The sequence below is a fragment of the Anabrus simplex genome, chromosome 12 (assembly GCF_040414725.1).
Source record: "Anabrus simplex isolate iqAnaSimp1 chromosome 12, ASM4041472v1, whole genome shotgun sequence".
Classification (NCBI taxonomy): Eukaryota; Metazoa; Arthropoda; class Insecta; order Orthoptera; family Tettigoniidae; genus Anabrus; species Anabrus simplex.
The window spans coordinates 72,008,025-72,080,113 of record NC_090276.1 but is presented as its reverse complement, the minus strand read 5'-3'; the positions used below and the strand labels follow the sequence as shown (position 1 = coordinate 72,080,113).

General features: G+C 41.5%; 1 protein-coding gene across 1 annotated transcript; it reads left to right on the top strand.

Moving 5' to 3' along the window:
* Nucleotides 1-14,109: 14,109 nt before the first annotated feature.
* On the top strand, nt 14,110-36,769 carry LOC136884150 (uncharacterized). The gene is made up of 5 exons (XM_067156191.2): nt 14,110-14,239; nt 19,203-19,374; nt 23,111-23,288; nt 29,651-29,892; nt 36,505-36,769. Exons 1-5 carry the CDS (start codon nt 14,110-14,112, stop codon nt 36,767-36,769), a joined length of 987 nt encoding a protein of 328 aa, XP_067012292.1.
* The last annotated feature ends 35,320 nt before the right edge of the window (nt 36,770-72,089 follow it).

Genomic DNA, 72,089 nt, shown 5'->3' with positions numbered 1-72,089 from the left:
TTACAGTAATTGAATTGGCTGAAGGCTAAACACGCGCCCTCTCTCACATACACATGTCCTATGGTCGACTCCCGTCACATGGACACAAAGCTCTTAATCCATTTATCGCAATTGTCTAACCATCCTGAGGTTAACTGCTCAAACCGTCGTGTTATGCCGGCCGATTCACCACCACAGGAACTAATACACCTTGAATATCCTCTGAATAATAGGAGTTAAATAGGAGTTCAGCCAGTCGTGCGATACAGCTGATTTTAAATGAGCATCCTCTGGCATTTTACACACACACATTGCCTTAGGCATCAACTGACACTGTGCATTACAAAACACTGTGATATTAGAATATGTTAGGGATTATCTCCTTAGTGACGTTTGTCTTTGCTTATGCGAAAATAACACTTGCTCTTGAAAGAGTGTTATTGGTGAATCTGATATCAGTGAGGCAAAAAAGACCAAGTTGAAAACATTTTGTCCTACTCATTGGGTAGAAAGACATGATAGCTTCATTATATTTCAGCAACTAACATGTTGTAAGGCTTCTTGAAGGAACAGAAAAAAAGATCAGATAGTGAGACGTTAAGTACAGCTGTTATCTTAGGCGCGGCTTTGAGGAGGGAATTTATCATTGGTTTGGAAACAGCTGTTAGGCCCACACTGTGAAACTAAACACGTTCTTGCCAGATCGTAACAATATTTATAATCTGCATTGTCTTACATTGGCGCCGTAATAGGAAGGTTCAATATAATGAAAGAAAAGTACCGATTAAATGGGTGAAGGCATTTTAATGTTAATAATGGCGTGTGGCCTCCGAAGAGGCCGAGTGCAGGTCTTTCGAGTTGACGCCGCATAGGCGACCTGCGCGTCTATGAGAATGGGGCCCTACCTATGATGAATTCTAATGCTGAAGACGACACACACACCCAGCCCGCGAGCCATTGGAATTAACCAATGAAGGTTAAAATCCCCGACCCGGCCGGGAATCGAACCCGGGACCCTCTGGACCAAAGGCCAGCACGCTAACCATTTAGCCATGGAGCCGGACATTTTAATGTTGACCGCAGCACACAAAGTAGAGGCCCCCATACTACGAAAGTAAGCAATTTCCTCAATTGTGCCGAAAGTTGAACGGGGCTAAGCGATACTGAAAGGTTTCAAATTGTGAGTCTTATAAAACTAAAAGGAAAACAAATTTCGAAAAACATTTCCGGCCTAATACACTTCCGGAAATCGCTTATTTCTCTACTCGTTTTCTTTTTGATTCAAATCCTAACCAAATTAACTTATTTACATACTTCTTTCTGTAATGCATTCCTTGGTTCAATACCCTCAGGCGTTTTCTGATTTTGAAGAATGTCCGCACCGAACGTATTTATAAGGGCTTAAGTGTAACTGTGCATTGTCTCGCATTAGCGCTCCTCGTGGTAGAAAAATGTAAACTGCTAACCTAATCGAATAAATAATGAATATATTCTCGTACTTTATTATATTTTATGTACCAAAAAAATTCGCAGCTAAAATTCCTAGGATGTTTTCAACACTGATTTGCTTGTCTGAAGGGTTAGAACTGTGGATTTTTATTTCAGCAAGTGGCATGCCTGCTTCAAGGGGTGAACAAATCCGTCTCCCACGTATTTGTGGTAGGCAAACTCAAAGATTGAATGTGTCAACTAAGGATCCTGGAAGGTAGTAGGCTATTCTTGATTTTTTGTCGACTGCTTAATAAGCCTTTGTGGTAATGTTAACAAAGTGACCTCCTTAGAAGGGGGGTCAATCCCAGTAATTTTGTCGCAGATTTCAGCAGACGAAATTATTAAAGCAGCAGATATGTATTAAGCAAATGGCCATAGCTCTATGGTTCGATTCCCGACCAGGATTTGAGGTCGACTCAGTCTATTTGAGAACAAAGTGAGGAGGTGTCTCGATCTAGAAAGCCGATATCATTCGTCTCACTGACCACGCGTTACATCATGGCCTGCAGAACTGAGTAGCGAGCGGTCACACGATAGATCAAGGCCCAATAGGACCTTATCACCATGGAGGGCGAAGTGGACGAGGATATCAGCAGAGTAGCATGCCACTCGAACGGGAAATACGAATATATGTATTTTGACGTAAGCTTATTTGGCGGTACTTAAGAGGTAATGAATGCATTGCCAGTACATTAAGAGTAATTTTTATTTTGAAAATTTGGCCAATTTATAGGCCACTTGAAACGTAACACTATGGCACCCTTTTTTATTTTTCTTTCCTTCCTAGAAGTTCTTCGTACGTCGGCTGATCCCATGTTCCTGCTCCTCCGATCACATTCTCCGAGGTTGAAGTCGAATTTTCAAAAGCGAAAATCCACAGAAGTGATCCGTATCCGGAAGTCCACCCCTTATGTATGTTGCCATCTGTGATCTTCAGTATTTGTTGACCGAGAGAGTTGGCCGAGCGGTTAGGGGTGCGCGGCTGTGAGCTTGCATCCGGAAGGATAGTGGGTTCGAATCCCACTGTCGGTAGCACTGAAGATGATTTTCCGTGGTTTCCCATTTTCACACCAGAAAAATGCTGGGGCTGTACCTTAATTAAGGCCAAGGTCACTTCCTTCCACCTCTCACGCCTTTCCTATCTCATTGTCGCCATAAGACCTGTCTGTGTCGGTGCGACGTAAAGCCACTAGTAACAAAAAGAAACAGTCGTTGTTGATGCTACGGTAAATCTTCTAGTCAGCCGGTGGTGTGTTTTAGTTTAGGAATGTAACAAAAATATTCTTAGTAGCCAGTCATGTTCATCCTATGATGGTGACCACAGACTTTTACTCTTTGTCTTGTATTTACGTTTGTAATTTTGTCAATATTGCGATAGGGATCTTCATTCCTTTCCTTCATCCAAATATCTTTATTCCTTTGGGGTTCCTAATTTTCTTTTCCTTTATTTCTTTTCCAGTTCCTCTTGTACACTTCATTTGTTCAACCGTTTAATATTCTGATCCATATAATACCTCTGGTTTAATGACAGTTGTGCAGTGCCTCAGTTTTGCCTGGAACGATATCAGTTGTGACGGTGTTGAGTGAGTTTATAAGCCATGTCTATCTTCATATTAAACCATATCTGACACTGTGTTTATCAGGTTCGAATTACGTGTATTCGAATAGAATTTCACCATGAGAAAGTTGGCTGGGAGGGTAGGAGAGAAGCGTATCAAGAGCCTGGGTTCAATCCCAAGTGTCTCCGCCGAGTTCCTATTTAGTCAATGAATTGTGAATTGGCGGTGTTCGAAACAAATGAAGTAAATTATTTTCGCAGTCCCCCGCTGTCACCTCAGCAACTTAGAGAAAGTTTTCTGAACTTAACTTAAGCTGCCGATCGTCTGTTGCCTCTAGTGACGTTTGCACTGAAGCCAGTTCCCTTGCTCCGGTCGTGGTTGATGGACGGCGGTGAAGGACTACTAGAACCATAATTTTTGTCTCATTTATTCATAACGTCGTCAAAGTGACAAGTTTACGTAACGTAAATAACATTGTACATGCATGCGCATGATTTAGAGTGATTTGATAGAAGCTGTGAATACTTTTCTCGAACGAAACACATTATTTTTTCTTTAATTGTGTGTGCTATTTTACAACTATGGCTAGTGTAATAAGTAGAGTCGTTAAGTTCGTGTCACTATGGTGTACTACATGTTGCCGTGACAGTTCTTCACTAGTGCCAACAAGAGGCAGTTTTGTGCTTACGGTATAAGCAGAACTACAGTCCCTGTTGTGAAGGATAGCCAATGTCAGCGGCGAAACTTGAGGATGTCGTAGTTTGAGCGTCGTGCACATTTCAAGTTCCGCCAAAAATGAGGTAAATTCGCGAGCGAAAGGTCTGAGATGATGAACTCGAAATCGCCCGGATCACCACGACGGGAAAAGACGGGGCTATTTATCTCAGCAACCGCGAAAACTATCGATTCAGCTATTTGATCCTTGAACTTTTAGTGCCAATCCAAGAATATATTGACTGTAGTATGTACATAGGTGTACACTGTGTTGCCTGCACTGTAGGCGCCAGTCCAAGAATATATTGATTGTAGTATGTACATAGGTGTACACTGTGTTGCCGGCACTGTAGGCGCCAGTCCTAGAAGTTATTGACTGTAGTACACGAGGTTACGCCGTGCTGCCTACACTATAGGCGCCAGTCCTAGAAGTTATTGAGTGTAAAACATGAGTGCAGGCCATGTTGCCTACACTGTAGGCGCCAGTCCTAGAAGTTATTGACTGTAAAACATAAGTGCACGCCGTGTTGTCTACACTGTAGGCGCCAGTCCTAGAAGTTATTGACTGTAAAACATGAGTGCGCGCCGTGCTGCCTACACTATAGGCGCCAGTCCTAGAAGTTATTGAGTGTAAAACATGAGTGCAGGCCATGTTGCCTACACTGTAGGCGCCAGTCCTAGAAGTTATTGACTGTAAAACATGAGTGCACGCCGTGCTGCCTACACTATAGGCGCCAGTCCTAGAAGTTATTGACTGTAGTACACGAGGTTACGCCGTGCTGCCTACACTATAGGCGCCAGTCCTAGAAGTTATTGACTGTAAAACATGAGTGCAGGCCATGTTGTCTACACTGTAGGCGCCAGTCCTAGAAGTTATTGACTGTAAAACATGAGTGCACGCCGTGCTGCCTACACTATAGGCGCCAGTCCTAGACGTTATTGAGTGTAAAACATGAGTGCAGGCCATGTTGCCTACACTGTAGGCGCCAGTCCTAGAAGTTATTGACTCTAAAACATGAGTGCAGGCCATGTTGTCTACACTGTAGGCGCCAGTCCTAGAAGTTATTGACTGTAAAACACGAGTGTACGCTATGTTGTCTACACTGTAGGCGCCAGTCCTAGAAGTTATTGACTGTAATACACGAGTGTACGATGTATTGCTTATACTGAAGGCGCCAGGCCGAGAAATTATTGACTGTAGTACATGAGTGTAAGCCGTGTTGCTTATAGTGCAGGCGCCAGTCCAGGAAGTTATTGACTGTGGTGCATTAGGTTACTCTATGTTGCCTATACTGTAGGCGCCAGTCCTAGGTGTTATTGACTGTAGTACATGACTGTACACCGTGTTGCCTGCACACTAAGTGCCAGTCGTAGAAGTTATTGACTGTAGTACATGAGTGTACGCCGTGTTGCCTACACTGTAGACGCCAGTCCAGGAACTTATTGACGTAGTAATAAGTATTATAATTGGTGTTTGGCAGGCGGAAAATCTTCGAAGCTATATTAAGTGTGTCGACGCGGGAAACTATCGCTTCCTTCTTAACAAATTTCTTTATTCTGACAGTTATCGTAATTTTTTGAATGTATGCAAATAAATAATCTTAATTATTAGGCAAATAATCTTGAAATTAGAAGATTATGAACGGTTCGGGAACTTTCGTACACTTACCTAACTTTGGCAGCGGTTTTCTTGAAACTTTTAAAATGTGGGAATGATTCTTCTTCCACTAAGGCCTTAATTTATCACCAACCATTGCTGACATCTAGTGACTTCAGATATTATTCCAGGATTGCAAAAACTTTATTAAACGCACTTGGAGGCTCCATAGACGCCCTGGGTAAGACACTGCAAGCAGCCGTAGGGGTGAGAGTGGCATATAAATATATCGAAACTAGTTTCAAATCCATAGTGGTCAATGAGATAAATAGTGACAATCCCGTTGTGGTTCAAGTGCAAGTTCAGCCTCCATCGGTGTGAAGGTGAGAAGGGTGAAAAAGAGGTGTTCGGAATAACATAGATTATGGATGACAGTATGTTTGTTCCAGCACTGGTGCCAATTTGGTGGACGTATGACTTACTGTCTGGAAGAAATTCTGTGGAATTAAGACAAGCTTAGCACATCACTTCTATGATTGGTGGTGAGGAGGGAATGACATGTGCTGAATCTATAGTTTTCGGGGTTGCTAAGATAAATTTCAACACTCTGGATGCCTTTTAAGTCACAGTTCATGTTCAGCCCCATGGATATGTGATGTTGGTGACAAGGAGTAAGAAAGGAAAATGTCCAAAATCACCGAAATTAATATTGCAATTATCGTTGTCGCTAGGCTGAAAGGTGACAGTTCAAATGGCAGTGTACATCCGACGCGTAAATACATACAGTCATCACTGCATCCCAGACAATTTGGCTACCACAGGGGCAATGTTATACCGAAACAAAATAATCTGAAACTAAAACTTAAAATTAAACTCACAACAATAACTTTAAAACAAGAAAACACTTCCGTAGAACATCTGTCAACGTCATAGCAAAGGGAATGTACAAACAATCTCAAATAATTGACGGGCAAAAAATCCTGAAAGTAGCCTAGCAGCGTCGGGTACTACAGCTAGTATTTCTGTATTAAATCCCTAACTTGTAAATTGTACTGTAGCAGTTTATAGAGAACTCGACCAGTCCGTGATCCCCATGAAGGGAGAAGTCAATTTCATTCAAGGACTATTGAAATGTACATTGCACATTACGGTATGGTAAATTCCAATGTTGCAATTCTTTGGTTAACTAGAATAAACCTCCTAATTGTGACCTGAGTTGGACTTTCGCTCTTCACTGTCACCTGTCCCTCCGCCCACCTGCCCTCTCCCCCACTTGCCCTCCCACCTCAGGATCATGTTCAGTGGAGAGCCCTCGGGACTACAGGTTGCAGTTATCAAAGTTAAATGTTCTGTGAAATTTTTAACACTCTGGTCTACGGAAAGACACATTTAAAAGTTATCTCCTTCAGTCTCTCCGCCCCACTACCAGTGCCCACAGACTTTTTTTGGAAAAACTTTTAATTGAGCATTAAACCATTTATACCTCGGAGTTCTTTTTATTTTTTCATTCTGCTCTGAGTTAGTTTTTAATGAGGGTACGTGGCTGCGAAGGCTTGTCGTCACTTAAAAGTGAATGTGATTCCGGGAACAAGTTGAAAGAGCTTGATGGGAGGAGAAGAGATATCTGGATCGCTATACCAGTGATAGCTGTACTTTCAACACAGGCTAAAGTTGTGAAAATCGGATAAAGGGTATTTCAAGCATCTTATACACATACTATAAACAAAGTCCAGAATTTTTTACAGTAGTAAGTTAGAATGCAAATTTACTGAAGAGAGTAACAAGTGCATACTAGCCCGCACAATGATCGTGCTGTGAGAATTACATAAACATCAGTAGGGGTACCACCCATTGGAACCTCTAGAACAAATACATATTAGCCCATACAACGATCATGCTGTAAGATATGCATAAACATTAGGGGGTACGACCAACTGGAACCCCTAGAACAAGTACATACTAGCCCACACAACGATCATACTGTGAAATTTGCGCAAACATTAGGGGTACTACCCATTGGAACCTCTAGAACAAGTACACACTATCCCACACAATGATCTTGCTGTGAGATTTCCATAAACATTACGGGTAGGACCTATTGGAACCTTTAGAACAAGTACATACTAGCCCGCACAACGTTCACGCTGTGAGAATTGCATGAACATTAGGGGATACGACCTAATGGAACCCTTAGAACAGGTACACACTAGTCCGAACAACGATCATGTTGTGAGAATTGCATGCACATTAGGAGTACGAGCTATTGGGACCCTTAAAACAAGTACATACTAGCCCGCACAATGATCATGTCGTGAGAATTGCATGAACATTAGGGGTACGACCTATTGGAACTTCTAGAATAAGAACATACCATCCCGTACAATGACCATGTTTCGAAAATTGCATTAACATTAGGAGTACGATCCATTGGAACCTCTAGAATAAGTAACCTACATACTAGCCCGGACAATGGTCATGTTGTGAGAATTGCATAATCATTAGTTATACTACCTATTGGAACCTCTGGAATTTATAATATATGTACTGTACATGAAATTCCAAAAATTTTAAATGTTTGAATTTTAGCGCCAAAAAATTCAAATTCTGGACGTTATTTCAAAGACGGTGTAGACGTACTTTGGAGGTCTATTGTGGTTAAACCTTAAGACGTATCAAAACACGGATTGCACCGGTAGAATCTGATTTTGAGTAATTTTTTAGTTTGGTCCTAAATCTTTTCGTCGTATCTCCATCGATTATACCTTAAATAGAGCTGCATTTTTGACATAAATATGTCTTATGGCTGGGGGTTATCTGAAAATTTGTGTTGCGGAAGTTAGCGTCAAAAATGTATGACGGAAGTGTAACCTTTGCAACCGTGCAGGCTGCCATCTAAAATTACCAGGTGTTGATGGATGGCCATGACCATGCGACATATTTATGACCACTTCATTTTCGCACAGGGAAAAGTGGTTTCTTTTTTTGATATTAGTTGAATGTTGTACATTTTCCACATATAATTTAATATATGATAAACTTATTGGACAGATAGATTAAATTTGGCTAGCATCGTGGCACATTCTACTGCTAAAAGCGTTTAAAATTTGATAATTTTAGCTGCGATATAAGTATGGAAATATTGAAACTTTGTGTTAAAAGTGTGCTTAAATTGTACTAAATCCTAGTTTCTAGTTCAATCTACGACAGAAATCTCACACGACCAAAATTATAGATCTTCTCAAGTTCGATTGAACTGGGAAATGAAATAAAGAGGGATCGTTTTAAATCTCAATGAGGATTCGGTTTTTTCTATCTTTGATATTATTCAGAGTTACTGCATTACATCATTAATCTTATTTGATTTTCGTTTCCTTCCACATTGCCTCAAATTATTTATGGGGATGTAGTGTGTATTTTTTTTGTATAAATATGGATATTTGTAAGTACAGTATATGGTCTTTACGTTTGAAGACATCCCGGTGACAAAATTGGATAGCTTTAATACCATACTGGGCTTCACTAACGGGGAAGCACAATATAATACTGATAATTATAAATTATTACATTCAAATAAACGCAGGAATGTGCGGCTCCATGGCTAAATGGTTAGCGTGCTTGCTTTTTGCCATAGGGGTTGCGGGTTCAGTTCCCTGCAGCGTCGGGAATTTTAACCATCATTTGTTAATTCCGCTGGAGTGGGGGATGTATGTCTGTATCGTCTTCATCGTCATTTAGTTCGCATTACGACGCTAAGGTCGCCTACGGGCATAAAATCAAAAGATCTGCACCTGGCAAGCGAACATGTCCTCGGACACTCCCGGCACTAAAGGCCATACGCCATTTAATTTTTTCAACGAAGAAATGACTAGAGATTTGGGGATGGAGCTCCCGGCGATGAAAGCGAGTTTAATATTTTATATAACTGCATGTCCGGGTATTTAGACAGTAATAAGTTAGAAAGGAAACTAAATGAAGTGGGTACCTAGTATAGTTTACCCGACATAACAGTTATGCTATGAGTTTCGGATAAGTATAAGGGATACGACCCATCAGAACCTCTAGAATTTGTTACTATTATTACACTACTAAAGAGGGCGCTTGTCAGCACTTCCTTCTTCTTCTTCTTCCACCGCTGATAGTGAGTTTGAACCCCACTGTCGGCAGCCCTGCAGATGGTTTTCCGTGGTTTCGCATTTTCACACCAGGCAAATGCTGGGGATGTACTTTAATTAAGGCCACGGCTGCTTCCTTTCCATACCTAGGCCTTTCCTGTCTCATTGTCGCCATAAGACCTATCTTTGTCGGTGCGACGTAAAGCAACTAAATAAATAAATAAATAAATAAATAAATAAATAAATAAATAAATAAATAAATAAATAAATAAATAAATAAATAAATAAATAAATAAATAAATAAAATTCTTCCACCGCTTTTCTTACATCTGTGGGGTCGCGGATGCGAACTGTGTATCACATGTGGATTTGTCCCTGTTTTACGGGGGATGCCCTTTCTGACGCCAACTCTATATGGAGGGATATAATCACTATTGCGTGTTTCTGTGGTGGTTGGTGGTGTAGTGTGTTGTGTGAATATGAATAGGAAAGTGTTGGGACAAACACAAACACCCAGTCCCTGGGCCAGAAGAATTAATCAGACGCGATTAAAATCCCCGACTCGGCCGGGAATCGAACCCGGGGCCCTTTGAAGCGAAGTGAAGGCCTCAACGCTGACCATTCAGCCAATGAGTCGGGCTACTAAACAATTTCTAATAACAAAGTTTGCATTCTAACCTATTAACCAAACCAAATCCCATGGCGCAACAGCCCCGAAGGGCCATGGCCTACCAAGCGACCGTTGCTCAACCGGTAGACTGCAGATTACGCGGTGTCGTGTGGTCAGCACGACGAATCCTCTCGGCCGTTTTTCTTGGCTTTCTAGACCAGAGCCGCTATCTCACAGTGTGATGGCTCCTCAGTTGTAATCACGTAGATTGAGTGGAAACAGTCCTAACATCCAGGTGAAGAAACTCTGACCTGGCCAGAAATCTAACCTGGGGCCTCCAGGTAAGAGGCAATCACGCCCCTACATCTCGGGGCGGGCAAAACACGTTTCATAGCCAAGAAAGTTTAGTTGGTGACTGAGGCAAGCGGACGGAATCCTACTGATCGGTGTGTGTAAACTATGTCTTTTTTATATACAGTATTTAATTCATGCTGTGAAAAAGAAAGAGATGGGGAATTTAAAACTACCCAGACCAAAGACGACCAAAAACAAGATAGAGCGCATGTACTAAACAGGGCGTAGACAGCACCAAAGATAATGTAAAGAAGATGGTGAAGAAAAAAAATGCATCTGTAGTATAGATAGGAAGGCTGCGTGGCCGGTATTTGTGCAGTAAGAGAGCATATAAGGTCGTTGATATATAAAGTCATATTATAATCTGACAAATATTGACAGATTATGGCAGATAATTGTGAAGTTATACCTTTGCTGGCGAGACCTGGTTTTTACAGAGCACTATGTCGTCTGGTATAGGCTAGTCAAATTTTGTTACTTTCATTGACCTGTCCCAGTGTTATCCTTCGCTTTGAAAATGTCAAAGTGATGCTAGTAATGCTACTCCGTTTGCAGCCAGTCCCTGCTAGGAATGGTGTGAATATGTTGCTCATAGAGTCGGTTGTTGCATGCATTTCAGTGGGCTTGGCAGGCTGATATGTAATAGTAACTTCTGGCTCGGCGAGGAAAGCAGCGGGGAAATTAACTCACTCCTCATTTCCCCAGTAAGCCTCTTCAGTTGATGCCGAGGTGGAACTGTTGATGATCCAACCAGTCTTCGGGCTTAGGACTGAACATACATACATACAACCGAGATCGAAGCTGCAGTCGCTAAGTGCAGTATTCGGGAGATAGTAGGTTCGAACCCCACTGTCGGCAGCCCTGAAAATGGTTTTCCGTGGTTTCCCATTTTCACACCAGGCAAATGCTGGGGCTGTACCTTAATGAAGGCCACGGCCACTTCCTTCCAACTCCTAGCCCTTTCGCGTCCCATCGTCGCCATAAGACCTATCTATGTCGGTGCGACGTAAACTAAGTAGCAAAAAGAAAACATACATACAATTGTGAAGTTATACTTGGTAAGATGGCAGTGGTGTATTTAACTTCACTATGAAGAGTTCGGAAAACATACCTAAATACATGTTCATGGAGTATTGGACTGTATGGGTGAGAAAACTGGATTCTCATGGAAAGGAATGAAGAGAAAATTCACGCCTTTGAAATATAGTGCTGGAATCGCCTTCTGAAATACCCTGGGGCAGTCGGGTAGCAATAAAGAGTTGCTGGAAAGTTTGAATGAAAAATACCAGTTGGTAGAGTGATTAGAAAGTAGAAGGAATAGATTCTTGGATTGCCTGCTAAGACATTCAAACTGATGCAGCGATCTGATGGAGGGCAAGTGGAGAAGAGCAAGATCAAGGAAAGAATTTATGGCGGACATCAAGAATGAACGACAGTAAAGAAATTGTCACTGGAGATAATATATCTATCGTAAGGACAACAATGCAACCAAAAAGGTTGAGGAGATAGGGGACAAGAGGAAGAGAGAGTACAGAGGTTTCTACCCTGTACGAGGAGGATGTAGTTCAGGTCGGCCATTTTTCAATTGTCACCTGAGAACTGACCAAGACGCATCCACTCTATTGTATTAATTAATTAAGTTAAAGGATGTTAACTAACGAAATTATACCCGCGCAGATTGTTCCACAATCACCTTGTCATTCTCTGTGAGGAAACTAATGAAACATTTTCAAGAGACGAATGTTTTCTCAGGTTACCATCGAACTATAATAATATCTCTCCAATTACCTTGCAGTATGTTTTAGTATCCATGAGTTGTATTTTTGGGCTTATGCCGTGTAAATAATTATAAACACACTCAACGTTTCAAAAGGAACCTTGCCTTTCTTCATCAGGAGACAAAAGAGAAAAGAAACGACGTATTGTGAAGCATCAGATCTACAAGAGGAAATTAACACCTTGAGAACCACCTTTGAGAGCAACGGTTACAGCAGAGCTTTGATCTCAAGGGTTCTGAAATCGGCACATAATCGGACATCTCTTAAGAAAAAAGATGTAAAAGGAACTGCTTACCTACCTTACATACATAACACGACGGATCGTATTGCTAAAATCTTACGTAGGTACCATGTACGAACTGTTTTTGGAACATCAGTTAAGATTAGGCAACTCCTGCGACCAACTAAGGATAGTTTGCCGAAATTACAACAACCTGGTATCTACAGAGTTCCCTGTACTTGTGGCAAGGTTTATATTGGGCAGACTTCGAGAACGGTGTGTACTCGCATCAAAGAACATACCAGATGTATCAGACTCAACCAACCTGATAAATCAGCTGTTGCTGATCATGCCGTAACACCTGGTCATGACGTCTTGTTCCAAGAAGTGGATGTTCTTGCCCGTATAAAGCAATATCGCCCAAGAATTATCAGGGAGGCGGTTGAAATACGTAAACATCCAGATAATTTCAACCGCGATACAGGTTACAACCTCAGTGAATCATGGCTACCTATAATCAGAACCATTAGAGAGTAATGCTTTGCTGTTATTATTCATTGTCTCTAGCATTGGGCTAAACTAGCGTCCCCTATACATCTTTGGGCACCATTTGAAGCTTCCTTGTTGCTTTCTCCTAGCAACGATCAATACGTCGTTTCTTTTCTCTTTTGTCTCCTGATGAAGAAAGGCAAGGTTCCTTTTGAAACGTTGAGTGTGTTTATAATTATTTACACGGCATAAGGCCAAAAATACAACTCATGAATAGTTACACGGGCCGTGAAAGTCTAAATGATAATATTAGTATGTTTTAGTGTTACGGATCTTAACAAATGATACACAGCAGCTTTCTAATACAAAGCTGGCAAAAAAAAATCATTTTCAGTCTTCAAATATTCACTTGCATCTGTGCAAATTCAATTGCCTGTAGAATGTTGATAACGTTCTAATGTTTCAGCGTTTGATACAGCCAGCTTGACTTCATATATCGTCTTTCCTTCGAACTGTAGACTAGGAAATGAACTGAACTAAATGTTACCGGAAGTGTTCGCCGTGCCGTGAGCTTGCATCCGGGAGATAGTGGGTTCAAACCCGACTGTCGGCAACCCTGAAGATGGTTTTATGTCGTTTCCCCATTTTCACACCAGGCAAATGCTGGGGCTGTACTTAAATTAAGGCCACGGCCGCTTCCTTCCCACTCGTGGCCCTTTCCTATCTCATCGTTCCCATATGACTTATGTGTGTCGGTTTGACGTAAGGAAAATGGTAAAAAGATTCTATATGTTCAATTTATTCTTTTACTCATTCCTATGGGTATTCCTTCCGTGCGATCAGTACTCAGGTGTGACACTGAAAGTAACATTGAGCAACTCAGGCTTGACAGAGATGTATCATACTGTGCTAGATTCTACAGATCGTCTCCCCACGGCAAAGCCATACAGTGAAGGACTAAGTGCCTTCGTGCTAACCTGAAGTTCTTTGAATGAGACTGGCTTTGAAATGATGGGTTGAATCCTAGCATAGTACTGAATTGTGCCCTGTCTGCAATATACTACAGATGAACTTGATATTTCAAGAGACGTAGCCGTAAACAATAGTAAACAATGAAGCTGCTAGGTGTCCGGTATCCAAGGTGATGTCAGTACTATCCGCGGCAGCGAGGAGTGTACCCTCCAGCAGGGGGAGGTCCTGTACATCATGGCCGACGACAAGGAGAAGAAAGATGAGCAACGTCGTAAATCAGCCTGGGCTCAGGTGGAGATCCGGCAGCAGGCCATGGAGAAGAAACAACCACCGACTCCTGCGGTGCGTCGTCCAATTCTCGCCGGTACGTCTTCTCAGAGTTAGCTCCACTGTAGATTACGAAAAGACATGTTTCGACCTCTGCATGGGGAGAAAGTAGGAGATATTTCCCGAACTAAACGCTTAGAAACTGAAACATATACTAGTGGATGACGAGAATACTGCTGACCTCGATATTCGCTTTATGCGTCTAAATTATTTCCTCAGACCACTAGAATGCAAAGCTTTACCTTCTGCTACGCAAGGTTAGTACCACGAGTGACCACTTGAGGGAAGCTATCTACACGCGATATGACTGCCATTTTTTTCTTTCTCGCGGACGACATGATAGCGCCAACTTGCCAGCTTAGGAAGTAGGAACACGGCTATTGGTACATTGCTACGTGCGGCTATTGATATTGATTGGTCTGTACTGCTTAGGTCAGGCTAGTGACAAGGCCATTGGTCTGGATTGGTTAGGTCTGCAAGTGACAAGACCATTGGTCTGGATTGGTTAGGTCTGCAAGTGACAAGAACATTGGTCTGGATTGGTTAGGTCTGCAAGTGACAAGAACATTGGTCTGGATTGGTTAGGTCTCCTAGTGACAGACCATTAGTCTGGATTGGTTAGGTCTGCTAGTGACAAGACCATTGGTCTGGACTCTTTAGGTCTGCAAGTGACAAGAACATTGGTCTAGATTGGTTAGGTCTCCTAGTGACAAGACCATTGGTCTGGATTGGTTAGGTCTGCTAGTGACAAGACCATTGGTCTGGACTCTTTAGGTCTGCAAGTGACAAGACCATTGGTCTGGACTCTTTAGGTCTGCAAGTGACAAGACCATTGGTCTGGATTGGTTAGGTCTCCTAGTGACAAGACCATTGGTCTGGATTAGTTAGGTCTGCTAGTGACAAGACCATTGGTCTGGACTCTTTAGGTCTGCAAGTGACAAGACCATTGGTCTGGATTGGTTAGGTCTCCTAGTGACAAGACCATTGGTCTGGATTGGTTAGGTCTGCTAGTGACAAGACCATTGGTCTGGACTCTTTAGGTCTGCAAGTGACAAGACCATTGGTCTGGATTGGTTAGGTCTGCAAGTGACAAGACCATTGGTCTGGATTGGTTAGGTCTGCAAGTGACAAGACCATTGGTCTGGATTGGTTAGTCCGGTTAGTGACAAGACCATTGGTCTGGACTCTTTAGGTCTGCTAGTGACAAGGCCATTGGTCTGGATTGGTTAGGTCTGCTAGTGACAAGACCATTGGTCTGGACTCTTTAGGTTTGCTAGTGACAAGACCATTGGTCTGGACTCTTTAGGTCTGCTAGTGACAAGACCATTGGTCTGGACTCTTTAGGTCTGCTAGTGACAAGACCATTGGTCTGGATCGGTTAGTCCGGTTATTGACAAGAACATTAGTTTGGATTGGTCAGTCCGGTTAACAACAAGACCATAGGTCTGGATTAGTTAGTCTTATTAGTGACAATACCATTGATCTGGATTAGTTAGGTCCGGTTAGTGACAATACCATTGATCTGGATTAGTTAGGTCCGGTTAGTGACAATACCATTGATCTGGATTAGTTAGGCCCGGTTAGTGACAATACCATTGATCTGGATTAGTTAGGTCCGGTTAGTGACAATACCATTGATCTGGATTAGTTAGGTCCGGTTAGTGACAATACCATTGATCTGGATTAGTTAGGTCCGGTTAGTGGCAAGAACATTGGTCTGGATTGGTTAGGTTCAGCTTATGGCAAGAACGGGAGGCGTAGACCACCTAGAAGTTAATGCTTTCTCTATGGTCAGGAGATTCAGGCGTGCTGAGTAGTATGAAGGATTATAAATGTGGGGATATATGGAGTGTGGATTAAGGAGGTTTGGAAGCGGATTTTCGACCTCTGGGTTAATTTTCTTCTTTCTATTTGATTTTAATATTAGGGGTTCCATACATGCTACACACATTTACATACATTACGTTTATGATATTTGGGACTGCGCAATATTAAAAACTATGTGTATAGTGTCAATCAAGAAAATTACAGAATTTTACTTATGGATGCAATAAATGGTGATGAGTATGTTAGAGGATGTGCAGTGTGACAGTATTGTAGACTAAAAATGGCATTTTTCTTGAATATGTTTTCATGTTTGTGTATAACAACAGTTGTGCGTCGCAACTGTATATCTTGAGTATTACTATTATTATTTTCGAACTAATGTGCGCGCGCGTGTTATAAGTTGTGACGATAACGCTGGGCCCCATGTGCTGACCTCTATACTGATGTTATCACGTCATGGCCCCATGTAACACAGATAACACACGTTCTCATCTACTGCTTAGCGCCGTAAACACAAGCACGCGTGTATGACATTTCCATGGCCACCGAGCAGGCAGGTAATGTCAAAAATGAGGCTGTAACTTTAAATGCCTTTAAGTATTAGTATATTTAATCTCTGATAAATCACAATTATCCTTCAATAATAATAATAATAATAATAATAATAATAATAATAATAATAATAATAATAATAATAATAATAACCGTCTTTCTTTCTTAATCCGTTTACCCTCCAGGGTTGTTTTTTTCCTTGGACTCAGCGAGGGATCCCACCTCCACCGCCTCAAGATCTTGGAGCGTGAGACTTTGGGTCGGCGATACAACTGTGCACGAGGACCAGTACCCTGCCCATGCGGCCTTCCTTGCTATTCTAAACAGGGGCCTTGTGGAGAGGGGATGGGAGGATTGGAAGGGATAAACAAGGAAGAGGGAAAGAAGCTGCCGTGGACTTATGCTAGGTACCATCACGTCAATTTTCTGGAGGGGAAGAGGAAAACCACGGAAAACCACTTCGAGGATGGCTGAGGTGGGAATGGAACCCGGACCTCTGGTGGTGGTAGGTAATCGCACGAACCAGTTATACCATATAGGCAGATATAATAATAATAATAATAATAATAATAATAATAATAATAATAATAATAATAATAATAATAATAATAATAATAATTTTTAGCCTTGTATATACTGTATAAATCGTGACTTGGTGACTACTTTGACAACTTGCGGCTGCTCCATTTCATCTATCTCATCCGATCTCCCTTGGTCAACTATCTTATCTTCCGACGCCGATGGTATTTGGCTACGCCTTTCGATTTTCTTGTATTTCTTTGGCCGATACCTTCATTGTTCGAAGTGTCGGATCCCGTCCATTATATCTCCCTGATTAGTGTTAATAGAGGATGGTTGCTCAGTTGTACTTTCTCTTAAAAACTATAATCACCACCACCATTTCAAGTACAAAGTGACCGGGCGAGTTGGCCGTGCGGTTAGGAGCGCGCAGCTGTGAGTTTGCATCACGGGGATAGTAGATTCAAACCCCACTGTGGGAAGACATGAATATGGTTTTCCGTGGTTTCCCATTTTCACACCAGCAGGTCTGTACCTTAATTAGGGCCACGGCCACTTCGTTCCAATTCCTAGCCCTTTCCTCTCGCATCGTCGTCATAAGACCTATCTGTGTCGGTGTGATACAAAACAACTTGCAAAAAAAAAAAATTGTTTGCTATGGGGTTCAGTTTCAAACATTTAAGATAAGGCGACCATGTAACTGTAGAGCTCTCACTGTTGAATAGGGGCCTTTAGACATCGGCTACTCAAATGCTTAAGCATTTGATTGTGGATTTTGTCCTGTCCAGGAGCCGTGTCCCTGTATAGCGCTAATGCACTCCGCAACTCCCACTCCGTGAAAGGCACGTTTATAGGAATGCGAAATACTAGAGGCGAAGGAGAGATAGTGTGCCTCATCTTTGCGCTTAATTGGTGGAAATACAGAGTCGTATCTCCCAGAGCTAGACGTTTCTGGGAAATATGACACGATGTGGTATGCAATGACTGAAGGAATCGTAATTATATCTCTATTAATGCAGATTCCGGGGACGATCTGCACACTCTTATCTCCTAAAGAGGGAAGACCCCCCCGCAGTGTGTTCTTGTGGTGCCGACTTCAGCGCGGCCCACATCCTCATAGAGTGCGCCGATCTCTCTGGCCTAAGACAGAGCCTCGGCCTGCAGGAAACACTCTGACGCATACTAGCCGATGACGCGACTACTGCTGATCTCATCATCCACTTTATGTGCGACAGTGGATGAATGTCCAGCTCCACGGCTAAATGGTTAGCGTGATGGCTTTTGATCACGAGGGTCCCGGGTTCGATTCCCGGCAAGGTCGGGAATTTTAAACATAATTAGTTAATTTCGCTGGCACAAGGGCTGGGTGTATGTGTCGTCTTCATCATCATTTCATCCTCATCACGACGCGCACGTCGTCTGTGGGCGTCAAATCGAAAGACCTGCTGCATCTGGAGAGCCGAACGTGTCCCCGGACACTCCCCGCACTAAAAGCCATACCCCATTTCATTCTTTCAGTGGATTAATCAAGGGTACGTAAATTGCAAGTGCTGTTTTACTACGGTCTCTTTTTATTCTATAGTTATTTTTCGGCTTATTTCAGTATTTTTTTTGTTTTATTTTATACCGTGTTTCCAAATTCCTTCGTTGAATAAATAATTATTATTCTTGGTTCGTTTTGGTCTACTAGTGACCAAGGGGCTCGTCTTAACTTTTACAGTAGCTGAGGTCTTCTGTTTTTTCTTGGCCCAGTACGCTTTCGTTTTGTGTCTGTGTGCCTGCTTCCTTAGGTATGGTGACCCCTGTACTCTTTGGCTTGTGAGGGACAGGGGGAAGACTCACTGTAGGATGCCCTGTCTGTACTGAGATCGGATCTCTAGGGTCTTTAATGGGATCTGTAGTTCCTCTAGGTCTGATTTCACTGAGGTGATCCTCCTAGTCTTAAATTTATTTTCCACTTAATTTGTTCAGAGAGGATGATTACCTAGTTGTACTTCCTCTTGAAACAAAAATCACCACCACCACGGGAGCTCTTACCAACCGTTGGGCTACATGTTGTTTTTGATGAGTACTGTATTATATTGTCCACCGTTCTATTTCAGATGCTCCTCAACAAGACTCACTCAACACAGAGTTCGTCTACTACAGCGCTACACTGAAGAACCTTGCCCCTGCACTCACCTCGGATAAGCAGCGCCGTATGGTGGTGCCTTGGCTGGACAAGCTGTTCGGACCCGAGTACCACTCGACTCACCTGCGTGCCAAGCGTAATAGGTGAGCTCCAAATCACATCACTCCTTCCTTTGATTTTCATCCTATTTAGAAGTAAGTAATGTAGAGTGACAGACGTTGACGCTTTAGGGTTCACTAGCAAATGTACCCGTGCTTCGCTACGGTATTCTACATTATATACGGATATTGAAGTACATGCAGCGAATAAGGTTTTAAAATTGCATGTCTCTTAGCGTTATCCATTCGTTCTTTCCAATGTAAAGTGCGAGTTGCGGAGTTGTGATGATAACGACAGGCTCACTTGCCTACTACCATTCACAATCTAGTAGGTATAATTTCATTATAATGGGAGGCCCTATTACCTACTGCGCGGTCACAATCGATGAGTTTTCGTTAGAATGGCAGGCGCCCTTTCCTACTTCCGTAAAGGTTAGAGTTGACGAGTTTTATTATAATAACAGGCACCTTCCCTACTGCCAGTTGCCGGGCTGAGTGGCTCAGACGGTTGAGGCGCTGGCCTTCTAACCCCAACTTGGCAGGTTCGATCCTGGCTCAGTCCGGTGGTATTTGAAGGTGCTCATATACGACAGCCTCGTGTCGGTAGATTTACTGGCACGTAAAAGAACTCCTGCGGGACTAAATTCCAGCACCTCGGCGTCTCCGAAAACCGTAAAAGTAGTTAGTGGGACGTAAAGCAAATAACATCATTATTATTATTATTATTATTATTATTATTATTATTATTATTATTATTATTATTATTTTTATTATTATTATTATTATTATTCCTACTGCCAGTCAAATTCGATGTGGCGTGTAAGTGAAATTTCAAGCAAATATAATAAGAAAAATACAAGTAAGAAAACAAACAAAACAAAGAAGAAAATATTAATAAAGATTGATATAGTAGAATTAATTAAAAACACCTTTTATTTATTGAGGCGTAGCAGCGCACACGGGTATCAACTAGTTTGTATTATTACATGAATAATATTTGATATAATTTTTGTTCCGAGTGCATGTAAACGATTTCTCTTCTATTATATCCAAACCTAAAACATACTTGAAGATTATTTTTCTATTGTATCACTCCCAGTTCTTACATTATTTTTAAATCTTACGTTATATCAACAAAATATTGTTTTCAATAGTTGCGCTAATTTCCACACTTTCTCCTGAAAAATTACTGGTATGTCGATTACATCCTTATACCGGGAAGTTCTTCAATTTTAAAGCAATTAAAGTGCAAGAAAGATTTACGCCTCGATAATCTGCAAGTGTAAAAAAAATGTTCCACCATGGAAAATGCTAAATCTACAGAGTTTCGAAGCTAAGAATGTTTCAAACTTATTGTAAATATTCAACAGTAGGTTTAGTTAGATGAAATGTTCAAATCTAACGATGGTTGAAGCATCGAATATATATTCAAGTGTAGGGTGAGGTCAAACAATGGTAATATTTGAGTCCAAGGAAGATTCAAGCATATAACTTCCAAGCGAAAGGGGTGTAGAAGCATAGGAAACGTTCACAGTCGTAAGGGAGGTGGAAGCATAAACGTTGTTCAAGGTCGAAGTGAACTGTAGTAAATATACAAGCAGAAGGAATGTTTAAGCATGGACAATTTTCAACCGTAAGGAGGATGCAAGTCTAGGAAGTAGTCAGCATGCGTATAGTCCTCGGAGGTAAGCGCATACATAAGGGTATAAAATTAAATTTTCTCTCATGTTATTACTGTCCGGCTCCATGGCTAAATGGTTAGCATATTGGCCTTTGGTCACAGGGGACCCGGTTTCGATTCCCGGCAGGGTTGGGAATTTTTATCATCATTGGTTCATTTCGCTGGCACGGGGGGCTGGGTGTATGTGTCGTCTTCATCATCATCTCATCCTAATCAAGAAGGGCAGGTCGTCTAAGGGCGTCAAATCAAAAGACCTGCCCCTGGCGAGCCGAACTTGTCCTCGGATATTCCCGGCACTAAAAGCCATACGCCATTTCATTAGATATTGAATGTAGTGATTATAGTTATTTTCTGTCTGTTGTGTTCTATTCATCGCCTTGAAGTTACTCTTAATCTTGCATCTTGACACTATGTAATCGTTATTCTCTTCGTGACTTGCGAAATTATACGTTACGCCACTGCCGTACCCCTAGTGATACTTTTTGCAGATATAACTGAGGCATCTATATACATTTTTATTTCCAGTAAAAAGCAAAGCAAAGCAAAGTCACCTCCGTACAGACCATGAAGGCCCTTGGAGGAGTGGAAGGTAAAGGCTTCCACCATTGTTAACCTCGGCACGTGATGGGGTACAGTGGTTAGCTCTACGCCCGGCCGCCTTTGCCTCCCAGGAATTAACCTGGTACTCATTTTTGGTGTAGGCTGAGTGAACCTCAGAGCCATATGCACCTCCGGAAGTGGAAGTCTCGTTTCTTAAATTTTACGACTTCCTGACGGGGATTCGAACCCACGTCCTTCCGGACGAACTGAGCACGCCTTTAGCGCCTCGGCCAGGCAGCCCCTTTTATTTTCTGTAGGACTGTTAATCTGTTTGGGTAATATCAGGTAAGTTTGAATAATGAGGCATTTAATAACGTTGTTGGCGTTAAATGACGAACGCGGAATTTTATTAATAAGGTCTTATTTCGTCCAATTCTTATGTATAGAATTCAACTAGCATGTATAAGAAGCAAGAAAATTCTGCAACTAATTATCCGAAAAGAAAAGCAACGTCACTCCTTCTATAAAGATCAATTCAGTTGGGAGAAAGTTTCGTTATCCACCCAACTTAACCTAACCTTGTCTTGTCTTGTCGCAACTTTGGTATGGTTTGCAGACTTAGCCTTTGAGTATTATTATTATTATTATTATTATTATTATTATTATTATTATTATTATTATTATTATTATTATTATTATTATTATTATTATTGTCTTGAGGCATATGTAAATGTAATATATTTGCTTGTGTGTATTATTACAGCGTGGTTGTTCATCAGTCGAAAAAGTAATAGCGAATTTAAAGAATTTACACCAGATAAACACCGCAAAATACGGTTATAGTATATCAGAATAAAGGAAGAAATAAATAAAAATTAAACTGTGTGAGGGTGAGAGCGAGTGTTTATTTCCTTAATTCCTCACTGAGCTTGAAAACCGACTTAAATATGAATATCTTAATTGATACTAGGGTAAGAGAACCTCCATTATTGATACTTCCATTGAGGTTAGTTTGTTGATGGTTATGTCTCGCGATTTCAATATGTAATTCTTCAAGTTGGCAGCAGTGATGAATAGATGGGAATTATAGGCACGAATAGGTTAGAATGCAAATGTAGTTGAACAAGGCGCAAGTGTATGTTACCCGCATGGCGGTTCTGCGGTGAGATTTGCATAAATATTATCGATCTGAATTATCAGAACCCCTAAAATTTATGCAACTCCCCGACATATCTGTAGAGCGGCTAGTTTTCACTTGCGCCTTGTTCAAATACGTTTGCATTCTAACCTATTCGTGCCTATAATTCCCATCTCTAGTGATGAGCCATTAACGAAAAGAGAACAGCGCAACGGTATTTGCATTTTAGTGTATAACCTTACGTGACGAGTGATTTAAGGAGGGTTTAATCGTAGAAAATGTTGTAGATTTAGTTTTCTTCTTCTCGAGAATGTTTGAATTTGTTCCTTCCCACTGCACGGGTTTCGTTTATCATAATCTCGTATACAAAACTTTCCAGATAAGCTGGCAGAAGGATCGTAACATTTAGTACATCATTCCAGGTATCTCCTGAAGATGACGCTGATGCTGATGAACGACGAGGTGATAGGTACCTTCACCACGGCTCCACCTACTGGAGCACTGCCTGATCTACCCAGAGAGGCCATCGACGCTTCCCACGTAGCTGAGTGGGAACAGGACTGTATGTGGTCCGATACTGTGGCGGGACTTCCTCCCCAGGTAAGAACAACCTGCTATCAACTGCTCTGATACTTTGTATTAGTTCATTCAAAATGTTAGAAAGAATGATTTTTATGAAATTCTCTAAAATGTTCTGAAAGCGGAAACTTGTTCACTGCGAAATATTTTCTCAGTCCCGGCGAAGCTTACGACGCTTTAATGTTCTTACTTCTGTACAATGCGGAATATCCTCAACTCCGAAACAAATAAATGAAAGGATTATTTAAAGTCTACTTATTGAGGGTACGCACAAAGTTCGTATACACCTATATTAAAGTTAAACTCAACCTGACGTGTTAGAAAAGTACATATACTCATTATTTATTTATTTCTACTTTCATCTTAAATCTTGGAAATCTAAAACGCCTGTATGTGCCCCTGCTTGGTATCTGGATAGCTGAATACGCTGCCATGTTCTGATGCTCATATTAAGCAACATCCTTGGGGTCACTGCCTGGAAAGCTTCACACATTGCATTTTTTGGATAATCAATTCCAACATACTACTGGTTCCTCACCTGTTCCTTGATGTAACCCCAGAGTGTGTTATCGGGTGTTGTTATATCAGGGTACCTTGGTGGCATCGAAGTAGAGCTGGATCATTGACGGATTCTGCGATTTCCAAAGGCGTTGTCGAACAGCCACTGTAAAGTGAGCCGGCACCCCATCGTGTTGAAACCAAGCAACGCCTAGGATTCCCGCATTTTTCAGTTGCGAGATGAGGCAGGCATTAATCAGCTGGAGGTAACTGTTGTGATTAATAGAACGTGGGAAAAACAGATGCTTTTGTGTCATTCCGGCCCACATCATGATCTGAAGTGGGTTTTGCTCGATTTCTTGAAAAAAAAAAAGTGGATTTTCTTTTACCCACAAGTAAACAGGTAAAACTTTACTTCCCGCAGCCCAACGTTTATAACATTATAGGGAAGTGAAAATAATGTAAATCTTACTTGGAATTCCTTTTAGAGGAGAGATGTGTTCATTGCCATGTCTAGGAACCCACCAGCCCGCCCCGAGAAATAAATTTACTTTTATAACCTAATAAAGAGCAGTAGCCGCCATCGTCCATGGCTCAAGTAGTTTCTTGCATTCTCATTGGTCATGGTGAACGGAATGTGACGTCATTGCCATCAATGCTGATAAATACATTGCGTTACCAACCCCGGCTGAATACAAGCACAAACAAAAATACACCATGTAAAATTACAATGCGGCTTTAACCGTCCGGCAAGAACCAGTCCAGACCAATCGTGTTTCCACATGAAACTAGAGGCGTAGGGCCGCTTCGCGGCTTCTAACCGTCCAGACCAATGGCCTTGTCCACGGCAAGAATCCTAACCGTCCAGACCAATCGTGTTTCCACATGAAACTAGGGGCCTAAGGCCACTTCGCGGCTTCTAACCGTCCAGACCAATGGTCTTGTCCACGGCAAGAATCCTAACCGTCCAGACCAATCGTCTTGTCCACGGCAAGAATCCTAACCGTCCAGACCAATCGTGTTTCCACATGAAACTAGGGGCCTAAGGCCACTTCGCGGCTTCTAACCGTAGAGACCAATCGTCTTGTCCACGTCAAGAATCCTAACCGTCCAGACCAATCGTGTTTCCACATGAAACTAGGGGCCTAAGGCCACTTCGCGGCTTCTAACCGTCCAGACCAATCGTCTTGTCCACGGCAAGAATCCTAACCGTCCAGATCAATCGTGTTTCCACATGAAACTAGGGGCCTAAGGCCACTTCGCGGCTTCTAACCGTCCAGACCAATGGTCTTGTCCACGGCAAGAATCCTAACCGTCCAGATCAATCGTGTTCCCACATGAAACTAGGGGCCTAAGGCCACTTCGCGGCTTCTAACCGTCCAGACCAATGGTCTTGTCCACGGCAAGAATCCTAACCGTCCAGACTAATCGTCTTGCCACCAGCTATCGAAGCACCTCACTCATTAGTTCCTCCGTACAGAGGTTGGCAGCTCTGAGCATAGCTTCACAACATCCTTCCCGAGAAGGCCGCGAGCGCGTAAACAAACGACAGTCGTTCCGCGCGCAGCTGAATGTAGCGAGTGCTGGGCTGCGAGAAGTAAAGCATTGATAGTAAACATTGCGATTACTGGAGCTGCGCTAAATCGCACACCGTCAGTGACATCCACTGTTTGCCATTGTTTGGAATTGTTGCAGCATACGACCACAAGCATCAATACGTTGTCACCTGATAATTCATTGGCACTCAATGGACGCCAACACATCATTTTCAGATCCACCTGGATGTGTTTCTTCATGGTTGATTCCGGTATGCCCAAGTTGGACCACGTTTCCGTATGGATTTGAACGGAGATTGTTCGATACATTTTTCCACGTCAACACAAAGTTCAAGTCTGGTGGATGGCCTTCCCCTTCTCAGAGCGTCGCGAACATCATCTTTTTCGGAGCTGCATTCACAAACCGCGCAACGAAATCGTCTCACACATCTTTAATTGATTTGCCACTCATTTTACGCTCACGAATCCACACAGCGTTCAGCAAACGTTCCTCAGTCGTATGATCATTTGCACCAGCCATTGGCACCAAGTGATGTCAGCAATCGAAGTCGATAACAATGGGTATCTGACAGTGAAAAACATTAGGAACTAATGCACTCCTATATACAGTATTTGTGGATTTCTTGTGCCGGTTTGTTTGGACAAACAGACGCACGTGTTTGGATAGAATGATAATACGGATGGTGGGGCTGAATGAAGTGTTTGAAAAGGCGTCGGCAATACCCAGCTTGTGTCAAACAAGAAACATTCCCTGAGAGGCAGAAAGCATCATTCGAAGTGACGTACAACTTATGACACACCGTATTTTCGGATCAGCAACAGCCCTCCAAGCAGTCAGAAAGGCCGAGAAAGAGGAAGAGACGGAACAAGAAAGAGAGGAGTAAAAAGATCAAGATGAAAAGAGGACTAGAACCCAATCGCAAATTTGTCATTACATCTATCACTAATGTAGTCAGTTCAGGACTGCAAGACACGATTAGAAAGAAGAGAAAACAAGTTTCTTTGTTATCTGTAGAAGAAAGCTTGTTGTGAAGAACTGTATGAAGTTTTATGATGGAAATAATTTAAGGAGCGTATATCCAGTGTTCTGTAATATAGTGTTGTAATAGTGCCGAAATGATATTCTGTGTATCAACCTGCATGTAGTAATAAAGCACACTAATAATGATAATGATAATAATACACTGACTGACAGAGCAAATGCAACACCAAGAAGGAGTGGTCAGAACTTTATGCCAATTGCAGGGTAGACTGACGTCACTGAGGTATGCTCATGATGTGAAATGCGCCGCTGTGCTGCGCACGTAGCGAACGATAAATGGAACACGGCGTTGGCGAATGGCCCACTTCGTACCGTGATTTCTCAGCCGACAGTCATTGTAGAACGTGTTGTCGTGTGCCACAGGACACGTGTATAGCTAAGAATGCCAGGCCGCCGTCAACAGAGGCATTTCCAGCAGACAGACGACTTTACGAGGGGTATGGTGATCGGGCTGAGAAGGGCAGGTTGGTCGCTTCGTCAAATCGCAGCCGATACCCATAGGGATGTGTCCACGGTGCAGCGCCTGTGGCGAAGATGGTTGGCGCAGGGACATGTGGCACGTGCGAGGGGTCCAGGCGCAGCCTGAGTGACGTCAGCACGCGAGGATCGGCGCATCCGCCGCCAAGCGGTGGCAGCCCCGCACGCCACGTCAACCGCCATTCTTCAGCATGTGCAAGACACCCTGGCTGTTCCAATATCGACCAGAACAATTTCCCGTCGATTGGTTGAAGGAGGCCTGCACTCCCGGCGTCCGCTCAGAAGACTACCATTGACTCCACAGCATAGACGTGCACGCCTGGCATGGTGCCGGGCTAGAGCGACTTGGATGAGGGAATGGCGGAACGTCGTGTTCTCCGATGAGTCACGCTTCTGTTCTGTCAGTGATAGTCACCGCAGAAGAGTGTGGCGTCGGCGTGGAGAAAGGTCAAATCCGGCAGTAACTGTGGAGCGCCCTACCGCTAGACAACGCGGCATCATGGTTTGGGGCGCTATTGCGTATGATTCCACGTCACCTCTAGTGCGTATTCAAGGCACGTTAAATGCTCACCGCTACGTGCAGCATGTGCTGCGGCCGGTGGCACTCCCGTACCTTCAGGGGCTGCCCAATGCTCTGTTTCAGCAGGATAATGCCCACCCACACACTGCTCGCATCTCCCAACAGGCTCTACGAGGTGTACAGATGCTTCCGTGGCCAGCGTACTCTCCGGATCTCTCACCAATCGAACACGTGTGGGATCTCATTGGACGCCGTTTGCAAACTCTGCCCCAGCCTCGTAAGGACGACCAACTGTGGCAAATGGTTGACAGAGAATGGAGAACCATCCCTCAGGACACCATCCGCACTCTTATTGACTCTTTACCTCGACGTGTTTCTGCGTGCATCGCCGCTCGCGGTGGTCCTACATCCTACTGAGTCGATGCCGTGCGCATTGTGTAACCTGCATATCGGTTTGAAATAAACATCAATTATTCTTCCGTGCCGACTCTGTTTTTTCCCCAACTTTCATCCCTTTCGAACCACTCCTCCTTGGTGTTGCATTTGCTCTGTCAGTCAGTGTAATTGACAAATGAATGTACCGCAGTACTACGTACATCAAACTGCGTAAGTTCGAAATAGTATTTAACAATATACTGTATCGTGTTTTGTGTAAAGCGAAAACTTGTCTAATTCGGAAAATCTTTCAGTCACTTGGATTCCGCTTTGAGCAAGTTTTACTGTATAATGAACGAGTTATATTTTATGCGTATTTGCTCGTCTTTGAATGCGATAAGAAGTAGAATAGTCACATGTATTCAATGTCCAGTGTGACATATAAGATCATGAAAAGCTATCTCGTAGAAGTCCACGCTTTCCGTAAGTACTGAACCAGGATGGAATGGTTGGAGCAAACAATTGTAAAGTTATGAATTTGTTTAATAAGTTCCAAATTTTTAACAAAAAATGTCATTATAAATATATGTAAATCAGAAACTAAATATGTGAAGTGCTTTTATCTGGTTCAGTAGCTGTATTATGGCACAAGATGACTGTCTGCAAACAAACAACTGTCTATCCAGTGTACGTTCTGAGATAATGGGTCAAACATGTGAAAAAGTGTCATTTTTCAGAATATGATTTCAAAGTAAAACAGAATGTTCACTCACACATTTACCAACAACAGTGCCTAAAATTCAACTCTATTTAATCGAAACTATTGAAATGTTTGTTGTGACAGTGCCGGAAACCTTTGCGCATAACATTCAGGAATAGAGCAGTGAAAAACACAGCCTTCTAGATTAAAGGGTTCCACATATTTATATTTTCAAAAAGAAACATGTATAAGTTGCCCAATTTGACACTTGGACATTGATTTTTAAAATATTTCTTTAAAATGGCTCCATGTATCGTATTAAAATGAATTATACACAATTTTAATCAGCAAAGTCCAAATAATTGAATGAGGCATCATTTGGAAAATGTCATTTTTAATTTTTTTTGGTTTCCGACTCCCCTTAAAGCTTCATTTGGATAAAATAACGCTTTTGATGATCGTCTTTGACAGTTAATATTTATAAACACTCAGGTACTTTTGTAAATATAATTCACAAACGTATAACTTCGTTAGAAAGAAAAATTCTACTGTTGATCATGTTTGTAATTGTAACATTTTATATTGCGAAATTGTAATATCATATTAGCTAGACGTTATTTACGTTCATCGTGCCCTATGTGGACAGAGTAGAAGACGGGACTTCAAAATCAAAGTTCTTTCTGTGGCTAGATACATTTAGAAAAGGGGGGAGAGAAAGTCCCAGTATGGTGGGAGAATAGTCCGCTTGACGTCCTCACTCTGCTGCTGACTACTCAGCTGCTACAGTGCATTGCTCTGGCCGTGCGAAAGGCTGCGCGTCTAGTATTGTTACAATTGCAATTTCAGTGTGACGTAGATGCATGCTTTGCAGTAATTTCTCCGTTACTGCTCAGCTTCCTTTGGTCTTAGATTATTTTGTAGATAAACCTTCCTCGAGAAATGTTCGACAGAGATATGAAAACCGCATTAAAATCCATCCAGTTGTTCTCGAGTTTAGCCGTAATAAACAGGCAGACAGAATCGAGGACTTCATTTGATAGCATGTAGAAATAACTGTGTAACATTTTCTTAGTTGGAGTGTATTAACTATGATTACAATAAATTAATACCCTCTTCCCCGTGGTGGTCACCCACTGATGTGTTCTCCATCTCCTCCGCCAGACTGCACTACTGCAGCTAGTGACGAATACTTTTATGTTCTTCCTGGCTGTGCAGGTGAAGCACATGCCCTGTGGTCTACACGAGGAGTGTCCCACGGTCCAGGAGAAGACCCACAAGGTGTTGGACGAGGAGTTTCAGTTATACCTGTATCTCGCCAGACCATACGCCTCGCTGCTTACAAACCCTGAAGATAAGACGAAGGCTGCTACTTGGTTACAAGTGCTGTGTACTGTCCAGAAAGATGCCTGTCCCGTGCTCAAAGGGATACGCAACGACTACATCCAGGCTCTTCTTGGGTAAGTACTATTTACTTAATTTTCGATGTATAAATTAGCTTCAAAAATGTAGACTCTCAGAATGTAGCCTGTAAAATGAGGGAAGAGTTTTCATCTCGCACGACCGACAAACGAGAGAATTACTTTATGTTGTTTAAATCTCACGTATCTATCTACCTGATGAAAATTAGAAATTGGCAAAAATTAAAACAGAAGTTATTTTGGAACTCTTGCGGACTCGGCACTGTTCCTAATAGTTATTATTATTATTATTATTATTATTATTATTATTATTATTATTATTGTTACCGAGTTTTGGTGGTAGGTAGAGGTGTAAGAAGGTGCGGGCGTGAATGGGTCTCAAACTACGGAATCAAAGTTAATGTAAAAGTTAACAAGGTTATATTTCCTTTTCAATATTAAGTAATAACAAAGAACAGGTACTTAGTAGCCGAAACACAATTTGAAATGTACAATTACAGGGATTACAGAGTTTGGGCTTCGAGCCCTGAGTTCACAATTTTTGAGCAACTAGCCCAACTTTCCGATATACAAATTTTAACAAAGGGGCAGAAGACCCCAATCAAACCCTGGAGCACTTGCTCCAAATTACACAGTAAAGCCTCCTCGAGGCATACAACACTCCGTTTCCAAAAGAGCCACACGCTCTTTAATTTAAGCCTCTCCTAGGCCACACCAAACTCCACCTTCAAGTTGTCCTCAACGGACATAAGCACAGGGGTAAAATACCCAATCTACTGAGGTCTATTAAATGAAAAGTAGGTTAATTGAATGACCTCTAAAACAATTTGAGAGGAGGCGAACTTGCACTCCTAATACACTTTGATTTTAAAACCTACTTTGGCACTAGGCCGTTATTACAAGGGCTAATCCCATACTACAGAGGTGATTTAATAGCAATTTACATTACATTACGGAAGAATTGGTTGAGAGAATAAGTTCACCTCAAGACGATGTGAGTGGGAGCTCGAGAGGGTTAAGCACTCTCTATCCCGATATGTCGTTTTAAAATAGAATAGATACCAGATGTTTTTACATTTTAGGAAAAGGTTACATGGTTGAACGCTTAGAACCCGCCCCGAAAGTTAAACTGCTGAGCAAGAAAAGAAAGAATTTATTAATCGGCCATTACCTTATTGTTGACCGCCGCCGAGGAAAGAGGCGCTTCCCGCCTCCTGCTATGTACTTAATACACTGAAAGATGGAACAGAAGTGGCCCGGAGACCCTAAAATCAGCAGTTTATATACTCTCGCGGAAGTTTCTAGGCGTTAGGGGAATGAAAACACCCGCCCACAATGTTTTTATTGGATAGGACCCCGCAACAGATACAAGTTGGGGGAAGATACACCAGATTGGTCAGAAATTACTAAAAGAAATTCGGGATTGGATAAATCTAAAACAAGGGGAAAAAGAGGGGTATACAGCCAACTTAAACAATAACAGAAAGAAATTTAACAAGAAACAAACTTTTGAAATAAAAATTTCTCCAACAAAATAGTTCTTTGACTCCGCACTAGGGTGCGCTATTGTTGATCTTCAGTAGTGTCCTCTAGAAGAGAAAGTTCACACTTCTTACTTCAAGCGAAACAAAAACACATCAAAAGTGACACAGTTCAAAAACTCAAAATTTTCCACGTGGTGACATCTTCTGAGAAAGTAGAGAATTAATAGAGTAGATAAAGTTCAACCTTCCTCCAGAAGAGGAGTTTCAACTGGCGCAACTTTTAAATAAACGGTGTAGAGGTGTACCGCCCGGTACAATTATTATTACAACTTCCCCCATGCGGAGGCTGCCACGAGGACAAAGTATGTGACTACACAGTATTTTGTCTTCTAAGTTTATTTCCGTCCATGGACACATGATCGGAGCTCGAGGCACAATCCCTAAATTTCTTGTACAGCTATGGGATTCTCTCGGTCTCAGCCGGACACGACTTCACGACATCGCTATCGCCGCAATACGAGGTTCAGTGACCATACTCCGCAATCATCTATATAACATCTGAAGAACCGTATCGCAAATCTATTCCTGAGCCTTTTGGTGAATCTTCTACCTGGCACACTAGCAAAGTCAACAGTAACTTAGAAGACAAAATACTGTGTAGCCGACATACTTTGTCCTTGTGGCAGCCTCCGCACGGGGGAAGTTGTAATAATAATAATAATAAAAATTTATCTTTATAGTAGTTTACAGTTGGCTGGTAAATTGACTTCTTTTCGGCGTCCACCTCTTCGGCCTGGCTAACGTGCGACTCGAAGCGTATTGTGGGATCTAAGATGAGTCCTTGCTTGCTAGCTGATTGAAGGGCTATCATGTCAATACGCCTGTTACTCCCGTCGGTAGCTAGGCCAGAGACCTTTTCGTGCACCGTGAAACCGTGATCCCTCAGCGAGGTCGCAATCATGTGTCGAATTATATGATGGCGGGAATTTATCAATAACTCCCCGTAAGGGCAGGCTCCCAGGACATGGGCAAGAGTTTCGTGGTCTCTGTGGCAACGCCGACAGAGGGTGTTGTCCTGGGACCTTCCTGGCACGAAGCGAACGGCGCACACATTCGCTGTCATCTTGATGGCCTCTCTCCATTTCGCACAGGATAAGCCTCGGTGATCTCTTATCCATTTGTTCCCTGGCGTGTATTCCGAAATAACAGTGTTCCGTATCGCCTGCACTCCAGCGTGATTGATCTAGCAACATCCTGTTCTGAAATAAGATTGTTCCTTATCCCCTGCACTCCAGCGTGATTGATCTAGCAACATCCTGTTCCGAAATAACAGTGTTCCGTATCGCCTGCACTCCAGCGTGATTGATCTAGCAACATCCTGTTCTGAAATAAGATTGTTCCTTATCCCCTGCACTCCAGCGTGATTGATCTAGCAACATCCTGTTCCGAAATAACAGTGTTCCGTATCGCCTGCACTCCAGCTCGATTGATCTAGCAACATCCTGTTCTGAAATAAGATTGTTCCGTATCGCCTGCACTCCAGCGTGATTGATCTAGCAATATCCTGTTCTGAAATAAGATTGTTCCGTATCGCCTGCACTCCAGCGTGATTGATCTAGCCACATCCTGTTGTGAAATAAGATTGTTCCGTATCGCCTGCACTCCAGCGTGATTGATCTAGCCACATCCTGTTCTGAAATAAGATTGTTCCGTATCGCCTGCACTCCAGCGTGATTGACCTAGCAACATCCTGTTCCGAAATAAGATTGTTCCGTTTCGCCTGCACTCCAGCGTGATTGATCTAGCAACATCCTGTTCTGAAATAACAGTGTTCCGTATCGCCTGCACTCCAGCGTGATTGATCTAGCAACATCCTGTTCTGAAATAACAGTGTTCAGTATCGCCTGCACTCCAGCGTGATTGATCTAGCAACATCCTGTTCCGAAATAACAGTGTTCCGTATCGCCTGCACTCCAGCGTGATTGATCTAGCAACATCCTGTTCTGAAATAAGATTGTTCCGTATTGCCTGCACTCCAGCGTGATTGATCTAGCAACATCCTGTTCCGAAATAACAGTGTTCCGTATCGCCTGCACTCCAGCGTGATTGATCTAGCAACATCCTGTTCCGAAATAACAGTGTTCCGTATCGTCTGCACTCCAGCGTGATTGATCTAGCAACATCCTGTTCTGAAATAACAGTGTTCCGTATCGCCTGCACTCCAGCGTGATTGATCTAGCAACATCCTGTTCTGAAATAACAGTGTTCCGTATCGCCTGCACTCCAGCGTGATTGATCTAGCAACATCCTGTTCCGAAATAACAGTGTTCCGTATCGCCTGCACTCCAGCGGGATTGATCTAGCAACATCCTGTTCTGAAATAAGATTTTTCCGTATCGCCTGCACTCCAGCGTGATTGATCTAGCAACATCCTGTTCCGAAATAACAGTGTTCCGTATCGCCTGCACTCCAGCGTGATTGATCTAGCAACATCCTGTTCCGAAATAACATTGTTCCGTATCGCCTGCACTCCAGCTTGACTGATCTAGCGACGTCCTGTTCTGAAATAACAGCAGGGTTCTGTATCGCCTGCACTCCAGCGTGATTGATCTAGCAACATCCTGCTCTGAAATAAGATTGTTCCGTATCGCCAGCACTCCAGCGTGATTGATCTAGCAACATCCTGCTCTGAAATAAGATTGTTCCGTATCGCCTGCACTCCAGTGGTACAGTATTTATCTAGCAACGCCATGCCCTAGGTGTTTGACAATCTCGTAGGCACAGAATGTATTGGACTGGTCATTTAGTGATTTGATTGGAGGATTAGTCGAAAATGACGGAACTCAGAGACGTATCAGTGTCTGATGATTCACCAGCAGGTGATTTCGGAGAATATCAAATAAAAATGGAGCAAATCGGTCCAGTAGAACGGATGTACTGTCTGGACAAATTTGTTTTTAGTAAACGTTTTTTGGGTATAGACTAGCAGGTGACCGCGACTTCGCCCGCGTTTTTTAATTCAACCGCGGTAGATTTTTCTAAATCGTTTAATGAAATGCAAAAGAAAAACGATATTTATTAACATACATCCTTTTTTACTTTTAATATTGGTCGTTTTCTATTAATTTATCACCCCTTTTCAATCCCCGCCCGTAGGGGTGTCTTACCCTACAGTTTTCTTTCCCAAACAGTAAGTCATACGAGTATTATGTTTTGTTGAGAGCTGTGCTGGAACATGCACACGTACATCCAAGATCTCGGTCATTTTGGACATTCCTCTCACCCCTTCTAACTCCCATCCCGATCGGGAATGAACTTTGGCTCAAACGGCATCCAGAGTGTCATGGTTCATCTCAGCTGCACTATTATCGTTCATTTTTTGGTTTTTTACATTTCACTCCTTCCTTTAGGGGTGCTTGTGGTTTCTTGCCACTACAGTAATTGTTCCAGATATTCAGTTATATGTATATTAGTTTGGTTTAGAGCTGTGCTGAATCATACACACACATTCACCCATAATCAGTGATTTTCGACATTTGCTTTAATCACTCCTTCTCAACCCCTCTGCCAGGGGACTGAACTTGAACTTTAAATTTTAAATACCGTTTATAGAAGATGAAGAAGAAGATAAGTTTAAAGAAACACATTATAATCTTTACATACTGTTGGTTAAGCAACCTTCACTCTTCTCATCCCCTATGCCGAACTACCCATCAGATTTCGTTCAAACAACTTCCCGAACCCTCCCAGGGGGAAATAAGATGAAACTGTGAAATTTTCAGTGAAATCGGTCCAGTAGTTTTTGAGTCCATTCGAGACATACATACAAACATACATTCATTTATATATACGAGGGCTGAGTCCTAAGTCAAGGCAACTATTTTTTTCTCGCGAACAGGAGAAAACGCGGAAAATATAATATATTAATTAGGAAATATAGGGCATGTACTTATGCATAGTGCCCGAAGACAAATTCTGACTTCAGTAGATTCTTGTTGGAAAGTGACAGAACACAGGCCATTGGTAAACACTGTTTTATTATGGTATGAACAGCAAATACACATGACTACGTACGAAGGACAGGTCTATACTGGTTACAGACCTTCGAAATAATCACCCAAGGTTTCCACTGTGCGTTGCCAGGGGTAGGCGCTGAATACCATTCGCTGCATGTGTATCGCTAACGTGTGACACCTCTCTCCGAAATACTATTACGATGTCCTCTTTGTTAGCAAACCGTTGTCCACGTAATGACTTCTTGACTTTGGGGATTAAATCATAGTCACATGGGCTCATATCAGGCGAATAAGGCGGCTGTGGAAGAACCTTCCATCCCCACCGTTGTAAGCGACGCTGAACGATGGCTGCTGTGTTAGCTGTCGCGTTATCGTGTAGGATTATGACGTTATCTAGAAGATTTGGACGTTAGGTTCGCACTGCACGGCGCAATTGGTACAACAAAAAGGAATTGTAATAAACTACATGTACGATGTGCCCCTCACGCACTTGATGACACACAAGAACACCTTGAATATCGTATGCCAGGATTTCTACAACCTTATTGGGCGACTGATTTTGTTGAACCTTGTGTCTCCGTTGTTACCCCCGACGACACCATTCACTGCATGGTATTGGCGTGCATTTCTGCCGCGGAGAACTGCTATTTTAATATACGATCGTTGCTCCTGCTTGTTGACTTACATTTTGTGACACTCTCACTCACACACTGAACTTGGGGGAATGCTTACACCCACACTGTTGTTTACATACACCATATAGTGGCATCATACGCAAGTACATACCGTACGTTTTCAAATGCATATCTTAGATTTTCCGTGTTGTCTCCTGTTCGCGAGGAAAAAAAAATTGTTCCCATGACTTATGACTGGGCCTACGTGTATGTACGTATGTATAAGGTAATACGTTGTGAACCAATACAGCGCGTGGTTGTGATGTATGTACCACCACTCTGTAGTCGACGCTCCCACTTCGCATTCGTACATTTTCTCCACTACACGCAGAAGCATGGAATCATGGCTATGTTTTTGGGTTTAGACGACAGAGCGAGCTCGTATCCTCGGTGCTATGCCTCTCCGTGTACGGAGAACATGTATGGGTATTTTTTCATTTATTATTTCATGTACTGAATAAAACTTCTGTTATCCAGATGTGTGCATGACTTGCGAGTCTCTGGGCCGTTCGAGTCGTACCCGCCATGGGGTCCGCTTCGACCCCTGGCGGAGGCTGCTCGATTCGCAGCAGAGAAGAAGCCGGTGTTGACGGACCCGACTTCTCCAGCGGCCGACAACTTTCTGAGAACGCAGCCTCTACCCGAGAACGGTGCCTTCTGCTACATTGTGGTCACCGGGGACCTTCAGGGGGAGGATAAACAACCACCGATCCCTGACCTCAGGAATGTGGGTCCATACTGACCTCGTGTGTTCGTCTTGTGAAAATAAAAGAACTGCATGTCACTATACGGACTTTCAATATTGTATAGTTCTTAAGTATGATTTTAGTGAATCTCCTAAATGAGGTGGAGTATGATATTACGTCATTAACTCATTACCCAATAATAATAATAATAATAATAATAATAATAATAATAATAATAATAATAATAATAATAATAATAATAATAATAATAATAATGAGGAAAAGACGGCTGCGATCCTATGGATACATGGTCAGAATGGATCCAGCAAGGTTAAATAAACCAATTTTTATTAAAGTATACTACTTGAAGAGCCAGGCGGGATATGCCATGCATATGAAGGAAGAACTCAAGAGGTTAGGAATTGCAGATGAAGAATGTCGTGATAGAGACCAATTCAGGAAAAGACTTTTTGACATGAAAGTTCTGGTTGAAGAAAAGAAAGAGCGCAGAGGGGGAAGATGGACTGATGAGAGAAGAGTGCAAGGTTCTGAGAGAATGAGGGCACTGTGGAGAAAGAGGAAGGAAGAAGGGATGATAAGAAGGAAGGAATGTGGTATAGGCGTGGTCTTAAGTTGGACTGTTCGCAAGAAAGAAAGAAAGTGGACTCTGTAAGACCTTTAATCTAATAATGAAGTTATCGGCTTTCAAACGTCTGCTAAGAAATCAGAAGACATGGATTTCACCAAACAAACTCCTTATAGAATTTCAGATAGTCCTGCAGAGAAATATAAAACGTCAGGGCACTAAGAGGGGTGAGTATTTACTCCTCTCCAAAAATAAAATGTCGGTTCTTTCCCAGAAACACAAGAAGAGATTGAACACCCAGACTCACTAAGTTTGACCTGGAGAAAATGAAGTCAAGCAACATGATTACAGAGAATACGATACCACTGGGACCAACGACGGGACAGCTCAGTCAAGGTTGCCACAGAAGTCGCCCCGTTAATGAAACAGAAGGAGCACACCTGGTGGACCAGTATCTGCGACCAAGCGATCACACAGCTTGGCTACGATGGAGCTCACAAAAGGCTCGAGAAAATAGGGAATCTTCAGACAGGTTAAGCGTCAATACACCCAGGGCCACTTAACGCAATTGGATGAAGACTTTAAGAAAAAAACTCCAGAAACTTCTACAAGAACTTCAAACTAACCCTCAGGCACTATACCCCGCCCAGCCTACACTTCAGGGGACCAGATGGGATCTTAGACTAAAATGATAAAGACAACTGTCACCTATTGGCCAAATACTTTGAGAATCCCCTCAAGTGCGAGTACCCTAAGACTTCCTTTGTCTATCAAGACAGACCCAGACAACCAAACTCTCCTCCTCCAGGAGAAGAAGTAACAAACATCATCCAATCTCTGAAAGATAACGAAGCACTGGGACAAGACGCAATGGAAACAGGACGGGGACAAAGCAGTCATCAACTTGATAGAGATCCCATGAAACATCTGGGAAAATGAGAGACTACCAGATGACTGGACATCTGCTCTGATCCACCCCCTTTCATAAGAAGGGTGACTTGACTGACATGGACAACTATAGAGGGATCTCACTGAAACCAGTTACCTAAAAGATATTATGTAAGGCCTTACTTAAGAGAGTCGAAGCTAAATTGGATCCACAACTGAGGAAATACCAAGGTGGTTTCGGAAAAGGACTGTTTTGTTGTGAACAGATCCCTAACTAGACGTCGGTACTAATGCAAGTTAAACTAGCAGGGAAAAAGTATGTAGTCACCTTTGTTGACTTTACGAAAGCATACGACTCAGCAGACAGAACTACCGTCATGAGAACTCTGCAGGAAATGGGCCTGGAACAGAAGACCCTCAGCCTTATCCAAAAGATCCTCAGTTATACGCGATCACGAGTAAAGTTCAGAGGAGCGCTTTCGGCAAGTTTTGAATTAAAAATAGGAGTTAGGCAGGGAGACGGACTTTCCCCCATTCTCTTGGACTGTTCATTGGACAAGATCATCAGAGAGTGGCGGAAAGAACTGGAAGAACAAAATATACCAGGTGGTATTTACCTGGGACACAAACGCAAGGGGCTACTAGTTTACTGTTTGGCATTCGCAGATGACCTGGCACTTCTGGCTAACTCTGTAGAAGTATCACTGAAACAACTCAATGCAATTAAACACCAGACTGCCAAGGTGGGATTACAGGTATCTCTAGAAAGAGAAAATACTTCACCAATATCAGTGCTCCTCCGAGAAAACCACAGTTGGAACAGGGCCAGATCGAGAAAGTCAACAGTTTTAAGTATATGCCAGAAGGGGAAGCACTAGCAACTCAGATTAACAAGTTAGAGTTAGCATATCGACTGACGAAGAACATTTATAACAAGAAATGTCTATCTCGTATTGAGGCACTACCAGACAGTCATCCGCCAGGAAGCCCCATACGCCACTTGAGAAAGATACTAGGACCTATCAAAATAGATGGCGAGTAATTAAGGCGACCAAGCTAGGAGCTATAGAGTTATACTGAAAAAATCACAGACGCAGCCAGGAAGAGGCGTCTGACCTTCTATGGACATGTCACGAGGATGAACCCAGTATGATGACCTACCGGCTTCTCAACTACTGGAAGAACAGGAAGACAGGGAGACCATGGCTAACAGAAATGAATAAAGACATGCAGGAACTGGGAGTAACTGAATAAGACATCAGAAACCGAGCACCTCTCAGAGGAATAATGAAACAAAGGAGGTTTCAGCACAGACCATCATGTAAAAATAGACGCGCCCTCTGGACAAAGGAAAGAAGAGAGAAGCATAGCCAGAACATGCACGAGTACGCGGCGAACATCAAGTTCCTCTTCAAGCAGAAAAGTAGAACATTGTGGTTCCTAGTTGGCCCATTCGAAGAAATAATAATAATAATAATAATAATAATAATAATAATAATAATAATAATAATAATAATAATAATAACAATAATAATCGCTATTGCGCGCTTCCGTGTTAGTTGGTGTTGTGCGTTGTCTGAATATGAAGAGCAGAGTATTAGGACAAACACAAACGCCTAGGCTCCCAGACATAACAATTAATCAGGCCCGATTAAAATCGCCGACCCGACCGGGAATCGAACCCGGGACCCTATGAACCGAAGGCTTCAACGCTGACCATTCAGCCAGTGAGTCGGACAATAATAATACCGTTCATATGAATAAAATTTTAAGAGTTAAGGAATTTAAGTACTTAGGTGAATAGATCGCTGAAAATGTATTGAAAATAAATCAGTAGCATCAAGAATTCAGAAAATGGAAACTGCTTTGCAACGCACAAAGAATATTTGTAACAAAGAATGCTTGTCCTGGAGTAGTAAAATTCATCATTACTTAACAGTGATGAAACCTGAAGTTTTTTATGATTCAGAAACACTCAATTTGCATCACAAAAATTTATAGGAAAAATTAGAGGTTAAAAACAGGAAAATTGTGAGAAAAATCTTAGGGCCAAAAATTAAAAATGTAACACATTCCCCAAACAGAACTCGGAAATATCTTTAAAAATATCTAAACTCACTGTTACAATGAGACCGGGAGGAGTTCAAGTTATAAGCCATTTCAACCTCGTTGTCCAGATCTAACAGTATGCGATTTTTACTTGTGGGCTAAACTGAAACAAATGAAATCAGAAACATTACAGTGCCAGAACGCACTCGCGTCTGTCAGAATGTGGTTACCAGATACAATGCCTGTATAATCCAGGAAGGACGTCACTTACAGTATCTTATATAAGGTAAGGTTTTATATAAGACTGTATAGACGCTTAAAAGCAGGGCGGCTGAGACAACTGCCGTACAAACACCGTGCGTTCGGTCTGAGTTTATATGGGAGACCGTGTACTCTACCTTGCATAACGGTTATGCTATGAGTTTTGCATAAGCGTACGGGGTACGGCCCATTACAACCTCTAGAATTTATGTTACTCTCGCTACATAATATAAGAACAGGCTAAGTGACACCTAATAACCAAATTTGTTTGCATTCTAAGTATTATTCCTAAAAGTCCGGGATCTAATTATGAGACTGGTGTATTTTTCTAGAAAAGTAATATTTTCCTTACCTGGAGAAACAAATCCTTTACATCCTAATGAAAGACTTTATAAGCATTAAATGGGAAGAGATACTCTCTTTCCCGTTCTGCTCTGCGAATAAAAGCTAGGGGGTGGGGTTCACTTGCCAGCAGAGTACCTGAGCCCAGCGGAAACAGTGTGTGGCCATTATCAGATGCAGTTTTATGTCCAATGCCCGCTCCGAATTTGTTTTATAATGTGGTACATCGCTACTCCATTATCTTGGCTCTCTTGGATGCTGTAATTTTTAATGGCGACGAATACATCCGGTCACCCTCCATCAGCCATTGATCCGCCGCTGCCAGTGGAGGCCAGTTAAGTCGATCAATTAGCTGACAATACTTCTGTGCTCGCCTGGAACTATTGGTGTAATTACCGTGAAGTGATACAACAAGTCTTGTTCAAATCCTTGATCTCCAGAGCGAAACTGAGTACTTAAGGGAGATCAGAGCTTCCACTCAACTGTGCCAGGCTCCATTGATTTCCATTTCCATTGATCAATTCATTTTCTATTCAAACCCAGATAATTTAAGTATTGGCAGGTGTTAGGAAAATTTCTTGACTTTCATGGATATACTCCTGGTTTGTTCGGAGGTGGAGCGGAGTCTCTTCACAGTGTGATACCATATGTACAAATCTGTTTGTAAATCTTTAAACGATGTGTATGAGATCTTTAACCGTATACAGGATGTTTCACTGATGATGATACTGACTACAACGGATGCTGTGGAACGGATCAGTCGCATCTTATTCGCCGAAGGTTATAACGTTATAAACATTTCTTTGCATACAAAATAGGGGCCTCCATACTACAAAAAACGTAAAACAAAGCAATTTCCTAAATTAAGCCGAAAGTTCAAGGGCTAAAGGGACCAGAAAAGATAAAAAATGTGTCTTGGATAGCTCTATTAGACTAAAAATATTCGAAAATATTTCCGCCAAAATGCAGTTCGGGAAATACTGCCTAAAATAGCTTGTTTCTTTCCTAGTTTTTATTCATATCCCAGCCAAATTAAATTATTTGCGTAATTATTTCTGTAATGTGTTCCGTGATTCAATAACCTTAGGTGCTTTTTGATTTTTTGAATACTGCCCACACTTTTTGTAGTTATAAGGGCTTTACTGAAACAATGGATTGGCTCTCATTAGCGCTCGCAGGGGTAGAAAAATCCATACTGCTAATCTAATCGATCGGATAACGAATATTAAGAAAATGATCGTAATTTTTAGGAATAAATAAAGATTATATTCTCATACTTTATTCTATTTTATTTGCCTAAAATTCGTAACTAATATCCCTAGAATGTTGTCAACATTTAGTTGCTTACCTGAAGGGCTGGGGCTGTGGGTTTTTTCGTAGGTTGCAGGTTAGAGGAATCCCGTATAGAGAACGGAGACTTATTTGGAACATGTGTGCAAATGAACTCCAGTAATCAAAATCGGGAATGTGCCAGAGGAAATGGCAATAAGGGAAGGGGTGATGCAGGGGTGTACTTTGTATCCCATAATTTGTATTACATTCAAGATTCACTGGAGAAGGTCAGGGAACAATTGAATTTGGGAGTAAAGTTAAATAGAGAAACAGTAGATAAGATTATATTTGCAGATGACATTGGAAGAAAGTAGGAGAATATGAAGAAATATCTTGAGTCCGCGATAGAAACGATGGAAGAAATCACGGGAGATAAATATAATATGAAGATCAGGAAACATAAAACCAAATTGATGAAACGTGACAGAGAAAAAGACTCCAATGAAATTGGGGAACTTTAGATCACGTGAGGGAATTTAATTACCTGAGAAGCAAGGTTACAAAAGATGGTAGAAGTAATATGGATATAAGAATTAGGATGAGTCAAAGATAGGTTACATGCAGTAAAAAGAAAATGTTGTTGAAATCATATTATGTGTAGAGTGTTGTCCTATAGGGGTGTGAAACGTGGACAATAGGAAAAGAGGAATAGAAGAGATTATGACATTCGAACAGTAGTGCTTCAGAAGGACGTAGAAGATCACGTTGAGAGATAGGATAACGAGTGAATAAGTGTATAAGACGGCAGGGGAAATTGATCCTATTTGAAGGAGCTTAAAAACTAGGACGACTTATGTCGTAGGACAAATAATGAAACATGACCGCTTGCTTAAACTGATATTAGAAGGAATGATTGAAGTGAAGTGGTATCGAGGAAGGGCCTGTATCCAGTATATTCAGCAGATAATGGGGGATGTGAAATGGGAAGCTATGATGGACCCAGTAGAAGGGCGGAGAATAGAGGCGACTGGTGAGCTGCCGCAAAACAGTCTACGGATTGAACACTTGAAGGGGAGGAGGATTGTTAAATCATGTGGGTTCAACATAACGGGATCGCAGCGGACTTGCTATATGTTGCTCGCGATCACCGCAATACGACATTCGATGACAAGAGGATAGGAAATGCACATCGTGTTGCGGGGCCACCTCGTTCACCTGATCTGAGTCCTCTTCGTTTCTTCGTGTGGAGTCATGGCTACGAAACACCTGTAGACACTGAAGAGATGCTCCTGGCATAAAATATTCGCTGCTTGGTACAACGTTAGAACGATGAGTTGGTAGACGGCGCACGCCTGAACTTGTTGCAACGTTGCCATGTTGTAAACATCTTCGTGTCGTGTGCGTGTGCGTGTAGTACACTATTTACAAAATATTCAGTAGTATTAATGCATTTCATTTACAAAGATATTCTTGTGTTCTTTTTATTATGACTCTGAAGTTGTTTTAGATGCCGCCTTGCTTTAGAACAAAGTTATGGTTGTTGATTTAAACAGTTTACATAGCCTGTTCTTTTGTCTTTAGACAGTAAATACAATTACTCATTAAATAAACAATTTATGGCCATTATCAAGATATTTCGGATATATAAAAATGAGGTTATGTAGTGTAAATCGCGCAGGGCAGTTATGAAGTGAGATAAACTTCGGGGCGATTTTTTACGACCAGATGCCCTTCCTGACGCCAACCCCATCAGAGCAATTGGTGAGATGAAATGAATGACGTGATATATGACAATAGGAAGAGAGACCTCCCCTGCGAACCATGTGACCTTGCCGCGGTGGGGAGGCTTGCCCGTCCCAGTGAAGCAGATAGCCGAGGCGCAGGTAAAACCGGACTAACGAATAGTTCATCGAAATTGGGGCAGTAGCCTTTCGGAAGTTGTAAGGGCGGCAGTCGGGATGGTTGACTGATATGGCTTTGTAATAATGCACAACATGGCTTAGCCGTGTTCATACTGCTGCACGGCTGAAAGCAACGAGAAACTACAGCCGTAACTAAATCCCGAGGACACGCAGCTCTCTTGTATGATAATGTACTGATGATGGCTTCCTCCATGGTAAAATATGCCGGATGTAAAATAGTCCCCCATCTGGACTACACGAGAGAGGGTGATCATCAGGAAGATAGATACTAACATTTTGCGATTCGGATTGTGGAATGTTAGAAATTTGAATAGTTGTTGTAGGTTAGAAAATCTGAGAAGGGACATGGATAGACTAAAGTTAAATGTACTTCGTATAATTGAAGTAAGTTGGCAGGAAGAGCAGAATTTTTGGTCAGGCGAGTACAGAATTATCAACACAAAATCAAACAGGGGAAATGCAGGAATTGGTTTAATAATGAATAAGAAAAAATAGGGCAGCGGGTAAGCTATTACGACCAGCATTGTGAAAGGATTATTGTTGTCAAGACAGACACCAAGCAAATGCCCACCACAATAGTGCAGGTCTATATGTCTACTAGTTCAGCAGATGATGAGGAAATCGGAAGAATATATGAAGAGATAGGAGATTCAATACAACACGGAAAAGGTGACGAGAATCTGATTGTGATGGGAGTCTGGAATGCAGTGCTAGGCCAAGGAAGAGAAGGTAACATAGTAGGAGAATTCGCAATCGGACAAAGGAACGAAGGTTGAATTCTGCACAATTTAGTCTTTGCTAATATTGGTTCAAACACCACAAACGACGGCTGTACACATGGACGAGACCTGAAGACACGGGAGGGTATCCAATAGTCTTAATTATTATTAGGCAGAGATTCAGAAGCCAGGTGTCGGATTGCAAAACTTTCCCAGGAGCAGACGTGGACTCTGACCACAACTTGTTGGTCATGAAATGCCACCTGAAGCTGAAGAAATCGAAGAAAGGGAAGAATTCAAAAAGATGGGATCTAGACAAATTGAAGGAAGAATGTGTATGGGGCTGTTTCAAGGAACATGTTGCACAGTGATTAAAAGAAAAGGCTGAAGGAAACACAGTAGAAGAAGAATGGACAGTCATGAAGAATGAGGTCAGTAGGGCTGCTGAATAGGTGTTAGAAAGAAAGGAAAGATCGACTAAGTATCAATGGATAACTCAAGAGATACTAGACGTGATCGATGAACGAGGGAAATACAAGAATGCGAGAAATGGAGAAGGCAGTAAAGAATACAGTCGATTAAAGAATTAAGTGGATAGGAAGTGTAGAGCAGCTAAGGAAGAATGGCTGAAGGAGAAGTGCAAGGATGTTGAATGTTGTATGGTCCTAGGAAAGTAGATGCTGCATGTAGGAAAATCAATGTAACCTTTCGAGAAAGGAAAACTAGGCGTATGAATATTAAGAGCTCAGATGGAAAACCACTTGTAGAGAAAGAAGGCAAAGCAGAAAGATGGCAGGAACACATCCAACAGTTGTATGAAGGTGAAGACTTAGATGATATGGTTCTGGAACAAGAAGAGGCTGTTGTTGCTGATGAAATGGTGACCCAGTTTTGAGGTCAGAATTCGACAGAGCTTTGAGAGACCTAAACTGGAACAAAGCACCTCGAATTGATGACGTTCCCTCTGATTTACTGACTACATTAGGGGAAACTAGCATGGCGAGGTTATTCCACGTAGTGTGTAAGATGTATGAGACAGGAGAAGTGCCATCGGATTTTCGGCAGAATGTTCCTATACCTATTCCCAAGAAAGCCGGTGCTGACGAATGTGAATACTACCGCACCATTAGTTTAGTATCTCATGCCTGAAAAATTCTAATACGTTTCAGTTACAGAAAAATGGCAATACAAGTTGACAATGAGTTGGGAGAAGATCAATTTCGCTTCAGAAGAAATGTAGGAACACGTGAAGCAATCCTGACTTTACGTCTGTTCTTAGAGATACATGGCGCTTGCAGATCTTGAAAGGGCATTTGATAATGTTGATTGGACAAAGCTATTTGAGATTCTGAAGGTGATCGAGATCAGGTACCAAGAAAGAAGAATTATCTACAACGTACATAAAAATCAGTCTGCAGTGATAAGAATCGAGGGCTATGAAAAAGAAGCACCAATCCTGAAAGGGTTGACGCAAGGCTGCAGTTTGTTCCCCCTCCTTTTCAATGTTTATATAGAAGAGGCAGTGATGGAAATCAAGGAAGAATTTGGGAAGGGAATTATAATCCAAGGAGTGGAATTCAAAACCATGAGATTTGTCGATGATATTGTTATTTTATCTGAGACTGCAGAAGATCTGGAGAAGTTGCTGAATGGTATGGACAGAGTCTTGGGTGAGAAGTACAAGATGAAAATAAATAAGTCCAAAACAAAAGTAATTGAGTGCAGTCGAACGAAGGCAGGTGATGCAGGAAATATTAAATTAGGAAATGAAGTCTTAAAGGAAGTAGATGAATATTGTTACTTGGGTAGTAAAATAACTAACGATGGCAGAAGTAAGGAGGACATAAAATGCAGATTAGCACAAGCAAGGAAGTGCTTTCTTAAGAAACGAAATTTGCTCACTTAAAACATTGATATAGGAATTAGAAAGATGTTTTTGAAGACTTTCGTGTGGAGCGTGGCATTGTAAAGAAGTGAAACATGGACGATAACTCGCTCAGAAAGGAAGAGAAGAGAACCTTTTGAAATGTGGTGTTACAGAAGAATGCTAAAGGTGAGATGGGTAGATCGAACTTCCACTGAAGAGATACTGAATGGAATTGCTGAGAGGAGATCGATTTGGATAAATTTGACGAGAAGAAGGGATAGATTGATAGGACACATCTTAAGGCTACCAGGACTTCCGCAGTTGGTTTCTTAGAGAAGTGAAGGTTATAACAACGGTAGAGATAGAGCAAGGTATGAATATGACAAGCAGATTAGAGCAGATGTAGCATACAGCAGTTATGTAGAAATGAAAAGATTAGCAAAGGATAGGGTGGCATGGAGTGCTGCATCAAACCAGTCTGTGGACTGATGACTCAGACAACAACAGGAAGACAGAGCGTGAGACGCGCTACCTGTCGAATAGCACCAAGGGGTCTGCTCAAGGCTTAACGTCTCCATCCAACAGACAAATCACCATCAACATTGCCATATGCCCTCGCTTCAGACAACACACTACACTGCCAGCCACCACAGAAACACGCAATAGTGATTACATACCTCCACATAGGGTTGGCGGCAGAAAGGGCATCCGCCCGCGAAACAGGGCTGAATCCACTTGTGCAGCACATTTCTCACCCGCCACATCATGGAAGAGGAAGAAGAAGACGAAGAAGGAGATGATGATGATGATTAGTGGTAGTCCTTTTTGCTACTTGTTTAACGTCGCACTGACCTACGAAGGTTTTCGAAAAGTAGCGCGAGTAATATAACTTCTAGGCGTTCCGATCGGTTGGACACCTAATGTTTATGCGATTCTCATAGCAGATCTGTTGCTCGGGCTAGTGTATACTTAATAATAATAATAATAATAATAATAATAATAATAATAATAATAATAATAATAATAATAATAATAATAAGAATAATAAGAATAAGAATAATATGGTTTTCATGTCCCACTAACTACCATTTGCGGTTTTTCGGAGACGTCGAGATGCCGGAATTTAGTCCCGCAGGAGTTGTTTTACGTGCCAGTTAATGTACTGGCAGGAGGCTGATGTATTTGAGCTCCTTCAAATACAACCGGGCTGATTCAGGATCGAACCTGCCAAGTTAGGTTCAGAAGGCCACCGCCTCAACCGCCTGAGCCACTCAGTCCGGCCCGAATGCAAGCTCACAGCTACGCGATGTTTTCCATTCACAATGAGAAATTCGCTTTACATGAACCTCTTCTCTCATAAATGAGTTCACTGTATGACCACTCAATGCTCCTGTCGCTATATACAGCCAGTATGACACCAGCGTAAGACAAATTGCATCAGGTCAGGAGTTACATTGAAATGCCACAAAAAGTATAGACAGCTATTTTCTCTATTTCACGCGTCAGCCTCGGTTAAATGTGCCAATACAGGAGGGCGGTGAATGGAGGGAGGAGCGAAACACTAAAAGCCACGGGAATGGATTTAAAACGTGTTTGATGTTTTACGCGATGATACGGCGGCCAATGGTGATAATAAAAGGAGTTTTTTTTTGTTCAGCTGTGCCGGTTGTAAAGAGAGACAGAGTGTTGTGTGGCATATCCTCATTTGTGGTTGTTCCATTAGTGGATCGTGTGGATGACTGGGACAGGTTGAGGTTTCAATCCATAAGCTCAGCCATCGTAGAATAGCTTTTATATTTCACCAGGAGAAAATACAAGGAAGAAAACCCTTGGCAGTCCTTTCATAGACTCTCTTAATTTTAGAGGATTGGATGTTGTCTACGAGGCTGAGTATAGCAGTGAGTTGGAGCTGGTAGAGTACACCCATAAGTGTCCCGCTAGCCGTAGGAGGCGACACCTTGCATTCAGTTATTCACTATTTAGGAAGTTTCGCCTACGTGACAGATTCACTATCAGTTATTTACCTAGTTCTTCTTCTTCTTATTCTCATTGTTCGCAATCCGTTTACCCACTAAGGTTGGTTTTTCTCCCCGACTCAGCAAGGTATCCTCCTCAAGGGCAGTACCCTGGAGCGTGAGACTGTGTTATCCATACTGTACCGCCACAATTATATAACATTTCGATGTCGTTTAATACTGCATACTCGATAAAATATCAAAACAATCCTTTTTTCTTAATTTTCAAATTAGTTCGTTGAATAAATAATTTTATATCATTTGCATTTTGGTTTCCAACTAATTTGTTAATAAAGGATAATTGTGTATTTGTACATTCTCTTAAAGGAGTCACCACCATCACTACCACCTCATTCTCTACCAAATAATACGCTACTAGTTTTGCGAAGCTGAGGGATTCATTAATTTTCTCACTTCTCCTCGGCGTCCTCTTTCTTTAATCGAAATTTTACTTATTTTTCTTTCTCCTGTTCTGTGAAACTACAATCTACACATTATGCATTCATCGTCATCATCATCATCATTATCGGATTTCTGCCCAACAGGAAGTTTTCGCATATATTTTCCAATATGGTGCGTGTTCTGCCACCCTTTTAGACTTCCAGTATCATCCATTAATATTAACATTTTCTGATACCTCTTTCTTCCTCTCAATCTTATCTCTGCGACTTTTCCTTCCACTGCCTTTGTTAATAAACATTTCCTTCGTAAACAGTGACATAACCAATTCGCCTTTCTCTTTTGAATAGTTTACTGTATTGTCGTTCTTTGTTCACCTACTCTTTCTAATACTACTTCGTTCCTTGATTTCTGTCGCCAGTTGATCTTGTGAAATTTTCTCCATACCCACATTTCACAATATTTCAATCTTCTTTCTTCCTCCCTTCATTGACCTCTTCTTGAGGTCCATATTCACTGGCCTACTCATAAGTCCTGCTCTCCACCTCATCCAAACAATATGGAGCAGTTCTGATTGTGCTTCCTAAACATCTGAATGCAGATATTTGTTCTATTTCTTCACCCGAGAGAACTACCTTTACTGCTACATATTTCTTCATACTCATGATCATTGCCTTAGTCTTCTTCCTGTCAATTTTCTTAGCAAAGTTTTCACACGATCTGCTCAACTTTTCTAACATGATATTCATAATTTTCTCAGTTTCTCCTGGAAGAACCAAGTCGTAAGCAAATCTGATTGATAAATGTGTTATCTTTTTCCGTCATTTCTATTCTTTGCATAATGTTTAAAATTTTTACTAACAATTCCTTTCCAGCCTTATTCCTGTCCGATTCCATATTTTCTGAATGTTTCGATGAAGGTTGGATCAGGATAAAATATCTTGTATTCACACAGTTACTGAGCAGTCATGGAACAACATCAGCGAGAGTTTTCACTTGGCGATTTTACGAGAATTTGATCGTGGCGTGATAAAACAACTTATCTTCACTATACTCAAAAACGTCAGACTCATCATCATTCCCTAATATTTCTAAAATATTATCTTCCTTCATCCTTTCTTCACACTTCCGCGCACCCAGCTCAGAAAACACTAGGAACATTATTATCGTCAAAGTACAGTGAGATAATTTATAAATGATGCGTCATCTGCTCGGAGGACGTGATGAAGGGCTCACTGCTTGGCGGAACTCTCGAACGAATATCAATGTTTCGAAGAGACCAATAAAGCGGTTATTGATACACAAACAATTTCAACTCCGACACTTCTTCAGAAAGTCGACATAATATCCAGGCCGATAAGAACAGAATATGTACTTGTGCTAGTCTGCATTTTATGTCCTCCTTACTTCTGCCATCGTTAGTTATTTTACTACCCAAGTGACAATATTTATGTACTTCCTTTCCTAATTTAGTATTTCCTGCATCACCTGACTTCGTTCTTCTGCACTACATTACCTTTATTTTTATCTTATACTCCTTCTCCAAGACTCTGTCCATACCATGCAGAATTTTCTGCAGACTCAGACGAAATAACAATATCATCCGCATATCTCGGTGTTTTGATTTTATCTTGTTGGATTGTGATTCGCTTCCCAAATTTCTCTTTGGTTTCCTTTACCGCTTGTTCTATATGAACACTGAAAAGGAGAGCGGACAATGGCACTAGTGTCCAAAAATTAAGCATAATCACTAAACGAGGCCATACCGCCGATAGCAATGTCAGACGGATTTCTGAACAAACGGAAGCTGACTCACACATCATATGCCACACAACTTGTCCAAAGAAAACAGTGTCAGAAAGGTTATGGTAGCTAAGGTACACGTTTGACAAGAGCTAACAAAACTTGATAATGTCTTCCACAACAAAATATGCTGTTAATAGTAGGGTGTATGGTTACCCTTAACGGCCACACATGCTTCACAGCGACGTGGCATGCTCTCTATCACTTGGTCCAAGAGCTCTTGTGGCAGTCTTCCGAAAGGGTAATGCTAAGGTCTTGAAGGGTCCTTGGTGGAGGCTGACGGGATGCAAGTCGCCTCCACAATGCATCCCAGGCATGTTGTATAGGATTCATATCCGCAGACCTCGCTGGCCATTCCATGCGATGAATGTATTCCCCAGCCAGAAATTCATCCACCAGAGCAGCGCGGTGCGGTTGGGCATTATTGTCCATTAGGAGGAATTCTGGACCAACCGCACCTCTGAAATGTCGAACATGTGGTCTCTATATCCCATCTCTGTATCTACGAGCGTTGGCAGTGTTTTTTGGACCACCCATGATGATGTTCAGGTCCGTACGACCATTCAACATGATGCTGCTCCACGCCACGACGCCACCACCACCATACTGGGCTCGTTCCACGATGTTCCTGTAGTTGTATCGGCTACCCGGTTCTCTCCAGATTAATGTGCGACGGGAATCGTTCTGCAAACTGAAGCGCGATTCATCTGTGAAGAGCACCTCCACTCGTTCATGGTTCAGTTTCGATGTTGACGGCTCCACAGTAAACGGGCCCGTCTCCATGCCGGAGTGAGCTGGACTCACACCGCTCGACGTCGGGCAAACAACCCTGCTGTTCTGAGCCTCCGGTACACAGTTTGCCGGGAAACGGCTACCGCTGAGACGGCTGCAAGCAACGCCGACAATTGTCTTGCAAGTGCACTCCGATTTCGTCGGGCGGTAAAAGGCCAGATATCGGTGGGGTGGTTACCCTTGGTAGACCTGGTACTGGCTTATGACTAACATCTCCCATATCTTGAAATCGTCTCCAAGGGCTGGAAATATCACTTTATGGGCATATTCAAGGATATGGCGACTTCGGTCTGTGTCTGGCCTACTTCCAAGCGGCCGGGTATTCTACCTTGCAAAACGGAGTCCTAATGCCGTCGTTGTGCCAATATGTTGTCTCGTTCACCACGAGGCTACACTCCACACACTATAACAGGGCAAACACGCCTGAGAGAATATGGGGCGCAGGCACTGGCTGTATTTACCTTGCGTTTGCGCCGCTAGTCAAAGCAGGAAACACTCCTTTCCTATACAGAGTGAACACATACGGTTGGTAGGTGCATATGTTGTGTGATTTGCGGCCTATTTCCTGTTGCTCTGCTTACTCGTAACTTACGCTTAATTAAGTTCATTCTTAAAACAACAATTACTACTGCAATACGTTAATTTTTTTCATTACTTCAAAACCTCTACTTATACACATCATGCCGGGCTGAGTGGCTCAGACGATTGAGGCGCTGGCCTTTTGACATAACTTGGCAGGTTCGATCCTGGCTCAGTCCGGTGGTATTTGTATGTTCTCAAATACGTCTCCCTCCTGTCGGCAGATTTACTGGTGCGACTAAATTCTGGTTATGAAACCAAAGAGTCGGTTGAATAGGCTCACTGGGGCCAATGCTCTTGATGTAAGACCTCTTTTAACAACGAGCATAATCATCATCATCATTACGCTCTGGTGGAAGTGATGATGGTGGCTGTATAATTAAAGCAGCGACCATTTATTTCTGAACGTGAATGTTTTCTGGGAGGGTGTTACAGTGGGCAGACGATGTTTTCGGAATATACTGTACACTGCCACATGAGAAGCGTGCAGTTAGCGATACCGCGATAGAGGATGAAATATTACGATGAAAGCTGATAGCGCGTGAAAGCTGCAAGGGGAATGGAGGGTCACAACCAGAGCGATTTCTCTAATAATCTCTGTGGACATTGTCCAGTGTCGCTAAATACCGGCCGCCCAGATAAGTGCTGCCCGCACAACACAACAGAGCTGTACACCTTGACAACATCTCTACCAGCACGTAACACAAATACATCCGCAATCCGTTTATGGAGTGCCAATAGTCCAGCTAAACACCCCGTTTGAATGGCCATTGCTGTAGATCGGTCCTTAAAGTCAAGTTGCTTTGTAATCCTATTGTTATCCATTCTCTGTAGGGGTCCACCTTCTTCTAATTCTATGTGTGATTATTTCTGTGACTTGATATATTTCCTGTGGTTTATTTTTCGTACAAATTCAATTTTCGTATTTTGCTCCTAGGAGTTTACCGAGAATATTCCTCTCTGGTTTTTCAATGATTCTTTTACTTGTGACCTGCCAACAATTATCAGGGTTTCAGATGCATAAAGTACCTTTTATTATTTTTTATTTCATTCTTTACGATCACCTGTGGAGCACGTTTAAACCATGCACTAGATCATCTAGTCCCTTGCCTTCCATTTGCACTCCTTCTAGATGTTCTTTAACTTATCCTTTGCCGCTTTTCAACCGAGATGCTGTGTGGCTTGACGAATTTCTCCGGTATATCCCTCATTCCCTCAATTTTCTTCCTTTAAGTTCGTTCTTTTCTGTAAATCTCCCCTTATGTCATAAAGGTGCCCAGTAATTGTTCTTATAAAGATCGGTCTTAATGGGAACATGGGCTGTGAATCTAGTGACTTCGTTGTGCCTTAGATTTTCATAAGGAATGTCCTTTACATTTTTTCAATGACATGATCTTCTGATTGTTATTAATCATTATCAGTTTTTCACATCGTTATGCCGAAATAAGGAGGATGGTAGAACTCAATTAGTCTCATTTAGCTGAGTTTTTGCCTTCTTCTTCTTCTTCTCCACCCAACATCTCTTCATCCTCCCACTAAGTTTTTCCCTACCTTCTGTCCTGTGTTGGTTTTGTCTGAAAATTGGTGATTATTGATTAGTGATTGGACAAATTTGACCATTTTCGGACCCTTAATTGGTCCTTATTGACTAGGTTCATGTAATATTCTACGAGTGATTGTTTGGTCCACTCTGTCAATATATTTTCAATTTCTAATGTTGTACTTTTTATAAGTGTTTTAAAGTCTTCCATGACAACAAAAATCATCAAGAAATGGTCGTTTTTTGTGTATGCATGAAAAGTAATGTTATATTTTGACGATGTATTATGTATAGCTTAATAATGTTAGATCTTAAGATATAGGGAATATTGATGTATGTTGTAGAAATCACGGGTGAAAGGGAGTTGGGGCTCCCGAAACATGTGCGAGTGAAACATTGTACAAAATTAGAAACCGATAATATATTGACACGGAGGACCGAGCAGTCACCCGTAGTATATTATAATGATTAATGCTCAGAATTTATTATTATGATTATGATAATTATTATTATTACTATTATTATTATTACTTCACAAGCGCATGGACCACTAAAGATCAGGCTACAACTTCATTTCTTTCTCTTTGTGCAGAGTTTTTTCTGTGTCCAATACTCCTTCATGCTTCCGTTGTTCATGTGCACAGGCTCTTCCGGTCTTCTTAGTTCTTCCTGCGGCTTGAACACCTTCCAAATTCTTCGGTGTGTTCCTAAACGTATTCCTTTCTAACAGCTGGTCTTCCAAGATGCTTAATCTTTCCATATCCTTCTTCGTTTTCTAAATCCACCCTGTAGTGATCTTTCTTCTACAGAAGTAATCAAATATCTGTTTGGTAAGTCATTCTGTACAGATGTCCAAGAAACGCCAGCCTCCTTTTCTTCATGGTCTCTGAGATTCTTTCCACTTTCTGGTGAACTTCTTTGTTGCTTCGAAGTTTCCATCCGCTTTCAGTTTGGACAGCTCCCATAATTTTTCTGAAGATTCTTCTTTCCAAGACCTCTAGTTTCCCCAGCTTGTAGTTAATGGACAGGCATTCACTGGCATACATGAATTATTTTATTATTATTATTAATTTTATTATTATTGTTGTTGTTGTTATTATTTTCAGTTGTTTGGGTCATAGGTCCATAGACTGTTTTCATAATATACTGTTATCATATACATTTTATTTACAAGCATTTTATGCTTTCATTACATTCGTCTTCTGCTGTGGTTTCCTTTAAAGTGGCTCCCACTGGCGATCTTGACTGCAAGTGTCTCAATGGCCAGTACCTGCCTTGTGTTGGACTCTTCATGAGAGTTTAACTCCCCACACACGGGCCACCCCCTCCCCCTGTCTTCTGTAAGGGGCTCATTTAGCCTAGAGAGACAGAGAGCGAACGCTTGGTTTATTAAAATTCCATACACATCACAGATTGCGACATTCATTCTTGGGGGATAAATTACAAAACACTAGAGCTCCTCTATACACACATAGCCTCCCTCCCTCCCTCATCCCCGGCGGAAACCACCATCGCCACCACACAACACCCTCCTCCCATATTCGTTAACCCAACGCCAAAAATCTCTTTTCCGGTTTTTTAAACTTTAAATCATAAAAAAGTAAACCACACATGAAGCCGATGTGTTTCTCCGCCATTTTCCACATGACGGAAACTTCAAATTGAAAATGCTTCTGCTTGCTAGTTGTCCCTCTCTCTTGGCCCCAAGAGACTTGTGTGTGTATGTGTTCGTCCACCCTGGATTACTCTGGCTTCTCTCTAAATATCGCTGTACAGACTGCAAAACAAAAAGCCTTGTTGGTTTCCACACGCTCGCACAGAAAGACATCTGTATTCTCCTCTCCACGTAAAGATAATGTTTAGAAAAAGGCTTTAAAGATGTTTTTGTTCTACAATTAAGGAAATCCCGGTATTTACTACAAATTTGTTTTGTTTCCATTTTCCTCGTAATGAAAACAGACGTTTTAAGCCCCTCTGTATCTCGACTGCCCCTGTTTCTCTTAATCTTTTAACGTACACTTTTTATTTAAATGTTACTTTTGGATTCTCTTGAATCCTCATAAAGAAGGCGAACTAGAAGCATCTTCGTGCAGGCCATAAGGGTCCTTGTGGATCTCTTCGTCTGGTTACGAGTAGACCACGGAGTTGTAGGCAGTGCGCTCTTCTGTAATGTAGCAAAAGTAACATAGATTCTAGGGGTTATGAGAGACCGTACCCCTAATGTTTATGCAAACCTCATAGCATAACCGTTTCTCGGGCTGGTGTGTACTTGTTACTCGCTTCAGTACGTTTGTATTCTAACATAAATAACAACCTAAACACCCCGACTGTAGTTATGAGGGTATTGAGAGGTTGTAGTAAGGTTCTGAAAGACACGGCGTATAAGTCAATGGTAAGACCACACCAGGATTATTTGATTCGAGAACTGGAAAGCACCCAAATGAGACAGCACTATTTGTTGTGAGAGATTTTCGTCAAAAGGATCTTCATTTAATATTCTGCGGGTTTCTACTTGATCGCGCTCCATCCTTCTCTATCTCCTGCGTTCCTCTTCATTCTTTTAGAACCACCTTCCGTTTTGCTTACCATTCTTCTTCTGACTCTCTTTCCCGATAAAAATCCATCAAGCACCTCCATTAACAAGTTAAATTGTGTCCTTTCCAGTCCCTTTTTCTATTCTTCTCGGCTGTTTCATGCTTGTTTCCTCTCCAGCTCTCTTTAACAGACTTCATTCCTCATTCCTTCGCTCCATTTGATATTTTCCATTTTTTTACCTCATCTACATCTCGAATGATTAAATTCACCTCTCGTCCTCTTTCCTCATGGCTCATATAACGGAAAACTCCACACGAAACACTTTGCCAGATATTTCGTCAGTTCTCCCAAAAAGCACTCTCTTCCTCCCGTTAAATGCTTCTCTATCCATTGCTATTCTGACTCATATATGTTACAGAGCTTCGTGGATACTTGAAGACTGATGTACCCATCATTTCCTGTCCTTTAAACCCATCGCTACTCTTTTCCCTTTCTTTATTTAATTTCATTTCATATTCCTCGCATGCATCACTTAGATCACCTAACATATGATTCATTTTTCCTTCCATATTAGATAAGAGCGCAATGTCGTCAGCAAATATGATGACTTAGAGCCTTTTTTTTCGAATAATTATACCTTCTTTCCCATCTAAGCACAACCCTGCAAGCTCTTCCAAATATGTATTGAATAGGGTTTGGGAGAGACAGAAATATCCTCCAACAACTCTTCCAACCTTACCGTCTTGCAACGTCTCATTCCCTATCTGTGCTATTGCGTTCTGATGCAAGTACACATTCCTTATCAGTGTTACGAAAATGTTGTAAATTTTGGTCTGGAAAGACTTGGGAGAAAGGAGACGAGCTGCTCGACTAAGCAGTATGTTCTGAGCTGTCAGGAGGGAATGGCATGGAATGAGATTAGTAGACAAGTAAGTTTGGAGTTTCAAAGGAAGGAAACTGTAAAGGCGATAGTGGGGCGGGGGGGGGGTAGTCCATCCTTCACTTTTTGGAGAACCTATTACAATTTTATTCTCATTTTAGCCGGCTGAAACTAGAAATTATTTTAAAAAGCAATTTGTACAAGCCCTGTTGTCTTATCAGCTAATTATTTCCTTTATTTTATTTAAATATTAACAAAATTATTAGCGGATATACGCACAAAATGTCGTTCGTTTCGGCCAGCGCCAGGGACTTGGACATTGAGCTATGATTCACCCGCTTGCCGCGCGCATTCGTCAGTGCCTTTAGTGTTTGCTAGTTTCATTGCGTGCAGTTAAATACCAAATAATTTTAAGTCTATAATCACGCCATACTTCTATTTAATTCAATAAATTCGTAATATTGTTCCTTTGGTGAAAGTTTTATTGTATAGTGTTGGATCAAGATATATTAAAAGCAACTATTATTACCGCGCTTAAATTGGTAAACACTCAACCCTTACCTCTCTGTCGAAATTCACTCAGAGAGTGTCCAAAACTTTCCACTTTGTAGCTTCTTTCTTTAGTTTTGATATATGTAATCCTCCACCCTGAGCCCGCCCGCTATATCACAAAAACCCGGCTACTCTTTGTTATCTGTATATTCCTCCCCCCGTACTTTTAATCCCCAATCGCCACTAACGTGAGGGAAGATCATAATATGATGATAAAGTTGGAATTTGAGACGAGAATTTGGGACAGTTATTCATTTATAGGAAGAGGAATTCATAATATTTTGCTACCCAAGTAGCACTTCTTTTCCTAATCGAATATTCCCTGCATCACCTGACTTCGTTCGACTGTACTCTGTTTATTTTGTTTATAATTTATTTATTTTCGTCTTATACTACTTCTACAAGTCTGTATCTACGTCATTCAATAATTTATCCAGATCTCATGCAGACTCGGGTGAAATGACAATATCATCGGAAAATTTCACTTCTTTAATTTCCTCTCCTTGGATTGTGATTCCCTTTCCAATAGGTAGTATTAAATAATAATTATTAGTAATTTTACTTTGTACCACAAATATTCATGCCCTAATTGGTAGGAAAATCCTGAGCCTTGTAATAAATGAAATTAACATTGTCTGAGAGAAGCAGTCTGAGAAATGCCAAATTTTCCACCTCTTTTAGATTTGTACCCTGAAGATGTATACTTTGAATAATTCTACCAGCTTGCGATCCAAATGCAATATAGGAGACAATTTAATTGTTTCAAACCAAAGCTTTCTCTGAAAATAATAAAACTTCTAGCAGGGTCTCGTAACGTTATTTCTTAATTTCTTTTGAGTTTTATGGAGACTAATACGAGTATTTAAGACACCAAATAAATACGTTAATATTCAGAAATCATTTAAAAGATTATTCGAGTAGTGACATATATGAATTAATTGTACCTCATTGGAAATCTCACTGAGTTTTTAGAAATTGGTTTCTCATTTATTGCTTATTTGTTATTAAAAAAACACGAGCCCGCCAGCGCCTTATTTTCTACTTAAGAGTACCCCGCATTCACTAATGATGAATGGGATGCCTAATACGTGATTTTCACAGATGTTAGGTAATTACTTGCGAATACGAAGAGATAACAACCGGACGGTCGCTCGCTGCATGTTTCTGAGCAGTACCCGTCGTACGCGCTTCTTTGTGTTGGTAAGCCTTGTTTTCGAACGCTCAGAAGTGGGTTGGTATTTGGTGCAGTGTTCAACTACGACGAATACACAGACATCATTTGAATCTATGGAGAATCTTGATGGAGTACAGCCCCAGTTTGCAGACACTATGCGCAGGAGTTTACAAATGGCCGCCCGCCTTCTTTACGCGTATTTCACCGAACACAGTTGCATTTAAGATCTTACGGATCGCTCAAGGCACACACGACATACAAACAATTTTTTGGCGGAGTGGAATGTCAATAAGTTATTATACTTTATTAACGTAGACTTACGTTCCTCCACGACGGGTACATGGCATGAAACATTTTAAGACGCTTTTAGTGTTTGGGTAGAACGTGTTTATCAAACCAAACCAATCCCATGCCACTATAGCCCCGAAGGGCCTTGGCCTACCAAGCGACCGCTGCTCAGCCCCGAGGCTTGCAGATTACGAGGTGTCGTGTGGTCAGCACGACGAATCCTCTGCGCCGTTATTGTTGGCTTTCTAGACCTGTCCGCAATGTCACCGTCAGACAGCTCCTCAATTGAATCGATTATTTCAGAAACCAGTCAAGCGACAAGTCTGTCATTTTTGGGAAAATGAAAAAAACTGTCTAGCATCAGACAAAATGTTATCGTAGGGGTTTTAATATTTTAGCTTGAAACTATTATATCTCTTAATAATTGATATCTAAGGAAAAATATTTTGTGCTTATTAACTTTGCTGTAAGAAACCGGAAACTGGTTTCTGAAATAAACGAGTGTTGCAAACATATTTTTATGGGATAATTCTTGAATTTTGAAGGGATTTTGTCATAAACCCCATATTTGCTAAAAAACATATTTTAATAGGTTTAGACTGTATTGCTGATACAAAAGGATGAAATCAGCAATGCCTGCTCATCATGACAGGAGGTAATCAATCCTCATAAACATACTCCACAGCACATTCTGTCTCTGTAGTAAGCCATTGTAAAAGGCTGTCATAAAAGTGTTCATATTACATCAGGTAAGGTTTTAAGGCATTTAGTTCACGTATCTTCTTGATATTGATGGGCATCTAAAACAAACAGTAACAAAGAATGATGTAGGGCTCAGACCAGGTACTTCCTTGTCTGAGTAAGAAATGTAACCTTCTCCTTTTACCCTTGCATTCCGAATAATATTACGCGTGTGAGTTTGTTTGTCTACCACTCCTCGTTTCCTTTTTAGATACAGGTTCGTCTTCTGAATTCTTTTGGTAGTGGCTTTACGTCGCACAGACACGGATAGGTCTTGTGGCGACGATGGGATAGGAAAGGCCTAGGAGTTGGAAGGAAGCGTCCGTGGCCTTAATTAAGTTACAGCCCCAGCATTTGTCTGGTGTGAAAATGGGAAACCACGGAAAACCATCTTCAGGGCTGCCGACAGTGGGATTCGAACCCGCTTCTGAATTTTCAGACATATCACTAAGAATATAAAAAACACTGCACTAAACAAAAGAAACACTTTTGGAATCAGTTCTTCACAAAACTAGGAACATGCGATTCCAAAACACAACAATGACAACAAAAACAGAGGAACAGCTGGTTATTCTGGATTCAGAACAGCAGCGCCAACCAGAAAGGTACCAGCAGTTTACCGCAGAAACCAACCAAGCGGTGTCACTTAACTGGTTTCTGAACTAAAAACGAAATTCAACGTAATGCCTGACCATTGTAGGGCGACGTTTCTTGACTGGTTTCAGCACCAAAATGTGCGTATACCCTCCTAGTAACAAATTCTGTCATTAACTCATTTTTCCATTTTTGGCACTTGACTGCTTTCTGAAATAATCGATTCAATTGTAATCACGTAGGTTGAGTGGAGCTCGGACCAGCCCTCAGATACAGATAAAAATCCCTGAACTTGTCGACAATGGAACCCGGGGCCTCCGGATAAGAGGCAGGCACGCTACCCCTATAGCACGCGTGTATCACCCAGAGCATTTAACTTTCGATTACGTTTAATGTCTCAACTGACAGAAAAAGAGGAGGCTACCTGTCGAAAAAATCTGAAGCGACTTTCCATGAAATAGTACTTCAAAGTAAGGCAATATTTGTGCTAAATATGTGACGTCACACGCATACTCTGTATTAAGATGGCGCTGTGTAGACTCGCGCGCTCAGTTGGAGGTTAGCTGTCGTTGTGAATACATCGTGATCAGTTGTATAGAATAACAAATATAATAATGGAAAAGGAAGATTTGATAAGTATTCGGCAAAAACGTGCGAAAGCAGGAATTGAAACGGGAAAAATGGATGATGTAGGAAGAAAAGAAATGAAACGAAAAGAGCATAATAGGCGTTCTGTGAGTACAGTGGTGACAGTCTACTGCCAATATTTACAAATGCACCTGATACAGAACGTGTGCAGTAAAACGACTGCGCTCCTTTGTAAGCCAGCGATTAGGCAACCCTTTCATCAGTATTGCATGGGGGACACTTGTAAGTAGAAAGTACGGGGCTTGCGGGCTTATCTGGTATACTGTATATCGATTGTTATAGGAGATATCATATTTGGATATATTAGATCGCTGCTTTAAAATTCGTACTTTTATAATAATAATATACAATCCTCCCCCACTTTTCGACTGACATTGATTAAACGTGGAAATGCAGTGTGTGAAGGAAACTATATTTTCTCCATCATATTCTCTGGGGTCTTTGAACACTGAGTTTCATTTCTAATAGCTGTTCAGGGAAGAACGACATCTCCGGAAGAGAAGCAGGTAGTTTGAGGAGTCAGCTGGGACTGCGAACGCGGTTTGTAATTGCCCTGCAGGGTTCGATTATCCATAGCACTTTGTGTAATGTGTAAGAAGAAGCCCTTCCCTCACAGGAGGTAGTTAAGGTGGATTGCTGGCACAGCGCGGCTCGTGCCAACATTCTTGTTATCTTAATTGTACCCTCATCAAGGACCGTCTTCCTTTAACTGCCATGAATAATACAGAATTATTAATGGAGTCGCACATACAGCTCCCTACAACACTGAGCCGTGCCATGAAGAGGAAAAGCTTGGGAAACTAATAAATTCATCGTGTGGACCACAGTAAATTGCAAAGAAATTTTGAAATAATTATAAGAAAAATAATTTAGTCACAAAGCATATGGAGAAGAAATTAGAAGACTTAAATGCGATTGATAATAACAAAAAATAATAATCCCACTTATGTTGTTCGCGTCCCAATTTACTATTGAGAGAAAACACAGTTGGAGTGGTATAACCCGTTAAGGAAACGCACAGGTCTCATTTAATAAGTGCGTTTCTCTGACGTAGCACTAACTACATTTCTATGGTTTTCATTGTAACCGAGGTGCTGCAATTTCGTCCCGCACGATTTATTTTAATTTTTTTATTTCCATCACTTTACCGTCGAAGTTTCATTCCACCCTCAGGCTCATAGAAGAATCCCACTTCTACCGCCTGAAGGGAAGTGTCCTTGGTCGGGGATACAACGGGGAAGGATCAGTACCTCACCCAGGCTGCCTCACCAGCTACGCTGAACAGGGGCGTTATGGGGGATGGGAAGATCGGAAGGGATAGACAAGGAAGAGGGAAGGAAGCAGCCGTGGCCTTAAGTCAGGTACCATTTCGGCATTTGCCTGGGGGAGAAGTGGGAAACCACGGAAAACCACTTCGAGGGTAGCTGGGGTGTGAATCAAAACCCCTTTACTCAGTTGACCTCCCGAGGCTGATTGGACGCCGTTCCCTTCCTCGTATGATATTTCAAATTTCGTGGCAGAACCTGGAATCGAATCCGGACCTGCGGGGGTGGCAGCTAATCACACTAATCACTACACCTTGAAGCGGACGGATTTATTTTACGTGTCAGTAAAAGTATTGACACGATATTGATGTATTTGAAAACGTTCGAATACGTCCGGTCTGTGCCAGTCTCGAACCTGCCGAAATGGGTTCAGATAGACAGCGCTCTAGTCAGCTCGACAGGTGTCATTTAATTATCTATGAGAGAGCTGTAAAAAATACCTGCACGTCAAGAAACGTGCATCGTCATGTTCCGATTAGAGTTCTGAATGATATAACCCACTCTTGCGAAATGTAGCAAGAGTTGCATACATTTTAGGGATTCTTAAATGCGTACCCCTAATGTTTATGCAAATCTCATGGTAGACGGGCCATTGTACTTGTTAGTCGTTTGCGCTCTATCCTGTAATTGCCTATAATTCTGTATTTTATGTATACGAAATAGCCTGATGCCTGGCCACTACAGCAAGCCATCAAATGTATCTCTCCAGCAGTAGTGTATTCTATAACAAAGTAAACAAATCCAGCCGAATGTGTTTATATTTTTTATCTGTATCAACTTTCTTTCTTCATGTCTTTTTTTTTATTTGCCTTAGAATCGCAACACCACTGACAGCATCTACATAGTCGTACTGTATAGTGGTATATTTTTCTGTTTTTCCTTTTATTAGTGACACAATATTGTATGTATAAATTAATATGCGCTGTGCATGTTTGTTTAAAAAGTGGAAATGAAAGAAGCGCAAGACCATTTATTACAAGTGTAGGTTCATATTTCGTTACAACACTAATCTTAGAGAGTAGCGAGATAGGAACGACACATTCCTAATGGACACTATTGCTATAGAAGTTGTATCTCGTAATGACAAAATGTTTTACGGCAGAAGAAAGGAAACAATAAATAAAACTCAGGAACTTCTAGGAAAGAAGTGAGGAACGCAGTACTGTACGCGGTCGGTATGATGGGAATGGGGAAGGGCAAGTGGAAAAAGAGAGGAAAATCCTGGGGAAAATACTGGGACAAAAATGATCGCTATTCTAATGGCCGCGGTGTATTTTGCGTTTCGTAGAATAACTTATTTTCTATCCTGGCCGGGAGTCGAATCCATGGCCTCCGGGCAAGAGGAAGGCACGCTACCCCTACAGTGCAGGGCCAGCAAGATTACTGTAGTTACTCTTAAAATAACAATCACCGCCAGGAAATGAACAGGACATTACATTGGTGTTAGGTCCAGCGGAGGCTAAACAGTTACAAGCAGGGCGATGTTCCAAGAAAGGAACGCATATGAAATAAAATGTAACACGGCGTACTAAGGGGTAGCGGTGGATGTGTGTAGCCACAAGTGATGTTGTTAATCCGCGGCCTCATTGATTGCGGCCTGCTACGACTATGTGGTAATTCTTATATTTACATTTGATTGCAGACGGGAAGCCCTCTTGAGGAGCTAGAAGAGAGTGCCTGCGCTTGTGATCTGCTGGTTGGCTTCTAATGTGTCCCGGGGTGGTCGTTAGAGCGGGCCCATGGTCCTGATTGCTTCATTCCAGACAATCGCCTGTTTAGAGCCGAGACGTGCACACTGAATTGCGGTCTACCCTGAAGTCTCAAGCATAAGAACTTGCAGCTCATCCTGGTGCACCAGTCACAGTATGATGTGTGTAGCGTTCGGATGGTTAGACAATAGAAATTACTGACGCGAGAAACAAGCACATACTAGCCCGCTCGACAGTCATGCTATGAGATTTGCCTGAACATTAGGGGTACCCCTTGAAATTATGTTACTCTCGCTACATTACGAAAGAGCGGGCGGGCTAGACTGCAATTCCTTCTAGGCAAATTAGCTTACTCTTTAAACATTCGGACTCTAGGTGTGTACATAAAACTTTTGAGGTAGAAAACGTCTGAATCTTACTCGCTTCGGTGAGCGTTCCAAAATCATGAACGTTGAAAGGTGAAAATTATTTCTAAATAAGTGTGATGATATTGATCAATATCTCATTGTAAAGAGGAAGAAGCAATGTGTCTAGCAGTATGACGTCATCGGTGATACAATAGTGCTGTCATCTCGAAGTACAAAAATTGCCATGCCGCACGGCTGAGGATTATATTATACAGGGTGTAACAAAAATACATGACCAAACTCTGAGAACAGCTTCCTCACACGTAGAGAAAGAAAATATGTTATATGGACATGGGTCCTCAAAAGCTTTATTTCCACACTGGAATTCATAATAAATGTACTATGCAGAGTTGTGGAAAATGTGTTATAAGATGGAAATAAATCGTTTCCGGACCCATGTCCATAAAACAGATTTTCTTCTTCTGCGTGTGAGCAAGGTGTTCTGAAAGTTTCACCTACTTTATTATTACACTCTTTGCATAACTATTGCCGCCATAAGAGAAGTTTCTTGACAATATTATTATTGCTTTATCTATCCTTTTTTGTCTATTGATTATTTTGTCCTTCAATTAAGGTACGTTTTTAAAATTCTTTGTCTTGTCTTTTGGATCTACTATGTTACCACCTTTAAGAATCCAATAATTGTAATAAAACAGTTAAGTATTCCGGATGTTTCCATGATAGTGATACATTCTCTCAGGAATATTACAGACGGGCACGTAGAGAAGACCAATCCTGAAACGCCTTAGTCGGGCCTCATACGCCAACGTCGTTTCTCGTTGGGTACAGTTTTGTCAACACATGCGAGTTAAATAGGAAGCGCGCTCAGCCTATTTCCCACATGCCACTAGAGAACTCTTTAATCAGACGTTCCTGAGAAACGGGATAGGAAGAGGAGATCCTGGTGTGTGGCCACCTCGTTCGCCTGATCTGAAGCCAGTTGATTCCTTCTTGTGGAGGTATGGATAGTGTCTTGTCAGCGAAACATCTGAAGGGACTGAAGAAAGAGCTCGTGACAAGAACACTCATTATTAGTGACATTGCTAGGATGACCCTAGAGTTGTTCGACTGGATATGCCAGATCTTTCTGCGACGTTGTCGAAGCTCTGAAAAGCTATTTTGAACAGTTGTTGTGCATTGTCCAACAACCTGTGCATGCATTGCAGGTAGATAAAGGTATTACATCTCCACCTGAATATTACAGTTAAAAAAAACGCACAAATTTAGTTTATACCCAGTGACTGAGACGTTTCCGGGCCGCGGTGGTTTATGTCAAATGGATACAGGTACACTTCTACAACGTCCCTGAAATTATGTACTAACATGTGAGCAACACCCTATTTATCTCTCATATTCCTACAAACTCTCTTTGAAAATATTCTACTACTATTTTTCACAATTAATTATAACAGATTTAATTCAGATACAATTAAGAACACGTCCACGCACTTACTGGCAGTGGAGCTTGAATCACTCACCGGTATTAGCGTAACTCTGGGCTCCTGCGTAGTTGTTTGTCGTGTGTGGGGTAATTTGAATCATCTCTAAAAGTTATACACGTGTACGTGAAGTAAAACAAAATACACTTGGGAAAATAAAATGATCATAAAATCAATAAAATGTTTGACGCGATGTTACCTAGCAACCGTGCAGGCTGTGGTGGTCATCAAAAATTTGCAACCGTTGGTGGATGGCCATGACCGGGTGATATATATGATCATTTGATTTTCCAATATGGAAACCGGACACTATTTTTACAGACATATATTCCTAAACGCGTAGTAATGCCCGAAGAGATCGAAATGACTTCGTAGCCCATATACGAGATACAATTTGCTTACCCTACCTGTAAAGCAGGCAATATAGCTCTCGTAACAGGAGTAGAATAACAGTTAAAGTAGTAAAATTACTCTTGTTGGGCAACTAATTTTCCGCAGTAGCAATTACTCTTAATTATACCCTATCTCCATCAAAGGGACTCTGTGTCTACGTATTTCCTAGCTTGAGAGCGGACTGGCAAGGATTTAGCGTCCATATAATCGTACATTGTGTCTTTTGGAGTGGGATAGATCATACTTCCTCTCCTATTTCAGTCTCAACTTTAAAGTGATTGAGCTGTGAACAGTAGTAGAAATACCATTCCTTTGCCAGCCAGTTCTTATGATGAATAATGTAAAAAGTCACTTGTTGGGTGGATACATTTGGGTGGTATTGGCAGACTGCTATGTAATTGCAATTTCTGGATCTGTGAGGAAAGCAACGGAAAATTATCCCACTCCTCATTTCTATAACATCCCTGTATCTGGGGTTATTCTTCATTTCATGAAATAAAAACTTTTCCTGACAGGGAGCCAAAAACAACGCCAATTAGCTAACGTTGTCAGCTCCCTGCCTTCTGCCTCTACGGACTATGCTTTTATGCTTTTGTTACAAAGGCCTTCAGGTATGATATAGTCTCTGAGATTGTCCATAAAGAGCCACTGTGGAGAAAGAGAGAGGCAGTGGTAGCAAACATGGTGACAATTGATAACTTCTCCTCAACGATCCATCAATCAGTTATAAATTAACATCCCACTAGAGAACGAATCTGTGTGAGTATTATCTCCCGTTGTGTTTTCATCGTGTTTTTGGCCCAAACACGATATATTTTTTTCTAATCCTGCAATAGCACACGGACCAACACTCCATTCCACTGTTAATTAACCATATGACAGTCTCAAAGATAGAGGTGTGATGCCAGGTTTCTTACGTCGTGGAACATAGATTACTCTCGGAAATATTTTTATTTTATGATGCACGGAGATTTTGCAGCGTATTCTGTATATTTCTGCATCGCCGATTACATTTTTTTTGCTAGTTGCTTTACGTCGCACCGACACAGATAGGTCTTATGGCGACGATAGGACAAGGAAGGACTACGAGTGGGAAGGAAGCGGCCATGGCTTTAATTAAGGTACAGCCCCAGCATTTGCCTGGTGTGAGAATGGGAAACTACGGAAAACAATTTTCAGGGATGCCGACGGTGGGGTTCGAACCTACTTTCTCCCGAATACTGGATACTGGCCGCACTTAAGCGACTGCAGCTATCGAGCTCGGTTCGCCGATTACAAATATGAAATCCGTTTTCTTGTGCAATTTTGAATTTTATAGTTTGCTGATAAAGGCACCCGTCAACACTGGAGTTAGAGAGCAATGAAGCTTATATTGAAGATAAATGGATGGTAGTTAAGAGTTTACACTTATGCGGCTGCTGCACGCTTCAACGTCAAAGCTGCAATAATTCATAATTAGTGAGACTTCCATATAGAACCTGATTTGAAGTTTCCCTGGATAATCTGGGCAAGAGATGGACTCCCATATTGTGTGTCATAATAATTGTGACGAAATGCTTTATGGTTGGATAAAACGAAAGGTAAGCCTTTCTTGAACCGAAGGACCACAGCAATGACTTATTTCTGTGTAGTCAGTGCGAAGTTTATTGGGAGGAAATTCCGTCGTAAGATCTCCATATCCCTCAGCAGTACGACCCATTCCACACTCTCATACAGTCACGGTTCCAGTTTTCAGTAACTTAGTCTCCGCTGAGGGCGAAGGCAGTGGACGTAGTGAGATGAATGAAGAAACGGGTATAGAACTTGAAGAATTTTCTGCCGACAGTAAGAATTCAGCTGGACCATCAAACGGGATTGTCTTGCGCAAGTCCACAAATGCAGGAGCTACAATAATTAATTCTTACCTGATTAGGACGTGATTGAGTTTTACGTGCAAACTATGTAAACTGATGTCATATACTTCTATCTATTTTCACTTCCGGGGATGCAGATGGCCCTGAGGTTCATTCTGCCTACACCAAAAATGAGTACCAGGGTAGTTCCTGGGCGTAAAGCTGGTCGGGAGTGGAGCTAACCACTCTACCCTAGTAAGTCCTTTACTTGGACCTTCATAGCCTGTACGGAGATGATCCGGATTTTTTAAAACTTCTATGCATTACCACATATAAATGTTATACTTTAAGGAAAGCATATGTTTAAAATTTTTGTTAATAAGTGTATTTTAAAATAAATTGTCGACATATATGATACAATAGCATGTTTATTGTGTACAAATCAATAATATTCTCATCAGGATGGTGTCCAAGATGACGTAAAAAAGCAATATGTTAAAATAAATGTTGAAAAATTTACATTAAGATTAAGAATTAAAAAGTAGTTGAATTAGGGAGAGAGAGAGAGAGAGAGAGAGAGAGAGAGAGAGAGAGAGAGAGAGTCCACGAGGAACAACTGCCCTAGAACGAGGGGTACCGTACGGTAAGAGCATCAGATAACAATTTAGCACTGTTTATTTTAGGATGTTTTTAAATTTTGAAATTTCTCAGTTGTACAACTGTCCCTGATCACGAAAACTTTATTTGTGTCTGCATACACCATGTAAATAGTGATTTACCACTGACTGTGAAAATGAAAATCCATAGCCTCTTTCCAGTCATTCGGCCGGGTGAGGAGTGCGATGAATGAAGCCCCATCTAGCGACGAGGATAGGAATTGTGCCGGCTGCTGAAGCCTGTCGCACTCCTCTGGAACAATGATTAATGGATGAAATGAAATGATATTGGAGAGTGTTGCTGGAATGATAGACGACAGGGAAAACCGGAGTACCCAGAGAAAATGAATATTCTATAGCATACAGAAAAAATCTTATCACACATTTGAGATCACCAAGCTGAACTTAAGAAGAACAAGTGTTTTTGTTCATCATTGTTATCTGCAGTGGAACGAATTCAAGTGACGCAGGAAATATGAGGTTAGGAAATGAATTTTAAACAAAAAGCAGATGATTATTGTTACTTGCGTAGCAGCATAAGTAATGATGGCGAAAGTTAGGAGGACATACAATGCACACTAGCACAAACAAGTAAGGCCTTTCATACGAAAATAAATTTGCTCACTTCGAACTTTCGATGTGTTCCTGTGACATTAAATCAGTAAAATAAAGAAATACGACTTCTTACAATAATTCTGATACAGAAAAGAATGACTTAGTATCCTTCAACAATCATCAATTCAGTTTCAGAATTCTCGGTGAGCAGATGGCAGAATACAAATGTAGGAATATCATAATTTACTAGCATTTTTCCGGGCGAGTTGGCCGTGCGGTTAGGGGCGCGCAGGTGTGAGGTTACATCTTGAAGATAGTGGATTCGAACTCTACTGTCAGCAGCCTTGAAGATGGTTTTCTGTCGTTTCCCATTATCACACGAGGCAAATCTTGGGACTGTACCTTGATTGTCTTGGTGTGCTTAGGTTTATAGAATATTCATGAAGAATACTTGTAATCAGAAACTTCATATTTTCCTGTCTGCATGTGTTTGTGTTTACTGAATGATATTGCTAATATTTTATCAAAAATGCGAGATTATTCATATGTTACCTTTTAATTATCTCTTTCTGCAGATTACTGTTTTGTATGAAAGACGCTCACAGAAAAAGATCTAACCGTATGATTACTAAATGTTCTGAAGGTTATTTATGAAGAAATTATATTCTTTTCCTTGTTGCCAGGATAATTTCGAACCAACATGTAGTCTACAGGAATTCAGTGACATGTTAGTCCCTATGGGCTAAATTGAGGTAAATTTACTTGGTGTGAAAATGGGAAACAATGGATAAACCATCCACTTGATCACAGCGAATGAGTTTCGAATTCACATTAAATTACATTACATTGACAAGCGATCTATATTTAGGGGAGGTGCCAGATTTCCTATCAACAGTTTACCCAGACTTTCTAAATATAATTCCAAAGAGGGTGGAAATTTTGTCGAGCACCCGCCTTTGTGAATTATTTCAATACCCTAATTTATATTCCTTTGACTGAGTACTTGGCTCGACTGGTCATCTTGAATTCTAACTTTATCTTCATAACTATTTCGTAACCAGAGTCTATGACCGTTCTACTGCGGGACATTTATCTCCTTAATTTTGCGCGTACTTTTCCTATCTTGGTAGTAAGCTTGAAGGCATGCAACCTACTGAAATTGCCAAGTCACTCTATAATAATGATAATAATAATAATAATAATAATAATAATAATAATAATAATAATAATAATAATAATAATAATTCGTTTTTCTTTGTCATTTAGGCCTACTGAGGACCATGGGGCTCGTATCTACTCTTGGGTAAAGTTGTTGCTTTCTTCTTCTTCCAATACTTTGCTGACTATGAGCCAGCTTTCTCTCCTCTGTCCACTTAGTTCCTGTAGTCTTCTTACTTGTAAGGGACGTTGGGAAAACTCCGTGTCGGATGGCTTGACGGAACAGTAGTCGGTCATGAGTTTGTCGCAGTGGGATATGTAGTTGTTCCATATCCGACTTAACTGACGTGATCCATTTGTTCTTAGAAGCCTTGTCTCTTCCTGTTACTGTGAATATCCTGTTGGTGAGTCTTTTGGAATCCATACGGGCCAAGTGTCCATAAAAGGTCAGGTGCCTTTTCCTTATAGTCGTGACGATGTTTTCCTGGTGTTCATACAGTTCATCATTCTGGCGGATTCTGTAAGTGCCTCCTTCCTCTCTGATTAGTCCTAATATCCTCCTCAGGACCTTCCTCTCTTTTAACTCCAGCTTTGTGTGTGGGCCCTTCCTAGCTATTACAAGGCACTCAGAAGCATACAGAACAGATAGTTTGACTACCGAGTTGTAATAATAATAATAATAATAATAATAATAATAATAATAATAATAATAATAATAATAATAATAATAATAATATGAGAATATCACAGGCAGGATGCAGGAAATATTAGATTAGGAAATGAAGTCTTAAAGGAAGTAGATGAATATTGTTACTTGGGTAGTAAAATAACTAACGATGGCAGAAGTAAGGAGGACATAAAATGCAGACTAGCACAAGCAAGGAAGAGCTTTCTTAAGAAAAGAAATTTGCTCACTTCAAACATTGATATCGGAATTAGAAAGATGTTTTTGAAGACTTTCGTGTGGAGCGTGACATTGTATGGAAGTGAAACATGGACGATAACTGGCTCAGAAAGAAAGAGAATAGAAGCTTTTGAAATGTGGTGTTACAGAAGAATGCTGAAGGTGAGATGGATAGATCGAATCACGAATGAAGAGATACTGAATCGAATTGGTGAGAGGAGATCGATTTGGCTAAATTTGACGAGAAGAAGAGATAGAATGATAGGACACATCTTAAGACACCCAGGACTTGTTCAGTTGGTTTTTGAAGGAAGTGTAGGGGGTAAGAACGGTAGGGGTAGACCAAGATATGAATATGAGAAGCAGATTAGAGCAGATGTAGGATGCAATAGTTACGTAGAAATGAAAAGGTTAGCACAGGATAGGGTGGCATGGAGAGCTGCATCAAACCAGTCTATGGACTGATGACTCAAACAACATCACAGGCATGAACATCGGGACTGCTGGGAATAAAATCAAAGTGAAATACTTGGCTTTTCCATACTACCTAGC

Bases quoted from the DNA above. Each gene is read 5' to 3' on its own strand.
- LOC136884150 (XM_067156191.2), top strand. From the start codon at position 14,110: ATGGCCGACGACAAGGAGAAGAAAGATGAGCAACGTCGTAAATCAGCC. The intron at 14,240-19,202 runs GTACGTCTTCTC...GTTCTATTTCAG, and splicing joins GCGTCGTCCAATTCTCGCCG to ATGCTCCTCAACAAGACTCA. The intron at 29,893-36,504 runs GTAAGTACTATT...TCTGTTATCCAG, and splicing joins TACATCCAGGCTCTTCTTGG to ATGTGTGCATGACTTGCGAG.